The sequence below is a fragment of the Lucilia cuprina genome, chromosome 2 (assembly GCF_022045245.1).
Source record: "Lucilia cuprina isolate Lc7/37 chromosome 2, ASM2204524v1, whole genome shotgun sequence".
Classification (NCBI taxonomy): Eukaryota; Metazoa; Arthropoda; class Insecta; order Diptera; family Calliphoridae; genus Lucilia; species Lucilia cuprina.
The window spans coordinates 50,291,507-50,362,229 of record NC_060950.1 but is presented as its reverse complement, the minus strand read 5'-3'; the positions used below and the strand labels follow the sequence as shown (position 1 = coordinate 50,362,229).

The 70,723-nt window shown below is 30.6% G+C and overlaps 4 protein-coding genes across 6 annotated transcripts; 2 read left to right on the top strand and 2 right to left on the bottom strand.

Annotated features, from left to right (window-relative positions):
* The first annotated feature begins 27,348 nt into the window (after window positions 1–27,348).
* LOC124420926 (putative nuclease HARBI1) lies at window positions 27,349–28,692 on the top strand. The gene is made up of 4 exons (XM_046955386.1): window positions 27,349–27,631; window positions 27,689–28,130; window positions 28,187–28,190; window positions 28,254–28,692. Exons 1-4 carry the CDS (start codon window positions 27,510–27,512, stop codon window positions 28,619–28,621), a joined length of 936 nt encoding a protein of 311 aa, XP_046811342.1. The 5' UTR covers window positions 27,349–27,509; the 3' UTR covers window positions 28,622–28,692.
* On the bottom strand, window positions 28,628–29,895 carry LOC124419626. The gene is made up of 3 exons (XM_046949821.1): window positions 29,457–29,895; window positions 29,198–29,387; window positions 28,628–29,102 (listed from the first exon to the last, which is right to left on the bottom strand). Coding segments are annotated over exons 1-3 (519 nt in total). The 5' UTR covers window positions 29,459–29,895; the 3' UTR covers window positions 28,628–28,775.
* Window positions 29,896–36,862: 6,967 nt separating this feature from the next.
* LOC111688547 (A-kinase anchor protein 200) lies at window positions 36,863–50,158 on the bottom strand. 3 transcript variants are annotated; one of them, XM_023451052.2, is made up of 5 exons: window positions 49,966–50,158; window positions 41,080–41,246; window positions 39,609–39,935; window positions 37,810–39,546; window positions 36,863–37,072 (listed from the first exon to the last, which is right to left on the bottom strand). In XM_023451052.2, the coding sequence occupies exons 2-5, from the start codon at window positions 41,236–41,238 to the stop codon at window positions 36,992–36,994; spliced, it is 2,304 nt and encodes a 767-aa protein (XP_023306820.2). In that variant the 5' UTR covers window positions 41,239–41,246; window positions 49,966–50,158; the 3' UTR covers window positions 36,863–36,991. The 3 variants fall into 3 exon arrangements, with proteins under 3 accessions (XP_023306820.2, XP_023306821.2, XP_023306822.2); XM_023451053.2 differs by lacking the exon at window positions 49,966–50,158 and adding an exon at window positions 49,833–49,883; XM_023451054.2 differs by lacking the exon at window positions 49,966–50,158 and adding an exon at window positions 49,209–49,346.
* A 17,288-nt stretch (window positions 50,159–67,446) lies between these two features.
* Window positions 67,447–68,082, top strand: LOC124420924. The gene has a single exon (XM_046955381.1). It carries the CDS (start codon window positions 67,447–67,449, stop codon window positions 68,080–68,082), a length of 636 nt encoding a protein of 211 aa, XP_046811337.1.
* Window positions 68,083–70,723: the final 2,641 nt, after the last annotated feature.

Here is a 70,723-nt window from a genome sequence, read left to right as displayed (position 1 = left end):
TCATGGTGTAGGGTATTATATGGTCGGCCATGCCCGACTATACTTTCCTACTTGTTTTATTAGGTTTTTGTATTTAATATTTGTTATAGTTAGTAATATTAAGTCCATTTTAACATTTTGATTAATAAGAGAAGAAAATACCAAGTTGGCTGAATGCTTAACGGATTTTAATGCATTTTAAAATAAATATAGTGCACCAATGAAAATTTGCATGAGAATCATCGAGTGTTCACTGGTTATAAGCACTCATTTTAATGACATGCTATTATTCCAAATATGAACCCATGCTCGCCAATGACACGCTAATGTTAAGATCATGCATGTTTCCCCTAAATATGAACTAGTTCATTATTAGTTGAACCCATGCATTTACTACTTTTTTTTTGCCGGTTTTTTATTTGCTGGGTGTTTTTATACCCTCCACCACCATAAGTGGTAATAGAGTGTATATACAGTGTCTCTCATAAGTATTCGAATTTAGATATAAAAAGAAACTAAATTTAATAACATAATTAATAAATTAATTTGTTAAATTTTCTAGACAGTCCTTAGCTTCGATATCACGCTTTTTAAAACTTTAAAAATTCACATTTACTTAATCTCTCGAATAAATGAAAAATGCCAAAATTCAAATAATGAATAAACTGAATAATTTATATCAATTAACCGATTAAGAAAAACTTATTTTTAAACAATAAAATTACTGCATATCTTATACAAATTTCAATATTTTTTAAATAAATTTACTTTCTGTATTAATTTCTTAATTACTTTATAACAAATAATATTGGATATTTTTATAACAATACTTCAACAACATTGTAATAAGTTGTTCTGATTTACCTACTTAGAATGTGTTCATGCAGAACATTTCAGATTTAAGAAAAAAATCTTGAAAATAATATCGCCTTTACTTTCTACATCAAGTTTTGAGAAATAGTGTTGTGTTTCTAAAGTATTTCCGATAAGTTCTTCAGCAATACATAGTTATAGACAGTTCATTGGAACGTATGAATTCTGAAACTCGTTGATAAATCGCCGAAACATAAATTTAATTTCTTTATATATAATAGGATTTCACATGAAAATAAATAATTTCTAATATTTGAGATAAAACTTATAGAATTCGAAAATTATAATTTTGTTTGTTATTGGAAGAAAAATATTGTAAAAAAGAAATTATTATGACTAGAGCAACATACATTCATTTGCCTTTTATTCGATTAACCGAATAATTTTGAATTATCCGATTATTAACCGGCCAACTTAAAACCCCAAATAATTATTTGTCGAATAAACCAAATAAGACAAAAACCCGAATAATTGAATACCCTAGTCCTTATCAAATTCTGAGTCGATTTAGCTATGTCCATCTGTCTGTGTAAAACACGCTCACTAAAAAACGAAGCAATAGAATTTAACCAAATTGAACCCAAAATGTTCTTCATTTTCCTAAGTTGTTTGGTATTGAAAATGAGCAACATCGGTTCACACCGGGAAAAGTTATGAATCAAAATTTAAAACAAATAAGCATTTTTATGTAATTCTGATGTAATTTTCTCGGAAACTATGCAATACAATTCAATGAAAATCACCACACATTCGTTTCTACACAAGAACTTGATCTCTGCTGAAAATTGCTAGAATCGGTCAACAATTTCATATACCTCCCATACAAAAGTAAAAATTCTCGGAAAATAGGTTTTTTGTTAATAACTTCCGTCACAATGACGATATCTTCACACAATTTTACAAATTAAAATCTTATGTCAATAGAATTCATTTCGAGATTTCTGGATCGGTCCATAATTGGTCATAGCTCCCATACAGGGTCCCCTCCCGAAAATCACTTAAACGCGCACAATCCATTACTAAATTATGATATCTATATAAAATTTGGTATAGGTGTTGATTGCTCTTATGCATATAAATATTATTGTAGAAGGTTTTTCCGATCGGTCCATAATTGGTCAAAGGTCCCATACAAGGTCCCCTCCCGAAAATCACTTAAACGCACATAACTCATTACTAAATTAGATATCCATATATAATTCGGTACAGGATAAGGAAATATTATAAAAGTTTTTTTGGATCGGTCCATAAATGGTCATAACTCCATTATAAGGTCCCCTCCCGAAAATCACTTAAACGCGCATAACTCATTATTAAATTAATATATCCATATAAAATTCGGTACAGATATTGCTAATATGCACAAAAATATTACTGAAAATTTTTTTTCCGATCGATCCATAATTGATCATAGCTCCCATACAAGGTCCCTTTTAGAAAAACACTTAAAGACACAAAATTCATTACCAAATAGTGATACATACTACTTGTGTACACATAAATGTTATTTCAAAATTTTTAACGATCGGTCCATCCCTGGTCATAGCTCCTATAGTTTCCAAATCACAAAAAACGCTCATAACTCATAACCAGATATTGATATCCATACATATAGCAAAAATATTGCTCTTATATACATAAATTACATACTTGGTCATAGCTCTCATACAAGTTTCCCTTCAGAAAATCACTTAGATTCACAATATTCATTAGCAAATATTTATATAGATACAGAATTTTGAAATTTTGTCTTTATATACATACCAAGTCCTTTTACGATCGGTCTATAATTGGTCATATCTCCCATACCAAGTCCAGCCCCTAAAAGCGCTTAAACCGTATTTAAAGAGCATTATCAATTTGTGTTGAACAAAATTTTGTGTAGAACAAAATTATATATGTATTTGTATTTTGAAAATCATTAAATTTTTCACACACATGCATGCATACAAATTACTAAATATCGCTAAGCGCTATATAAATATAAAGAAAATGGCGTTTATAGTGTTTAATAGATCTTGAAATTGTAATAGAATTAACTTTTGGGCTTCTCTTTATTAAAGACATGAGAAAACTTATTTCTACAAATATTTATCAATTAGAAAAGTAATAACATAAAATTAGCTGGTGGAGGGTATTTAAGATTCGGCACAGCCGAATATAGCACTCTAACTTGTTATTTATATAATGACATCAATACATAGAGTTGAATTAAGAAATAAAAAACTATTAACAAGAGAAGGAGGTTGTCCATTTTTCATGACTTTGAAAAATTGAAGCAAAAGTCTCAATTTTACATAATCATTAAAGTTAATGATTATTTAAACATAAATGTAAGGGGATTGAACACATAACGAACAATTCTCTCAAGACGATCAAAATTGTTGGATGATGATCCAGAATAAACTTCAAGTCAATAGTTTACTTTTGACATAAGTAAGGAATTTGCTTATCTAAGTCTGATATGAAAAGGTGTGTATGACTTTAGAGCATACAATCTTCTTGGTATGAAACTGATTCCATTAAAAACTGAATCAACATGAACACATGACTGAGTTAAACCAGATGTAACATGACCAACTGTCGAGTTAACATTACCAAACGAAACAAATTGAGACCGTTGTGATAAATACGAAAACATTAATCTACAAGCAGGTGCGGAAAAAGAAAAATGTTCATATTCAAAGCTTCCTTATAAGAATTTTGTTATTAACCCGAACGAATGCCTTCGTTATATCTAAGGATACCATTACAAAATTAGAGTGAGCATCTAGTTTACGTCGTATAGAGTCTGTCATAGAAATAAGAAGAGAGGTTAACAGAGTGTAGATTATTCAGCTTTGATTCTAAGTCGGACACCTTTTTATCAACATTTGTTTCTAAATAGGTCACCTTTTTGTCAATGTTTGTTTCTAAATCGGCCACTTTTTTGCCAATGCCATCCACTCTGTTGTTAATAACTTCAGACATTTCTTGAATTTCAGTTTTTAACTCAACAAAGTTGGCTTTAGATGTTTCTTGAACTTTGCTTTAGAAGTTTCTTAAATTTCAGCTTTAAACTTGGCAAGAAGTTTCTCGTTGTTTTCCAGAAGTTTCTCATTGTTTGCTTTAGAAGTTTCTTGAACTTCAGTTTTAAACTCAGCAAAGTTGGTTTTAGATGTTTCTTGAACTTCGGCAAATTTCTCCATCATAGCTGCGAACATTGTGTTTATGTACATGTTGCACGTTGTTGAGCAAGTACATATCTCAGTTTCTTCTTTGTAATTAAATTCGTAAGTACCGATGTCAATGTCACGCCTTTTGAACTCATCTATTAGCCTCTTTTGCAATTCTGCCTTATTACCGGCTGTCGGTAACTCCAACTTACTCAATTGTCTCTTGAGTTGTTCCACTTTTAGTTCTTCGAACTTCATGACTGCTTTTTATTATGTAATCTCACTTCTGACACCAACTGTTACGTTTTACCGTTTAAAACGTTCCTTTATTATAATAAACCGGATTCTTTTTATTGCAAATAAAAGCGCCAATTAGTTTTTAAATTACAACAACTCTTCATTTACACAGTTTCGTACACAAACACTTTTATATAACAATACAACTTATATAGTAGACTTTTACACACACTTGACTTTATTTATTTATACCTTGTCAACATCTTCTATACTACTTATATAACGATTACCCTGTGTTTATTTAAAAGCACTCACACTTAGTGTTGCCATACCAAATGTTAGTTTAACAGATAGAAATATAATGTTTCTAAGACCTGGTTCACACTAGGAAACTTTTTTTTGGGAAACTTTTGATTTTTGTGTGTGATAAAAAGAGAAAGAAATATCAACCATCTCTTTCTCTCACATACAAAATCAAAAGTTTCTCAACAAAAGTTTCCTAGTGTGAACCAGGTCTTAATTAGTTCAAAAGATATAAAGGGCCAAAAAAATGCAAAATCCCCTTTTTTGCACATTTTTACCCCTTAAAAGTACGAATTTCAAAAAAGTACCAGACACCCATCTGCTAATTTTAAGAGTAGATACAGGTGCATTTAAAATTTTTCATGTATCACTATTGTTGAGAAACTTTTGATTTTGTGTGTGGGAGAAAGATATGGTTGATATTTCCTTCCCTTTCTCTCACACACAAAAATCAAAAGTTTCCCAAAAAAAAGTTTCCTAGTGTGAACCAGGTCTAATATTGTGTAAGATTATTAACAAAACCTGTTTTAACCGTTTTCCCCCGTAAATGTATAAATTTTCAAAAATGCCTCCTTATTGGATCTACATAATCAAAAACACATCTACTATTAAAATTTCATGATTCTAGGTTCAGCCGTTTGGGCTGTGCAATGATGAATCAATGATGAATGATTTTAAAGGCATCAAGCTCAATGCGGGATAATGTGCCCGGAACGATGTTTGGGACCCTTTTCTATGTTACATCCTAATATTATAGCCGTGTAACATTAGGTTCCACCCAGCAAGCCGTCGTAGGCTTGAATGATCGGTGATAATTCGAAAAAGGCCTAGCTTCTGAAACGAAGGAAACTCTGCCACAACGCTATTTAACTGTTGTTAATACGTGAAAACAAGTATCTTCACTCTCTATTGGTCCCAGATCAAAAAAACAACAATTAGTACTAGATTAGGGTCGATAGCAAACGTACGCCAGAAGTCTAAACCTAAGAAGGGTTAAAGAGGGTACAATATAAAAATCATTAAAATAGCTCTTGAAAAATCTGGATTTTTGCAAATGGTCTATCATCTTTCTAATGATTCAATATTGATGATTATAATAACTACGAAATGATCTTTTTCTATAATGAGACCTACAATTAAAAATGTACGGGATGCTTTTACCGAGGTAGGTTCAATATTATATGTTAAATAAAATGGAGATATTTCTTTTATATATCATTGATGCCGATTCCTCTTCCAGTGGAATGTTTGTCTCGTATTTATGGAACGAGAGTTTCTGGTCGCTACTGGTGTATATTTTTACTACACCTCATTCACCGTACATAAAGCAAAATACTGTTCTAGTTTACTCTGAGCTATAGATAAGCAATTCCAGCATTTCATTTCTTAAGACTTACAACATATACATACAAATTTTTATAATTCCATAATTTCCTTTAATTTAAATAAGGATTTTCGAATCCTCCAATTTCGAAAGTATACAAAAATGCTACTAATCATACCTTGATATACGCGGACAACCATAATTTATGGATCGGCAACAAATTAAGACGTGTTTAAAATTGTTTAATATAAAAATCTTATTATTTTAGACAATAACCAATTTCATAAAACTTGTACAAACTTTAATTATTTTGCATTTCAAGAAAAATATTTTAGGAAATCGTAATTAAATATTGAACATGAATGCTATCACTTTTTAAAAGTGGCAATGGATTGCAATGAACAATCAAGTGATGATACCTGTAGGAACAATTATTAAATTTTTTATATTTTAATATTAATGTTAATTGTTTAAGAATTTTATTTATAATGAAAAATTAAATATTTTTAAATCAAACAATAACAGGAAAAGTTTTTTGTATAATAAAATTGTAAAACTAAAGTGTTTTAAGAACGAGTTAAGTTCCTACATCTACTCCTCGCATAACACATTTTTAATAAATTCGTATTTATTTAAAGTGGGTGGTTTTTGTAAAACGTCTAATATTTTAATGATTACTTCCTGTGGAAGTGCTACAATAACATGTTGATACTTTGTGGTATCATCTGTTATTTGTTTTATATTGAACTGCATTTCAGTCTGAATGAACCATGCTTGTGGACAAGAAATCCAAAAAGGTGGTAATTTAACATTGTCGTTAACAACTGGGGAATTAAATGATTGGTTATTCATATTGGGATTTTCTATAACTGTTAAATGATCGTTCGGAGAACTACAGGATAAAGGAGTACGAATGGAAGTATTTAAATCGTTTGTAGTAGTCGGTTGTTCAATATCTAGTAATATATTCTTACGGGTCAAAGATCTAGTTAGAACCATAACTTATGAAGCTGACAAGATTGTAGGTAACAAATTGGTTTAATATTAAAATTGTTTAATAAAACTTAACGAATACTGAGTGGTAGGTTTTCAATGTGTGTTAATACTTAAATATATTTAACAAATGTTATTGAATTATATTATTTAATATTTACGGTTTAAATTAATAATAAAATTATGTTGATAGATAGTTGATAGAAGTAGAGATTTTAAATTTTGTTTCAGGCTACTTGATATTAAAACCAGTTCTTAATAATATTTGATTATTGCATGTATTTGAAATTGAACCTCAATTCTTGATATTTACAAATGCTTGCTTGAACTTAATTGAAGATATTTTAAATATATTTATCCTTCCAGTGTAAAAGATATTATTATATATTTGATTTTATAGTTTATAAACACCAAATATGTATGGTTATTTAGCTCCGCAATATTATATAAAAACAATTATTCGTTAGGCAGGATCGCCAATTGATGTAGGAACAATTATTAAATTTTTTATATTTTAATATTAATGTTAATTGTTTAAGAATTTTATTTATAATGAAAAATAAAATATTTTTAAATCAAACAATAACAGGAAAAGTTTTTTGTATAATAATAAAATTGTAAAACTAAAGTGTTTTAAGAACGAGTTAAGTTCCTACAATACCCGATCCAAAACTCCAAGGTTTTAAGCAGCAAAATGGTCTTAGATATGAAAAAATGCTCTTATAATTAATATTTAGGTCAATTACCAAAAATTTAAATTTATCGGAACTAAAAGTTATTGTGTAAAATATATTTTTTATACAGTAATTATAATCAAAATATCATGAAACCAAATATATATTAAAATGATTTGTATACTTGTATGAGAACTGAAACAAACTAAAATGTCCAGAAAAAAATTATGAATATAAATTATCATAATTGTTTTTAACAAACAAATGTATTACCTTTTAGTTTTTGAAAAACTAATATCCTTTTTTATACTTACATACTTATTTTTGTGATTAACTATATGTGGTTTCCATTCATATTGGTTTATTGTCCAGAAAAGAAGACTTTCATTATTGACCATTTCTGCATCTCGTACGAGGTCTCTCAAAAGTTTTTGGATCAATATTAAAAAGCATAATTCTTAAATTGGAATGTACGTTCCTCATTAAGATTTTCATTAACTTCGCCTCAACTAAAGGTTCTCTCATACGAGAATTCATTGCGACTATTGTAGAGTGAAAATTATCTTAAGGTTCCTTTTGTTGTTGATTTCCCTTTTGAATATTTATCAAATTCATCATATGATTCGAACTTACCAAATTCAAAAAAAAAAAAAAAAAAAAAATTGAAAATTTAAGGAGAGTACGATGGGTCCTCATTTTATGCCAATACTTCTTCTTCTGCTTTGCGCCTAAAAATATTTTAAAATTTAAAAGAAGGTGTTCGTCTGAACAATGAGTTCTCTTTACTAACGTTTCAATCTTAATAATCTCAAGTTTAATTTTATCAAATAGAAATAGAAACATAGTTCAAACATTTTGTATAGGATGGGGGTTTCCATTCATATTGGATATGCTTTTAGAGTATTAATTTCCGCTCTAAATTCTTCCTAAGATGGCCGTATGACCTTTTATACTGCCGCCAACAACTCATCATTTGTATTTTGTGTACCTAACTCGGCAATTTGTGCATCGTCTTCTTTTGTGTCCATAGTTGACATATTAGTGCCCTCGTTTTCAACTAATTCCGTAGATGTAAAACAATCATTTATAAAAGCTAGACTGAATTTTTGGACTGATCCTCATTAAAGGAAAATTATATAAAGGAAAAGGATATATTTTTAAACAACAGTTAGTATTGTTGAGTTTCAATCCGATACAAATGGTTACAAGTCAATTTTAGACGTTTAAGTCATTTTTGAAAGGGGGTTTGTATGGGGGCTAATGTCAAAAAAGTGCCGATCATTACGAAAATCTGCAATCATTTATACTTATGTATATACAACATATTTGTGCTAATTTTTAGAGAGATAATTGTATATTTGACGAAATTATGGCATAAAAAGCAAAATCGGGAGGTACGGTATGTCTGATTGCTCCAAATTTCATCAAATTATATTGAAAATTGCGGCCTGTATCTTGCGCACAAGGTTTACATGGACAGCTACCCGGACGGACGGACATGTCTTAATAGACTCAAAAAATGAATCTGAATCGATAGTTTGTTACAAACATCATCACAAAAGTATAATACCCTCCCCACTATAGTGGTGTAGGGTACAATTATAAAAGTTTTAAGTATTCCTTTTTTATACCCTTCACCTTGGTGAGAAGGGTATATATAGGATTGTCATTCCATTATTTATTTCCATAATAAAATTTTCCAACCCCATAAATAATATATTCTGGATCCTTAGAGAAAGCGGAGTTGATTAAGCTCTGTCCGTATATCTGTCCGTCTAAATGTTTGTTGAAATAAGTTTTTAGAGGACAACAGATATTGACGAGATTCGAATCATCAATAATTCTGTTAGACATGTTTTCGACAAGGTCGCTTTTTAAAATCAGCAAAATCGGTAAATAATTAAGATTTTTATTCATGCTCAGACAGAAGTTGCAAAAAAAAAAAACAGATACAAAATACATAATCACCCCTATTCTGCACTTCGATTACATTTCAGTTACGCAATGATCGAAAAAAGGTATTCCAACAAAAAACTGAATCGTAAGAAGAATCAATTCCATTTCGTTTCAATGCTTAACGATTGTGTATATTTTGGATTTCAATCGTAATTATGTTTTTGTAAGTGCCGGTCCACACTAGGAAACTTTTGATTTTGCATGAGAGAGAAAAAAAAGAATATCATTCATCTCTCTCGCGGTACGGAATTTCCCGTACTCGGAAATTTGTTTTGTTATTCTTCTCATTCGTACAACAAATCAATGCAATTAACACGTAGTTTCTGAAACAAAAGTTTCTATGTGTGGACATTTAGTGCCGGTCCACACTAGGAAACTTTTTTTGGGAAACTTCTGATTTTTGTGTGTGAGAGAAAGAGAAAGAAATATCAACCATCTCTTTCTCTCATACACAAAATCAAAAGTTTCTGAACAAAAGTTTCCTAGTGTGAACCAGAGAATTTTTTTTTTGGGTTTTAATTAGGATGGCGGTGCATCAAGCACTCATATTGCCAGGTTATCACACGTTTGTCCAGAGAAAACCCCACCAACCGACCTATACCTTCATATAGGAAGTTGGAGCATCCGGACTTGATTTCATCAAAAGTATTAATGGTCTCCACCAGAAAAAAGTTCCAGAGTTTTAATGGTCTCCACCAGTTTATATTTGAGTTTAAATGGTCTCCACCAGGTCATATCGTGAGTATTCTATGGTCTCCACCAACAAAAAACATAACCTCACTCTGAGGTAAAACGAAAGCACGCGTTTAATGAAGACAACGCATAACTTAGAACAGTTATACGAAGTAGTGCATTAAATTAGTGCGGGGTGAGAAGTAATTCTGTCGAAAGCCTAGCAACAAGCACAAGCCTGACCGTCCTTAAGAAATAAAAACGATGACGCGAGAGTTGTTCCCCAACTCAGACCTGAATTACAACTGAACTAGAAAATTAAGAAAAAGTTTCTCTACGAAAGTTTCCTAGTGTGGACCGATTGTTGTTTATGTGGCGGAAAGTCGAATCGAATTGCAGAATACCAAAGTTGCCAAACGGAGAAAATTTCGATTCAAATTGAAATGCAGAATAGGGGCCAATAATACTGTAAATTTTATTATTGTACGCTTGTTTATAAAAACAAGGCATAGCAAGAGTAGCAGAGTGAGAGCAGAACTAGTGTGTTATTATTGGCAAGAAACATGAAATTATGTATGTGTACTATCGAGGTTGATTTCGCCGACGTGGTCGTCTTCAGAATATCTTTCTTGTTGTTGTCACCCTTATTCTCAGGATTCTGACTTGTGGTTTCTTCGAGTGAAGTATGACTTGTGTTCGAATGTGTATTAGAAGACGTTGAGCTCTTTTTCTTTTTAGGTTTATACTCAGTAGGGTTCTATAAATCGACTTTCGAATAATCGAACAATCGACTTTTTGTCGAACAAAAGTCGAAGTCGACTATTTTGTTCCAAAAAAGTCGATAACTCGACTATCGTCTGTGAAAAAAGTCGTCTTTGTAAATAAAAGTCCGAAAGTCGTAAAAGGTCAAACTCTAAAATAGTCGGAAATACTGAAAAAAGTAAAAAAATCGAAGTCATAAAGTCGAAAAAAGTCTAAGAGTCGAAAAGTCGACTTTTAACTAAATGCAAAAAGCCGACAAATTTTCGTTTCAACTACAGAACCCTGAATCAACTCTTCGAGAAACGTGATCATCTTCGCATCAGATCTTGTGAGAGAGTTTGGAGTGTCGTTAAATTGACAAACTATGATTTCCTGAAGCATCTTTTTTCAACTTCCTCTATGCTCCAGATAGTCTTTTTTAGTAATAGGTAGTTTAGCTATGCTATCACCCACCTACCTAATCACGAGAAAATGAAACATATATGTCCCCTACCAACGATTAATAATCCTGACCTCAGTGTAATTAAAAAAATAATTTAGATTTTTTTCGAAATGGATCTTAACATTTCCGTAATTTTGAGCTAATACGGTAAAAATAATATTAAAATTTTTGTATAATATTTTTAGTCCACAATATAACTTTTAGTGGGTTGGTAAGGAAGATTGCAATTTTTTTGAACATTATACTCAGATCAAGATTTTCAATCGCTGGTAGGGAATTAACCAGAAAATTTAAAAAAAATGCGTTTTTTAATTTTCTCGTGTTTACTACATCAAAACTCATATTTTTAGAGGTATTCATCCTAAAAGTGGTCCACGGGATACCCTAATATATATATTTACAAAAGTTTATGTTTATATAAAAAACAATTAAGAGTACTATATTCGGATGTGCCAAATATAAAATTTCTATTTTATAAAACTTTTTTAAAGTATGTCCAACAGAATTATTGAAGTTTTGGATCTCGAAGATATCTGGGGTTTTCAGAAAACTGATTTCAAAAAACATACAGACAGATGGGCATAGCTTTATCCGTTATCTAAAAAGACTCGGAATAGTCATACTTTATAGAGTCGGAAAATTATGCTGTCGCCAGCCGGAAAAGAATTTGTTGTAGCATTTTATTATTTTACATCAGAATTTGCACGTCAATCAAGTATTTTGCATATTGAAAATTCCAGTTAAATTCGTTGGGATTTTCAAATTATTTTTAATTGCTTTTTGGAATTTATTGTTAAAAGAACACGTGTTAAGTATTTTCAATTGTAATTTTCAAAAATCGTATCCTCATTGTGTGAAACTGTGTAGTTATTTGCGTTAAAAATGTTTAAAGAGAAATAATAAGGCAATTCCAATATAAAATAATAGTTTATATTTTTAGAACAAGTGTAAATCAATAAAATTCAATTACGAGATGTTTTTATGAATCATTAAAAAATATAAAATAAATAAATAAAAAAAATCCACTGAGTTGTCCTTCAAAATCTTTAACTGCCAAAGGATAGCGACTTGTATCCTAGCAAAGGATAGCGACTTGTATCCTAGCAAAAACCATTGATGTCCTCATTTATCTTCTCCAAAGTCCATATAAAAACTTAAAAGAATACTATGTTTAAATTAAGACCTCTAAACAGACCTAAGGATACTTGGAAACAATATGAAGTGAACTATCATGTGGTACAGTAAAAATACTTAATTTAGATATTTACAAATAGAGGCGGTTCTCATCATCTAAGGTCCACAAAAGCAATATTTTTCAGGTAATACATACACACATGAGGTAGAAAATCAAGCTTTTAGTATGTAATATATATGTAATATATCCCTTAATCAAAAAATTCATAAAATATAATTTGTTGATAATATTTGTTTTAATCATAATTCCGATTCTTATAAACCTATTTTACTAGTTTTGAACAGCTAAATTCTTAAAGGCACATCTAATTCAATTATTTAAGATTTGGATTCCCGAGATTTATTTAGCCTCAAAAAACTAATTTAAACAAGTAGGAAAGTATAGTCGGGCATGGCCGACCATATGATACCCTACACCATGAGTATATTTTTACAATGTTTACTTTTATAAAATTTTTATTTTTTGTAAAGAAACTTTTATGTTGAATATTACCATAATTCCAAAATATTTAAGCCATTTATTGATAAAAAACTAAAATTTCTAAATGAGGCTCTATATAGGTCAAATATGGGCCGATCCTCGGTAAATTTATGAAAAGGATATATTTCTAAATAACAGTTAGTTTTGTTGAGTTTCATTGCGATACAAATGGTTACAAGTCAATTTTAGACGTTTAAGTCATTTTTGAAGGGGGGTTTGTATGGGGGCTAGGGTCAAATAAAGGCCGATCCTTACGAAAATCTGCAGTATCATTTATACTTATATAAAACTTATTTGTGCCAATTTTTAGAGAGATAGCAGAATATTTGACGTAATTATAGCATAAAAAGTTCAAATCGGGAGGTACGGTTGTATGGGGGCTAGGTGAAATAATAAACCGATTATTTTCAATAGGCTTCGTCCCTATGCCAAAAAACATGCTTGGTCCAAATTTCATCAAATTATCTTGAAAATTGCGGCCTGTACCTTGCGAACAAGGTTTACATGGACAGACGGACGGACGGACATGTCCTAATCGACTCAAAAAATGATTCTGAATCGATCGGTATACTTTAAGTGGGTATTGGACCAATATTTTTGTATGTTACAAACATCAGCACAAACGTATAATACCCTCCCCACTATAGTGGTGTAGGGTATAAAAAAGGACGTTGCCTGAACTTTTTTAACAAGTGTAGAAGTTTTACAGATTTTTTAATGATCAATTCAACTGTGCTATTCCAACTTGTCAATGTCATATCGTCCTTGTTTTGAATATTAGTACAATGGGATTTTAACAAAGTTTACAGAAAACAAAAAATAAAAAACACATTAATTTAGCTGTTATTTTGGCATATAGCTATACTTTAGAAAAATATGCCTCTTCATGGATTCGTTTACTATTATATTTAATACGTATTTTGAATAGTTACTCAATTTTTTACGCGATTTAGCGCAATTCAAAAAAAAAACATATAGGACTTTTTGAAAAACAGTTTTTATATTGATTTTTTTTTCCATTTTATGCACAGATTTCTTTCGAAATATGAGTTAATAGATTTTATGGGGTATATTTGACCAATTATAATACTGTGTAAAGGCAATCATCCACATTGGCAGAATCATCCAGAATTTAACAAGATAAAATAAAACCTCGTTTTCAGATTTATCCATAAAATCTAAATAACAAATTTCATAAAAATCGGAATGGTAAATATAACCTAAATTTTAGCTTGAAACTGGACAAGTATCAAAAAAGCTGGACAATCCAGCCAGGCTGGCAACCCTACGTCTAATCCAGATCCTGAGGTCAGACCTATTGATATACCAAATTTCATGTAAATCGGTTCAGTAGTTTTCTGTAAGTCTCGAATGGAAATTTTGTATGACAATTATATAGAAAAAAGTAAGAATAAGAAGAATCGTGACATCAAATCACGATTTTATATAGCATATTGTTCCACTTTAGAATAGAACTGATAGTTTTCTAAACTTCATGTAAATCAGTTCAGTAGTTTGTCTGTTAAAGCGTAACAAACAGACATTCTCTTTTATATAATTATAGGATAATATATAGGTAAAGATAATTTTATAAAAAGTGGGCGTAGAAAGGAGCGTGGCATCGGATCATTATCATATATATAGCCTATAGTTCTTTCAAAGCTTATAACTATCGTAAATCGGTTAAGTAGTTTTTGCATATTGTGATTGCAAAATAGGTGTAATAATAGTTTTACAAAAAGTGGACATAAAAAGGGGCGTGGCATCCGATCAAGATCTTATATAGCCTATTGGGGCTAGACCTATTTGCGGTCCAGGTTCAAAAGTTTTGCCGTGAAAGCGTAACAAGCAAACACACAAACAAACAGTCTGTTTTATATATACTAGCATACACTGGGTGCTTCGCGTTCAATATCACGTGATTAAATTCGCATTCAGTAAGATGATTGTATTTTTAGTTTCACTCATTTAGCTTCCACATTATAGAAAATTTCGAAAGTACTATTTGAAAAAAGTACTATAAAATAACTTTAATAGATTATCGTTTAATCAAAAATTGTATGTTTCTCTGTTCAATATTAAATACAATTCAAAAAATATAATTTTAATGAGTGAACATGTACAAAAAGACCGTTTCAGTAGATTCTCATTCACTAAGGCCCCTACATTTTAAATTTTATTTTCAATATCTATGTTCAATATCGGAAAAACGAAAAAATACAAAAATCTCTCTCAATAAATTCTCATTTAATAAGGGCCGTGTGTTCCGATTAACCATTATAAAGAATGTAAAAGGTAGAATTTGAAGAATAGAAAAGTACAAAATAGCTCCCAATTACAGATTATTATTCAGTCAAGGCATTTATGTTAAAATTAATGTTCCTAGGTTGAATATTTTAGAAAATTAAAAAAGTACCATTTATGAGATAAAAAGTACTAAAAAGTTCTCTTATTCAATGAATTGTAGTGCTTTCAAAAGGCACTAAACAATTTACTCGAATTGGGTTTTATATAGTCCTTAGTACTCGAATTCCCAACTTTTGATTTTTGTGTGTGAGAGAAAGAAAAAGAAATACCAGGTCTAAGATAATTACGAAACCCTGTTTTACCCTTTTTTTCCTCTTTTTACCCGTAAACGTACAAATTTCCAAAAATCCCTCCTTAGGCCTGGTTCACACTAGGACCTGGTTTTTTATGTTAATACATAGGGGTAACAAAATGCTGAGTTTATCACGACAACTCACAGATAATTTTATTGATTTAATGCTATATTTTGTAAACAAAGGCTATTTTCACTAAAACTTATGTTAAAAATCAATTTTAATTGCACAAAAACAAAATTCTAAACGAATTTTACAATAAAATGACGTTAGTTATTGGACACCTTGTCTAACCAATTGTTCGACAACACTGTCATTACGACGTTATAACGCTAAAATAAATACTGTTTGTACCTGCTAATTTTTTATCATATCAATTTGACGTTTAGCATAATAAATATTTGTGTAATAGAGGCATGGGTAAAGATCGTGTGCGATTACTAATGTTAAGTATTGCCACTTCCAATAATTTTTTTTATATTTTGTTTTATTCAAAAGTAATTGAAATTTTCAAATGTTAGTGCCGGTCCACACTAGGAAACTTTCGTAGAGAAACTTTTTCTTAATTCTCTTTTGGAGTTTTCTAAATGTCCACACATAGAAACTTTTTTCAGAAACTACGTATTAATTGCATTGATTTGTTGTTGTTCGAATAAGAAGAATAAAAAAACAAAACAAGTTTCCGAGTACGGGAAACTCCGTACCGTGAGAGAGATGAATGATATTCATTCTCTTTCTCTCTCATGCAAAATCAACCGGCAGTTAGCTTCTTAAAATTAAATTATTTATTTAATAAAAAAATAATTTACTACAAAACGATCTAAAATTAACAGCTAATGGTAAAAAATATGTAATATAAAGCATTTCAGTAACCTTTTTTTATAAATTTAGAAAATATCTACTTAAAAATATGAACACAATATTTAGTTCAACATACATATATTTAAAAAAATATATTCATTCGTTTAAAAAAAATATTTAAAACAATACATTATGAAATTTAAAATGACAGCCACTCCTTAAAAGTCACGATGTAAACATTCACGGCATTATGCAAAAACGATTATTAAATTTAACAATGGTTTACTATACACTTTTTCCATATAAAAACAAGTTTAAATAACCATTGCAAAGACCTGGTTCACACTGAGAAACTTTTAATTTTGTGTGTGAGAGAAAGAGATGGTTGATATTTCTTTCTCTCACACACAAAAATCTAAAGTTTCCCAAAAAAAGTTTCCTAGTGTGAACCAGGTCAAACTTAATAATTGTTTTTTCATAAAACGCTCAATATTTTTCGAAGGGCATATAAAAGAAAAAAACATGACTGGAAAGTCACAATCTATAACAGTTCAAATTAATATAAAGCGAATTTAGATAAGGTGTTGTTATGCAATCAACTGTTTTTTTTTTTTCAAATTTACTGGTAAGCACTGATGTCAGAGTTTGAGAAAAACTTCGTTATTTTTCATTATTTATATAAAAAACTGAAAATACCAAACATTTTGTAAACAAATATTATTTTATTAAAATAATATCATAATTGATATGTATATACAAATTTTATTTTTACAAAAATATGTATTTGTTTAAACATTTTAACAAATTAAGTAATATTGTCTTATTTTTTTATTTACACTGTGTGTATAAAGTGATTACCCAATAAAATTCTGTTCCGGAACACTTTATATAACGAAACTCATATAAAATATTTAACCGGGAGGCAGCAGCTAACTTCCATGTTGTGGTCAAATTTTCTAATCTATTAAATGTTAACAAATCCAGTAATATTTTTTTATTTTTATACTGAGAATGAATAACGTGATTATATATTAAAAATCTGTTCCGGAACGCTTTATATAGCAAAAAACACATCAAATTTTTACATTGCCGTCAACTTCCCTTTTTTTCCTTTCCATCTTCCTTTTCCTTTTTTGATGAAGATAAATTTATTCGAAATATAAGTTTTTCATTTACTTTTACGTTTTAATAAGTATTTTTAATAAAAAATAAATTTTTCATAATTTCAGGCGCATTTATAACAAACATTAATTTTCAAATTGTATAATTTTTATGTTTATTTTTATAAAATATAAAAATTAAACAAAGATTTTTTATTAAATGAATTCGACGCAATAATTACTTTTGTCATAAGTGGGGACTAAAAGCAAATATAAAATACATGGAAAATGCTGTTGTTGCCGAACTGCCAGCACCTTATATGAATTCACTTGCCGTTAATATAAATGTATTTTTGTAAAAAACAATTATTTATTTTTTGAAATTATTTTCATCTATATTTCATTTACCTTCGTTATATATATACAAAATATTTTCGTAAAACGTTATAATGAGATCTTAATAGTTAAAATATATACATCACAGTATTTATCACAAATTTGCTTAAAGGTAGGAGACAATACCAATTTCTTTACATACATATGTATGTAGCTTCAATATAAATCTAGAAGTAGAAGAAAATGAAAGTTTGTGAGAAAGTGTGAAAAGAAAGCGAAGGGAAAACATTGAACACAAAATGAATATACTTATGAGACAAACATATACATTTGTAGACAATAAGGACATACACACAACATAGGTAATACATATACGAAACATATATAAACTATATTAGAAGATAAAAAAGGAGAGAAGAAAAAAAAGAAAAATAGAAAAAAAGTGGAAGGAATTAGAAGACAAGGATGTGGTTCTTGATTTGGAGATTACAGTTAAATTAGAATTTTGATTTCCGAGCTGAATTTAAATAATTCCCTGTATATTTCGGGGTTGTCAGTTTTTAAAATATTTGTTAGGGACATTTCCCCAAGGTTAAACCGGGTAATTCTAGAAATAAAATTCGATCTGAGCCTATGGTCAACGTCTGGACAATTGAAAAAAATGGTGATTTGCTGTCTGTACTTCACCACAGGAGCAGCGATTATTATCCTTAATTCCAATCTTACAAAGGTGATCCAAACACCTTGTATGATTGAATTTAAGGCGGTTGAGAGATTGCATCAGAGATTGCATTAGTGTCGTGATTTGTTGCGATCGAGTCGGCTATGACATTGCCTAGTATTCCCATGTGTCCAGGTACCCACAGAAAGTGGATCAACATGTTTTTACTTTTACAGTCGAGAAGCAACTCACGGATCTGAAATATATAAGGGTGAGTTTTACTCTTGGGATGGGAAGCCAGCGCTTGAAGAACTGACTTGCTGTCAGAAACGATCAAAATTCTATCGTAATCTTGAACTATGGCTAGTTTTATGGCCTCAGCTATAGCCAGTACCTCCGCTGCAAATATAGATGAGTTATTGTTCAAGGAAAAATGTGCTTCTATGTTCATACTGGGGAACCAAACACCTGAACCAGCAGAGTTATTGGTTTTAGAGCCATCGGTATAAATATGATTAAAGTTTGACCAACGGCCTTCTGCCAATATTTTGAATTTTGATAATACTTCTTGCCGAATGCAGGAGGATTTTTGCACGTCTAAGAATTTTATCACAGGTCTATATAGACTTGCTTCTATGAGGACTGAGTACTGGGGATGGTTGGTTGTAGTTATGATATTGAATGACGAAGACTTTGATAATATCATTGATGGAAAGGGTGTGTAAAAGATCTCGCTTCAGAAAGTTTTATAGCTTCTTCACGGGCAGGGTTGTTCTCGCAGGATAAAAGTTTGTTGACATATTTCTCGGAGAGAAATTTTAGTCGTTCAGGAAGTGGCATAACATTCGCCATTTGTTCAAGGCTCAAGGTATGTGTTGAGGTCATTGCACATAGGGAAATGCGTAGCGCTTTCCATTGAATCCTCTGTAGCTTAATGAATTCTGCCTCTGGACAGTCCAAGAGAAGCGGAGCCATATATTCCATTTTGGGTCTGATAAGCCCAATATATAACCTAATTAGACATTCGGGGTCAGAGCCCCAGCTGATGCCACATAGGGATCTTAAAACATTGATATATTTTAAGCACCCTTTGTGAACTGACTCCACATGAGGTTTAAGGCTGAGATTTTTGTAAAATACAAACCCAAGAAAGTTGAAAGTCTCTGCGTATTCGATGGACTCAGGGCCAAGCTTGAGCGTGGGGATCGATGGGCGTGTTTTCCTAGGGGCAGTAAATATTATGGATTTGGTTTTTCTGGCTGAAATAGATAGCTGGAGTTTATTTAGACGTGATGAAATTATGTTAATAGCGTTTTGTACTTTGGATCTAGCAACTGTTATGTTAAGTTCAGCGCAATATACCACTATATCATCAGCACAGGCTAAGATGTGTATATCATCTGGTAAATTTTCAAAAATACTGTCAATGTATAGATTAAAACAAATGGGGCTTAGTACACAGCCCTGTGGAACACCAGTAAAGGAGTGGCGGTTATCGATGTTATCGTAGCGTATATAAAGATTTTTTATAGACAGTAAATTATCCTCGCAAAATGTATAGGAATATTGAGTGAACAAAGCCTAGAAAATAGCAGTTCGATGTTGACGTTATCGAATGCTCCTTTAATGTCAATAAAGGCTGAAATAACCGTAGCCCCTTTAGACGTTTCAAGAGAGATGAAGGACCATAAAGCAACCACGTTATCTGTTGTAGATTTAGCCTTCTGAAATCCTGGCTGAGTTTTGCTAATCAGATGCTTAGACTCAATGAACCATTCCAAACGGAAGTTGAGAATGCGCTCAAATAATTTTTTAAGACATGATGCCATTGCAATAGATCTGTAAGATGATGCAAGATTTGGTGGGCAAAGCTTTTTCTTTAGGGGAATTACTGAGTATTTATACCATGGCGATGGGATTATACCTGATGAAAGAATGTTATTATACATGTCAAGAAGTTTGAATTTATTGCTCGAGTTTAGTAGTTTTATATGACCATTGCGTACCCCATCTAAACCAGATGCGGTGTCCTTTGATAGAGTTAGTGCTCTGTCTAATTCATTGAAGGTAATTTTGGATGTCATTGGATGAACTTCTAGGGGTGGGCCTGGCATATAGAAAGTCCAAGGGCCGATTGGCCCCGCTAGGTTATCGCAGAAATCTGAAATACATTCTTTAAATCCTAGAAGGATTTCGGATAAAGAGCCCCTAAAACACTTTATGGTTCTCCATAACTCTGAAAGCGTCATATTAGAGTCGATGTTTTCACAGATGTACTTTATTCTTTTTAATCTAAAACGTCAAATGACGCGTTGCCAACTTTTCCACTTCTTCTTATTTCCCTACAATCATCCACTCAACTACCTACAGGGTGCACACGACACCCCTATGAAAAGTCCTCATCAAAATTTCACTTAAATGTCCACAATCTTATTCAACAATAAACGGCTTAAGTATGTATATCTGAGGCAAGGTACAATTCAACTTAAATGCTTTATTATGGCAACTAAATCACATCATATTTTTGTAAAAGCTGTAAAGTACTTGTTTGTATCTTGTGAATAACATTTCTGTATTTTCTATGAATTGGAGGATCGCTAAGGTGGTTCCTATTAGTAAAAATGGAAATGAATGTAGTTTTAGACCTATATCTATAGTTCCTATATTATCTAAGATCGTTGAACATGTTATGAAAACACAAATGCTAGAATATTTAGTTAGCAGCAATTTTATTAATTCCTATATTATGGATAGGAATGATTTGGCTGTTTTAGTTGCGCTTTATTTGTCTAAAGTGTTTGATCGTGTAAGTCATTTAATATTAATACAAAAATTGTGTACCCTTCAAACATTTCGAAGACAAAACCTTTGCGCATCACCCCAGACGCCACGTCAGAAACACTTCTGGACGATTGTCAGACGAGAACGCACATTTTACAAAAACAAAATATATTTATTTCGAATTTTCGTCTTCTAGAAATATACTTTTAAGTTACTTCCGGATAATAGTTAGAAGAGTGCATCCATTTTTCTTAATCAAAAAAATATGACTATTGCGTTTTTTCATCAGAAAGTATACCTTTCAGTGATTTCTGGATGATAGTTAGGAGAGAACACACATATTACACTAACAAAATACATTGTTTCCTAATTTTTATATTCTTGGTTTGTATGTATATAACACTTCTGGAAGATAGTTTGAAGAGTGTACACATTACTATTGCATTTTAATCATCTGGAAGTCTAAATTGTAGTCACTTCTGGACGATTGACAGACGAAAGCACACATTTTACAAAAACAAAATACATTGATTTCGAGTTTTCGCCGTCTGAAAGTATACTTTTAGGTTACTTCCGGATGATAGTAAGATGAGTACGAAAACAAAAAAATATAAATAATCCATTTTTTAGCGTGAACGTGAAAAAAATAAAAATAAATAATGCAGAAATTTGGCTAAGTTCAGTGATGTTTTATGTTTTGTCCAGTCATGTTCAATTTTATCATTGTAAAACTTAAATGAGTTATTGAATTTAATATTCATAGAAAAATAGTGTATTTAATATATTGTGAATATCAAAGTAAATTAATAAAGTAGCGACACGAGTTGTTGTACAACAAACGTCTACAAAAACCACATGCAATTTTGTTTTGTTCGAAATACTCACTTGTCAAAATTTGTTTACAAAAATGAACCAATAATTAATGGAAAATATGGCATTATTGTTGTACTTTCCAAAAATAAGTTGTTATTTATATTAAAAGTCACAGAGTTTTCTTTATTTTTTAAAATTTAGAACATTTTTAAAAATATTATACACTTAAAATACACTTTTTCACATTAAATACAACAAATTACTTAGAAATTTTTACAAAAGCAAGCATTAAAATGAAAACAAATATGGCAACATAAACATTTTTGACAAGTAAGTCCACAAATAGCAAGTTTAAAAAAAATAGTCAGCTGTTCAAATGAGTCTACTTTATAAATTTACTTTGGTGAATATTAAGCAATAAGAAACAATATGACAGTGTTGTATTAAAAGTCAACTGTTAAAAAACATTTAAGAAGGTTTTGTTAATTGGTGAAGTTTATTAAATATATACCAAAAAGTAATTATCTTCAAGTATTATATAAATAGAATTAAAAAGTAAGTTGTCATATTTTACATTAAAATACTATTTTAGGAATAAGTTAACAACTCTAAACGGCTTCCATTTCCATTATTTTTAAACGAAGTCTAGTATGTTTAATTAAAAATATTTTTATATTAAATAAAATTCGTCTCCCTCTTAATTGGCTTAGGAGTTATAAGTATTTTAAGACTTTTTCAAGTTGTACCTTTCGGCTTTCATTTGATGAACATTGCATTTTTAACCTATTTAGATTTATTTGAGTTAAATCTTAACTTTCAATATTTTTTAATCTATTTGCGCGTTTAGGTTCAGTTTCTAGATTACGTATTATCACTTTGAGCTAAAATTTTATTTGTATTTCATTATCGTAACAAAAAAATACATTAATGTGCTGTTTCTAGATACCGAGCGAGTAGTTTGAGCACAAATTTTACTTATATTTTGTTATTGTAACAAAAACAAAATACAAGTAAAATTTTGACTCAAACTACTCACACGTTATCTAAAAACAACATATAAAATTTTACTTAAAGTATTTAAACGTTAGCTGGAATCATTATATTAAAATTAATACTACTGTTTTACACATAAATAATTTTTTGACTTGGGTCAGGTCACTTGACACGAAATTGCCCATATAATATATTTAATATTAAAATCAAATATTTTAAAAACCACCTTTTTGAAATACAGTTTTATTAATTTTCATATAGCTTTGGATTTAATTATTCTAATTATAGGTACTTTTTAGTTATTAACACCAGCTCTTTCAATAACCTTTATATGATACTAATATTCTTAAGTTTTTGAAAGTGTATAACTGCTTAATTAGAAAAGAGCAAACAAAAAATAGTATTGCAGTATTAGACCTGGTCCACACTAGGAAACTTATGTTGAGAAACTTTTTCTTCATTCTCTTTTGAAGTTTTCTTAATGTCCCCACATAGAAACTTTTGTTTCAGAAACTACGTATTAATTGCATTGATTTGTCGTTGAAGGATTAATGCGTTCCAATTTGATGGATTGATCATAAAATTTATGAACAACTACAAAAATATTTTAGGGTCCAACATTTTATAATTTTTGGAAGTATACCAGCCAACAGTTGGAATATCAATACAGATTTCCTGCAAATTATTATAATTATTATTATTATAAGGTAATAATTCTAAATTTTTGATACATATGTATGTACATTAGACATCATATTACATAACAGCAAATATTGTGAGGGGGTTAAAACTCATTCACAATTTTTGAGTGAGTCGGTCTAATGTATGTACATATATTACTTTTTTAGATTAGTTGTTGCGGACGGACATGTCGATAAACCAAACCCCCCCCCCCAATTATCGACGTCTCTGTAGTAGAAAAAAAATTTTCGTGGGGGTCCCCTTAAGGAAACAGTTTCTAGGGGGGGAATCTCAACAGATTTTAATAATTTTGCCCTTGTCCGCCCCTAGAGTTTCTTTAAATTTAGCAATATTGGGAAAGAGGCCATTTGAGTATGGGTAGAGCCAATGGGAACATGTAAATTCAGCCCATAAAATTTAACCCCACCTCTTTCCGGCTCTAGATGTGATGAGCCACTTTCTCTCATGGGATGGCCAATCCCGGTGACTCATCGGCGGCAGGAATGACGCTTAAGTGACCGAGCCTCACCACAATCATTCCCGGACTCTACTGAAAAGAAAAAAAAAAGAACATTAGTAATTTGCCAAAATAACTTTAGGAACGATACTTTGCCATACTTTATACCAATCCGGACTGTGATAAGATAATCCTGAAAAGAAAGAAATAATGGAAATGAATTGAAATGTTTAATATTAATAAAAAAATAAACAAAATAAATTCTTTGAGAAAAATGTACTTACCATGCTGACTGAAACTATGTTTATGTTTTATGTTTATGTTTTTTTGTGTTTTGGTCTGTTATTGTATGAGTAAAACAAATGAAAAGAAATTGAGGGTTGCCAGATGAGTGAATGTTCAACATGTAAAACACTATGGGAAGAGAACATAGTAAAAGTATTTATGAATGGGACCGAAAAGTTTGTTAGTTTTTTTTTAAACAATGTTTAGATTCAAGATTTATACAAAACTGGAAACATTTAAAATTTAGAAAAGGATGAATATAGGAGATATATTAAAAAAAGAAGAAAATAGTCAATAGAAGGGCAAAAATATATCTATTAATTTGGAAGATAATGTTTAATGGAAATTCAAGGTATAAATAGGGAGTTCAGCTCGTCCATTTTGAAGAAAACAAGACTTTAATCCGCATAGAGCAAGATAATTTTTAATAATTGAAATTTATTACATTAAATGTTCAATGTTTTAATAAAGTGAACATTTCAAAGAAACTAAAATTAATTTTTTTGTAACGGTGAAACAAATTTGAACTGTTCGTGATACAAAGTGTTTTGGATAAATTAGAAAATTTATAAAAATATATTAAGGTACAGAAAAGATATATAGAACAAATATAATAGTTCGTTACAAAAATGTTTGTTTTTTGCGGTTAAGGTTGTTCGGTACAAGAGACGCAAAAAACTGGGAAAGGTACTGGGGCGAGAATCCTTGCAATTATAGCTATATTGCCACTGGTCTCCTACTTGAGCAAGGCAAGGCATTCGGAGACCAAATATTTTTTTCTGGATTAAGTCTTCTAGCAAGAAAGGAGTGAATCAACTGTTACCATTACGTCAACTCCTACCAGGTAACCTAATTAAGTATACATATAATTCCCAGCGACCGAAAAATCATTCTCTATTGGATTTATATGATAATAATTGTGTTCCTTAACCTTAATTTTTTCCCATACGGATATCTTGTGGTACAAAAACAGGAAGGAAATAAATAGCTTCATAGATAAAAAAAAGAAACGTTTTAGATAAGTTATTGTTAAATTAGGAATAGAATTTTGTCTTTTGAAGGACATATTTGTAAGTTAAATATTGAAATTCATTAAATACCAAACGTTATTTTTTTAAATTTTTTGTTTTGGAAGGTGTTAGCTCATCGCATAGATCTGGTCGATTCTTTCAATTATACTAGGCAATTTTTTTGTGATAGCCAATATTATAATCAACTTAAGAGAGCTCTTTTAGGCTGAGAAGTTAATAAAAATAAGCGGAAACGGGAAGACGGTTAATCATTTTATATACCTGCTAAGTGTGTTGAGGTAATACCAGTGAACATTATTAGTTCATTAGAAAATCAAAAAATTTTTTTTTGGACTTGGTATTTTATGAAAAAAAAAATTAATTATTTGTTTTGTACTAGATTGTTAGCATTTGTTAGAGTAATACTTGCGATAATAATAATTATAATAATAAATATGTATTGAGAATTAAGCGAAAATATGCAGGGCTAAATTTAATTTTTTTTAGAGTGAGTGGTTAAAGGTAATTGGTGGTGTGGAGCGAAGATGGGGTCATCACGACAAAGCGTGGATAGGAGAATGACCATGGAAGGGAAATGGCCAAGGAGACTACAGCAAACTCCTCTATTCGGTGTATTCTGTTCGGTGATTAGAAGGAGAGAAATTTGTAGAAAAATTTATTGGTACAGTCCGGGTTCATGATGAAGGGAGGTACTCACACCGTGAGTAAGGGTTGTGCATTATGCTAGTCGGTACGAGATTCGTCATGACTCATTGAAGGACATGTAACATAGTTGTTAAATCTATTATTTTTTCTACTATTTTAATTTCAATTATTTTAATAAAAACTATAAAATTTCATTTTATTTAGATTTATTTTTATAGATTTTATCTTGGTGAGTATACAAATAGAAGAAGAGAAAACACATTTTCTAGATGAAGAGAATACTCATCTTCTATGTGATTGACTTCTTGAAAGCTTGAAGAAATTCTGGTTCTACCCGTATCATCAACGTTGATATCATTGATTTTATTGTGTCCAAAAATTCCATTCAGGTGCATATCCCTATTTCGTTATAAAAAAATTTACCGTACGATAAAACAAATATTAAACTTATTGCAGTTTTTAAATTAAATAGACGTACTTACATAGGGATTTGCAACCGGACCTAAATTTGCATGCACTATTTATTCTCTCATTTGAAGGGATATGTTAAAAAATATCGTTTTTAATGTTTCATAGTTATTTTTAATAATTAAAAAAAATTATTTTTTCCAACACATGTCAAACAAAAATCAGTCTACAAGAGGCGCCATTCAACTAGTATTTACTAGTACTAGTATTTATCTAACCCAATATGTACTAGTGTCTGTAGTTTTAGTAATAGTACTAGTGGCATTAAGACAATTATCGCTTAATTTCCTGCAGGGTATATATATGTACATAAATGTTTAAAGTAAAAAAGAGATCACATAAAATATAAAATAAAGCACAATCTGTATTTTTCAAATAAATGTCTGAATATAGCATATTTATTAATTCAGGTAGAGTTAATATCAAAACAATTTTATTTAGGTGCTTATTTTGTAAATCACCTGCGTTAAACGCATCACCTACACATCACCAGCAAAGGTGAACGCGGCGCTAGAAATATTTAATTTTGTAAATCACTACGTCATTGCGTTGGGTGGTTACGTTCATCACTTGAATTATCATTGCATTACGTTTTTATGGTTTCCAACATTTATGTAATTAATAACTATTTTAAGAATTTTCTTTAAACGTTTAGTTTATTGTTATTCAGCAACCCTTACAATTGTCAAATAATTAAAAAAATATTTAAATACCCATATAAAAAACCGTTTAAACTATATAATATTTTGGAATTGGTAAGTAATTAAAATTTCAGATATCTCCAAATCTAATTTCTATTCCTCTTACAAGATATGCTTAGTGCAGTTTTTAACCAATCATCATCATCGGAAGATGAAGACCGTTTCCAGGAAATGAACTTTACGAAGCGCAAAATTCGTTTCGGGAATGATTTTATGGATATGCCAAACAATGAGTAAGGAAACGTACATATTATAAATTGAATGTTATTAATAATGTTTATAACTTGCAGATTTAAACAAAATTTCAGAATGAGCAAGGAAACGTTTAGGTTTATCCTAAATGAAATTTCTCCTCATATGAAAACAAATTTTAGAAGTACTGCAATAAGTAACCAAATCAAATTGGCAACAGCATTGCGCTTTCTCGCTACTGGCGGTTACCAAAAAGGGATAGGAAACGAGTTTATGTCATCACTATCTCAAGCAAAAGTTTGTTTTGTCATAGACGAATATTTGGGTATAATGGAGCAATATTTATGCAGCAAATGGGTAAAATTTAATATTAGTCCTGACGAGGAAATGTTAATAAAACAAAAATTTTATGGAAAATTTAATATGCCGGGAGTTATTGGATGTGTGGACGGCACACACATAAAAATAATGGCCCCCAGAGAGGAAATAAGACACCTTTACTACAACCGCAAAGGTTATTACAGCCTCAATGCTATGAAGGTAAGGATATAATTAAATTTGAAATTTCTAAAACTATAATCGAATAATTTTTGCAGATTTGTGATCTATCTATCTATCTATCTATCTATCTATCTATCTATCTATCTATCTATCTATCTATAGGGGACGGAGGATATCAGTGTTTACCGTATTTACTCACTCCATACAGAAACCCTTCAACAGATGCTCAAATTAAATTTAATACCACATTAACGAAAGCCCGCAATTGTATCGAGAGGTGTTACTGTGTATTAAAAAACCGCTTCAGATGTCTTATTGGAGAACGGGGATTACATTATAGCCCAGAGAAAGCTAAAACCATTATTAATGTGTGCTGCGTTTTACACAATATATGCATATTTTTTAAAAACGATTGGCCACCAATGGAAGAAGTAGAACAAAATGAAAGTAATATTGTGTCTCTGCAAAATGATATTTCGGTTTCTGCCGCAGCTGAAAGCATAAGAAATGAAGTAGCAAATATCTTGTAATTTATAATACATTGTTATGAATTTTTATTTATTTTAATAAAATAACATTTAAATTGAAATGAGTTAAATAATGCTTTGTGTTTCAATTAAAGTAGATAATTTATTTACTGCTGGTATTAAGTTTTCTATAGCATCAGTGAGCTTTTCCAAAGTTTCAGTGTTTTTTTTCCACTAATTTTGTCATTTTTGATTTTTCGCTCTTTGAAGTACGACTACGTTTTCCCAATAATTTTGGTTGTTTAATCTCTATCTGTGGTATTTCGGAGTCAATGCACACATTTTCTTTATTGTCAGAAGGTATATCCAATCCTAAAATTTTACCAGTTGGGTTTGCCGCAACATTAATATTTACTATACTGTCGACAGCTTGCTCAATTGGTGAGAGTTCAACCTCCTGATAGGGACCTCCACCTGTTTGACAAATGCTAATTTTATTTAAAGATAACTTCTTCTTTGTCCTTCCTCTTAGATCTGTCCAAACCTGTCAATTTATTATAAAATAACAACCAATTCAGATTTATAAGGTATGGTTATTTATATGTAGTTAAAATAAAATGTAAAAATGTTTCCATTCACCTTTCTCCACTCCGACATTTTTCTTATTGGTGGTCCGATGCCATTAAGACCTTTACAAATTTCCTCCCATCGCCTTTCCACATCAGCTCTGCTACTTCCATACGCTGCAGTTCCTCTTGCCAATTCCACGTCCTTTTCCATTGCATCCGTCAATAATTTGAATTTTTCTGCCGTTGTAGATTTTTTAGCCCTGTAATATAACGCAAATAATAAATGTTCCAAAAATAAGTGTACGTAAATTATACAGATATATACTTACATTTTCAGATTATTATTAATTATTTTTAAAATTTATTTTTTTGTAAAAAATTAACACCAAACGCCTGAATAATTTAGGTGTTAGGTTTGAAGTTTCGAGTGACATTTTTTTCAAGTGATACGTTTTACAAAATTTAAATTTCTATTCCTTTTCTTTAAAATAACGTAACCATAAGTGCTTCTAACGCAAACAATCACCTGTCATATTAATGTGTTTTACAAAATACAAAATTAACAAACGCAGAGTGAAGTGAGGAGTAGTGATTTAGGAAATTAGGCCCTTAGTTTTAAATAAACTTTTGAGTAATGGATCATTTTCGAAGAATTTCGTAATTTTGTTCTATTTAAATTGACTTGGCTAAAAATTCTTTCGACGTTTGCAGATAAATGGGGCAAAGTCATTATTATACCCTACACCACTTTAGTGGGGAGGGTATACCTTAAAGTATACCAAAGCTATGTCAGTCCATGTAAACCTTGTAATCAAACTACAGACGGCAATTTTGAAGATAAATCAATGAAATTTGGTACATGGTTAAGATCGGTCCATTCATCCCCCATCAAAATTTTACTTAAATATCCACATTTATATTAAACAATAAATGGCTTAAGTATATATGAGGCAAGGTACAATTCAACTTAAATGCTTTATTGTGAAATCTAAATCACATTTTATTCGTATACAGGTGTAGGGCATTATATGGCGGCCTCGACCGATTTTAACTTCTTAATTGTATTTTGAATGAATTTTGTCACATTAGGAAAAACCGATAAAGAATTTTTTATTTCAGACATTTTTTTCCAAAAACTACATAAATTAATTTCAGTATGAGCAAATAACGTTTTGAAATCTGAAATTTTAATTCTCGGAATTCAGAATTTAAAGTTTGCTTATCACTTTCATCAATATAATGATGATATTCTTTAAGAGCGGGGTTTTCAATCAAATGCCAATTAATAATCAGATTAGTTAATCTAAAAATAAATTGATTCTGATGTTAAGGCTCAGTTAGTCTCTACGTTCCGTTCCGTGATGAATCAGCTGATTCGTACTTGGCTTACGAAAACCTGTGTAAGTCGTTAGTTTGGCCGTAACGTTGAAGTTGCGTTGCGGATGAACCTGTAGAAAATAGAATTCAATCCGCAACGTTAAGTGACAGCTATAAATAGCTGACATAAAATACAAAAAAGATGTAAACATGAAAAAAACAGTGATGTTAATGTTTTAAAAATAATGTACATCCAAAAAATTTTAATTATTACGATTAATTGAAATAATTTAAAATTAAACATTAAAATTAATGTACTTCTTATATTAGTAAATATTTATACAAAAAATTATACTAAATGCTATGAAGTTAAAAAAAAAAACGTGAAAACTATAAAGTAAGAGAGATAAAACTCTGAAATATGTCAAAGAAAATATCAAAGTTGACATTACTTTCAACATAAATGCCATAGAAAAAAAGAAAAGACCAAGAAAGAAATTAAAAAAATCGTGTTTCGTGTTTTTACTTTTTATAATTATATTAATTTCAAAATTCATTTTTATTTGTTTATTTATTTTAATATAAGCGCAAAATCTATATACATTTGTAAACATTTGGAAAAAACAACTCTAGCTTTAGACACAAAGAATGAAAATCAACTCTGGTTTTTTACTCAACAAATCAGAGTTGCTTTTTTTGCTTATTCTTAAAAACAGCTGCTACATTCTTACGTATAAACTAACTACACATAAACAGTCAACGGAACGTCACAGAACGGAAACATTACGGAACTTTCAAACTAACTGAGCCTTTTATTCCCTTTGATGTTTTTGAGCATAACAGAAATACAAAACAACAGAAAACGTCCCTGTTTGTTTTTTAAAAAAGAAGAAGACAATTGTAAATATAATATGAAAATTAATTAAAACTTAAATTTAAAACAAAAAAATATATTGTAAAGTTTTAATGTTTATTTTAATAAAAATTGTATTAATTTCTTTTTGGCATCAACTGTTTACACTTTTGCATTTTTTTCTCAAGTTTAAACCACCTCCATTCGGCACTTAAACTAGTAGTGGAGTACTCAAAAACAACTTTCGACGATTAATTTTAATTTAATCCCTAATTCTTCACCTAAATATTAGCCCTAAGTATTCCATAAAATGAATTACTACTAGTATTATTAGGATTGATAATACTTAAACTCTTTACATCAGTGTTGCGCGTTCATATTGTTCTAATTACGAAGATTTTCGGCAATTCACACGTACACAACCCGATCATAAATAAAACTCATTACAAGAGCGTAAAAATTGCAAAAATTTTTAAAAACAACAACAATATTTTCAAACAAGAGAATATCTTGCAAAAAACTCGTACACTCCAAAAACTTTTCGGGAATGCATAATATTAAAAATACATAAAAACAATATTTTTAATACTTTTTTTAAACATTTTACATTGAAAGCTTTAATCGTTGTATAGAAATAAACATTTTTCTGTTCTTTGAATATGTTTTATCTGTAAAATTTACAATTTTACTTCTCATAAAATTTGATCATAGCAAGCGTAACTAGAAAATATTTTTTCTAAGTGTTTTTTAGTATTTTCTTACCACTACAATAACAGTTTCTCTTTCTGCGCTTGGCTGCTTTACATCGAACCTTCTTAAAATTTTGTACACAATTCAATATAAAAACAAGTAAGATTTCTATATTCGGATGTGCCGAATCTTATATACCCTTCACCAAGTATGTTTTAAAAACAGTTTTTATTTATTTTGTATCTCTGCACACATGTCACACATAACATACACACAAACAAATAAAAACTCTAGCAGAAAGAAATATTAACCGTTGTACTACCACCGTCAAACTGTATTACCACCATCAAACAAATATGAGCTGTATTATCAACATATTACTGCTTTATCTCCTTCTTGTTGTTTTTTATTTATAATTTGTTGACAGTCGTAATTCAGGTCTGAGTTGGGGAACAACTCTCGCGTCATCGCGATTATTTCTTAAACGCGTTCAGGCTTGTGTTTGTTGTCTGGCTTTCGACAGTTTTGCGTCTCGCTCGCACTGGTGTAATGTATTACTTCATATAACTGTTCAAAGTTATATGTTGTCTACATTAACCTCGAGCTTTCGTATTACCTCAAGTGAGGTTATGTTTTATTGGTGGAGACCATAGAATACTCAAACGTTTTTAACTGGTGGAGACCATAAAATACTCACGATATAACCTGGTGGAGACCATAAAATACTCACGATATAACCTGGTGGAGACCATTTAAACTCAAATATATACTGGTGGAGACCATTAATACTTTTGATGAAATCAAGTCCGGATGCTCCAACTTCCTATATGAAGGTATAGGTCGGTTGGTGGGGTTTTCTCTGGACAAACGTGTGATAACCTGGCAATATGAGTGCTTGATGCACCGCCATCCTAATCAAAACCCAAAAAAAAAAAAATAATTTGTTGAGGAAATTTTCAGAGGTAGTATCAAATTTTTACCCATATCTCGGTTATTTATGGACCGATTTTGCTGATTTTCAATAGGAAACTTCTCGAAAGCACGTCTGGCAGAATTATTGAAGATTTGGATCTCGAAGATATCTGGAGTCTTCAGAAAATTGATTTCAACAGACAGACAGACGGACATGGCTTAATCGACTCCGCTATCTATAAGGATCCAGAATATATATACTTTGTAGGGTCGGAAAATTATATTATAGAAATTACAAACGGAATGACAAACTTATATATACCCTTCTCACGAAGGGGAAGGGTATAACAAGTAGGAAAGTAGAGTCGGGCATGGTCGACCATATAAGGCCCTACACATGAGTATATTTTTAAAATTTTTATTTTTCAAAAGAAACTTTTATGTTGAATTTTACCTTAATTCCAAAGTATATGATGTTTGTAACATACAAAAATATTCGTCCTATACCCACCTTAAAGCATACCAATCGGCTTAGAATAGTTTTTTGATTCGAAAAAGGCTTCTGAGCTCCTAATTATATTAAATATGCAGGTTATCGATAAAATGCGTCACAACTTAGTTTTATAGAAGTCTTGATGACCCTGCCACATTTCATAAAGATCGGGCCCCATTTGACCCTAGCTCCCATACAAAGTCCCTCTTCAGAAAATTAATTGAATGTACAAAATTAACTTACAAACACAAATATCGCGATGAAATAAATAAAGTCACAAAATTTTATCGGGCTTGGTCCATATTTCTCTTTTAGAAAATTAGATTTTCATCCATAAATTCGTATCGGAACAATGTAGTATTGAAGATAAATGATTTGTTATGAAAAATAAATCACATTTAATATTCATAACTGGTGTAGGGTATCATATGGTTGGGCACGCCCGACTATACTTTCTTTTTTGTTTGAATGGGGGTTTGTATTGGGGATAGGGTCAAATAAGGGTCGATCATTAAGAAAATCTGCAGTGTCATTTATACTTATATAAAACCTAATTGTGCCCATTTACATGGACAGCCAGCCGGTCAGACCGACATGTCTTAATTGGACCAATTTTTTGTGTGGTACAAACATCAACCCTCCCCACTATAATTATATAATTAATATAATTATCAACAATGAATAAAACATCACTATCACATAGTTTTGATTTTGATAAAATATCTTTGGCATATACACCCAATTAACTTGATTATGTTTTAAAAAATTGTTTGGGACTTTATAATTAATTAAATGCATTTGATCACTTTTTAACAGATCATATTTTATAAAATTATTAATGATTGTTTTAAAAAGCCTTTTCATTTTTAGGTGCATGTTGTGGATGTCTGAATTTTCACTTTGAAATGAACGATTTATGTTATATCAAATAACATATCAAATTTGTTGACATAAAGGGTAAATTTAAGTCAACAAATTTCTCTACTCGGAAGCTTGTTTTGTTATTCTTCTCATTTATACAACAACAAATCAAAATAATTAATAGCTTTGTTCCAGAACTTTTCTGGCTAAAGAGAATTAATGAATTTTCTCTTCGTACTTGTAAAAAGTAGGGGAACAGAAAAAACAGAATTTCTCTTTCAATATATAAAAAATTTCAAACATTTTTTGTTTTCAATGTACTTTTCAAACAAATAATTTATTTGACAATTTTTTTTCCATTTGCCAGGAAAAAATGTTCTGGTAAAAACCTGCAAGTTCTGGCAAAGAGAAAATATTTTTATTTGCTCAAATTTGTTCACTTTTACAATTTCTGGTACAAACATACAAACTTGACAAATAGTTTCTGAAACAAAAGACATTAAGGAAACTTCAAAAGAGAATTAAGAAAAAGTTTCTCAACAAAAGTTTCCTTTTTTTGTGAAATACATAAAAATAAAAGTAAATAAGATCGTACTTCTTGATTACTTCGTTTTGTACATTTTCTTAAAATGTTATAGGTACTACGTGAAGAAATTATATTTTTTTTGGGTTTTAATTAGAATGGCGGTGCATTAAGCACTCATATTACCAGGTTATCACACGTTTGTTGTACTTGTTGATTACTTCTTTTTGTACATTTTCTTAAAATGTTATACTATGTGAAGAAATTATATTTTTTTTTTGGTTTTAATTAGGATGGCGGTGCATTAAGCACTCATATTACCAGGTTATCACACGTTTGTCCAGAGAAAACCTCACCAACCGACCTATACCTTCATATAGGAGTTGGAGCACCCGGACTTGATTTCATCAAAAGTATTAATGGTCTCCACTAGAAAAAAGTTCCAGAGTTTTAATGGTCTCCACCTGTATATATTTGAGTTTAAATGGTCTTCACCAGGTTATATCGTATTTTATGGTCTCCACCAGTTAAAAACGTTTGAGTTTTCTATGGTCTCCACCAATACAACACAACCTCACTTGAGGTGATACGAAAGCACGAGGTTAATGTAGACAACATATAACTTTGAACAGTTATATGAAGTAATACACTACTCCAGAACGAGACGCAAAACTGTCGAAAGCCGGGCAACAAAGACAAGCATGAACGCGTTAAAGAAATAATCGCGATGACGCGAGAGTTGTTCCCCAACAAATACCTGATTTACGACTGAATCATAATTTTTATGTTCATTGATTGCATTTTATTTATAAAAGTTTCATTTTACTGGAATGAAATTTAATCTTTGAAATTGGAAATAGTCAAACCTGTTTGGATATCCCCCAGAAACAGATACAAAAAGCACCATAACACGCGCATAAGTGACGTTTTTTCAATGAGATTGCTCTGAATAAAGGTTTGGTTTTTCCTAATTTCAAAGATTAAATTGTCATTGAAGATTTTATAAACTAGACACTATTTCATAAACGTTGATGTACAAAATTATATTTCTTTTTCAGACCTAATAATAATAATCAGGGAAACCGAAAACATGCTCTAAAAAAAGTGTTTTAAACGCTTTAAATATGCCGTAAAAAACTCAAAATATGCTCTTAAAATTTAAAATATATGCTCCAAAAATAAAATTTTTTATTATTTTTTAACATTGAAAAGCTCAAAAGACTGAAATTGTAATGAAATAATAAATGTTTAATGTCGTATTCTATATCCTACAACATTTTTTTATAAATGTTTCATCTCATAGTTTGAAGAACTAGTATAATAGAATTCCGTTTTACGTTCAGATAACCAATAAATAACATGAAACCATTTGGTCCCCAAAAAACATATTTCAAACGACAAAGTTTGACACATTTCTTCCAATTGTATTCATAGCTTTTAAATTGACATTTTAATCGGTGTTGTCATAAATAAAAAACGAATCATATAACGAACATAACGATTTTTTTTTGAAATTGTAAAATAGGCAAAAAATAAAAAAATAGAATTTTATTTTTTTTAAATAAAGTTTTGAAAAGAAAATTAAAAATCTATAAAAACGAAAAAAGCGAAAACATCAAAATATGCACTAAAAGAGTAAAATATGCTCTAAAAACTCGAAAATATGCCTTAAATATACTAAAAAGTCAAATCATGCAAAATTATGCTCTTATAGGTAAAATATGCAAAAATATGCTCTAACAAATCGATGCCAAAATTCTCGAATTGGTCTGAAACGTGTAAATATCTTATCCATGAGTGCCTACGACGCACCACAAAAAACATGCATTTGCATATTTTGGTTTCCCTGATAAGAATAAATTGTAATAATTTGTCCCTTTTCATTGCATATTTTTGCGTTACAGTAGCGACATTTTTGAACTGCAATATGAGCTTTTGAAGTTATACTATTATTACGCATTAAAATCTCAATTTCTAAATGTGTGTAATACATGGGTATTTATCTTTTATAGAATAGAAAACAGAAATTATCGTGCATTACAAAATTATTCTTCGGTTACAAATCCAATGAAGTAAAAATTGAAGATTTTTAGAAATTATGTGTATACTTTATTTTGCATATAATCTTGGATTAGGGATATGAAGTTGTACAAAATGATTAAAATATGTAAATGTTAAAAATGTATTTTAATATATATTATAATTGTGAGTGGGATTATTCGCATGTTACGGAAAGGTCCTGTGTAATTTCTGCCACAGTGATATTATCCTTAATATCCTTAGCATTAGCAAATTCCTGTTGAAAGATTAAAATAGAAATATATTAAAAAATAAATATAATAAATGAGACATTACTATAAATAGCAGAATTAGAAAAAGATATAAATAGATATTAACAGAACAGAGCAAAAAAGTGTAAAATTAACTAAAAAAAGTAGATACAAAAAAGGTACATAAAGACAATTTAATTTAAATGGATTCATCGGCGTTTTCATAACAATTAACAGAACATTTAAATGCACAGAGATTAGTATGAAGGACATAACAAATATGTATATATGTAAATCTTTTTATATATGAAGTGTGCACAATTCAAATACATATTTATTGATAGTTATAATACTACTGCGGTTTTAATTTAAAACACTCTTTGTGTGCAATCTTCAAAACCAAAATAGAACACACAGAAGCCATCCGGAATGTGTTGGGTAAGTGGGTGTTGCGTGTGAGCAAGACTGCAATAATGGCCAAACCGATTTGTCTGATTTTATTGTTTGACAGTATGAATTTTAATTATTTTTTGGAGAGAAGTACCGCAAGTGAGGTTTTAAGTAAAAAGTTAGTTTAATATATTGTTTTCATGCAGATGAAGAAAAGAACAACTTTGTCGCCATAGACATTCGTTTGCTATCTATGATTTGTTATTAATTTTAGTGTAAGGAGGAATACCAACGAAGAATTTTTTAATCGATTTTTAATTCGATTGAAACGAATAGAAGGTAGTTTAGTTTAACAACGTGTGGGTTTATTCACCTTAGTTGGATTTAAAAGCTCTTCGTCTGAGTTATCGCTCTTATTTATGGAAACCATCACATCTTCGTTTTGTTGTATTGAATTTGATGCGGAGAAATCTGAGGAACATTCTGTAGTAATATTGTTGCTTTGTTCGATGTGTTCTAATGGTGTTTCTTCTGAACTTATCGTTATTTCGCACTCAATTTTATTGTCAAAATCATGCTGGTCTTTATTAGTTTTTACTTCATTGTCAAATTCTTCCACGGTATTATCTTTTACAATTTCGTTGTTGCACTCAAGCTCTTCTTGTCTTTCTTCGTTACTCTGTAAAGACTGTTCATCGGTAGTATGCTCTACATTGTATTTCAATTGTTCACCGACAATTTCTGCAGCTTTTTCTGTTATTTCGTTTATCACAGCAGCTGCAACTAAAGCCTCCTCTTCATTCTGTAATTCTTCAGAACTACCAGTGGAAGAAGGCACAGCTTCATCTTCATGCAATGGCATTTCTTTGCAAACGCTTGCTTCTTGTTCTTCATTAGTTTCATCACATTCAATTTCAACTTTTTCATTATCATTGTCAACATGAGTCTGTGGGGTTTCGTTGTCAGGATAAATTTCCCCTTCATGTTTTTCATTATGTATCGCGTTTGTTTCTATATTATTAGGATCTTCAGTATTTTTAAGCTCACTTGGAGGAGGAATAGGTTGCGAAATTTCTTCTTTGTTCTCCTCATCTTGGTTATTTGATGATTCGGAATTTTTCGTTTCAATTGAATCTTCGACAGACTCAGCATTACTTGTAAATGCAAATACCGACACTTGTGAAGGAGGAGGAGATATTGGAAGTGGAGGTGGAGAAGGTTCATCACCCACTTTATCCTCAACTGACTTCTCAGTATCACCCGTCTCAGATATCAAATTAGCGACAGTTTCATTTTGAGAATTATTCTCAACTTTATCTTCTGTCATACTGGAATTAGCTTCACTAAGTGAAGATTGTGCGGCAATATGTTTTTGTATTTTTATTTCGGTGGATTTTTGAATACAGGATTCATCATTATCGATTTGAATTTTTTCATCGGGCATTTCGCTTGATGCATTCAAATCTTGGACTTGGATTTGGACATTAGAAGGATTTATGGAGGTAGAGGAAATATAATCTAGGGTAGCGGCAGAAACTTTGTTATCAGTGTTGGAGATTACCTCAATTTGTGCCTTGGATTTTTCAACAACTTCTAGCTCGGATTCACCATGATCGCCATTTTGATGAATTTTCTCAACCACTTCACCATTAGTTGATGCTGATGACTCATTTGTCACAGCACTAGCTATGGTACTTGTCTTTTCTGAAGGTGATTCAACGGATGCATTTGCAACATCTATTTTTTGTGGTTCTTGCTCTGTCGCATTCATTTTTTCATCTATTCCATTTTTTGACGTGTCATCATCGGTGGCATTCTCCGATACTTTAATCTCATTGTTAATGGTCGTTGCAGTTGCCATATTCTCAGTCTTTTCTGATAATTCGGATGATATATCGGCAGTTTCGTTTTGTACTGGTTCACATGATTCAGTGGTGGTAGTATTATTGGTCGTATTGGCAGTATCATTAGATTTTTCTTCTGAACTTTTCTCTTCATTATGTTCTACTCCATTCAATTCTTTTGGAGTAGCATTGCCATTTTCTTGATTCTCAGCAGTCTTTTCTTCGTTCTCATTTGCAGATTTTTCCTTTTGGGAAGCTTCAGGCTCCTAAAGAAAAATAAAAAACATGTATACATAGATTTTCACTAAAGAAGTATATATTTTATTACGGTTGTAGATTTTTCTTCAGCATCTGCTCCATTTGTAGCTGCGCTGCCATCCTCAGCGGCATCTTCGTTTTTAGCTGGCTTTTGTTTATCCTTTTTACCAAAAGAAATGCTACGAAAAGACCATTTCTTTTTAACTTTTTCCTTTTTCGATTTTTTAATACTTTCATCGGCAAGTGGAGAGATCTCTTCAGCAGCTGCTGAACCGCCTTCTTCTTTTGAATTTTCGCAAGCATTTTGCTGTTCTGCTGAATCACCGCCAGCTTGAGCATCAACATCTTTCTCAGTTGTCATGTCTTTATCATTTTCAACCTCATCACTATCCTTTTTCTAAAAAAAAAACATGCAAAAATTAATTAAGACTATTCCTTAAATATGAATACATTTAACGAGCTTGTATTAAACATGCTTTGTTAGTAACAATAAATTTTTAAAACATAATCTTCAACCAGTTTCCGTAACCTGTATAGGTTGAAATTGGACCCTCATATATACATCTGTTTTAAATGCAATGTATGTATATTGTATTTGAAAAATCGAAATTGAATTCAAAATTTTGGAGCTACGTTAATTTAATAATATGGCTAAAAACTTTTAATTATGAATCAGTTCTCGTAGTCCCAATAACCTATTGGCAATAAGATAAAAATGTTCAAAGAGCTAAGATAGAAATTTTGAACTTTTTTAGGGCTCGTTTTAAGATAATGATAATCTATACTATTTGTTTAAATTTTTGCTTATTATCTTGGTTTAAGTGTCAAAACAAAATTAGCAAAAGCGGTTTTTACTGATAGAGATAATCTTCATTCTTTGGTTAAACCGGGTTTAATATATGTTTCGTGTATTTTAGTTATCAGTAAAGTTACTTATTATCTTAGTTTAACTGAGTGTAATTGGCCAATTGAACTCAAGTTATAAGTACGAAAACATAACTAACAAAAACAATAAAACAATGATTTCGGAAGAACAAAAACTTACTATTTTAAGTAAATTGCAATTTTCTGATTTGTTTTGTTTTATTTATTATTGTTTTAAATGTTTATTTAACATTTTTCCAAAATTTTCCATTTTACAAAAGTATTGTTTGCAAAAAACATCTGTTCATTGTTTACGTTTTTGAATGAAAAGTTGAAAATACTAACAAAGTTAATTGAGCTTAAATTTAAAACTGAAAACACAATCACCGGTTAAAGTCCGCCTAAATTTGTTTCGAGTAAGAAACCCGGCCTAAGTATTTAAAAAATCCAAACAGGCAAGTGAATTACACACTACCTAGTACTTTTTTTTATAAAAATGTCTATTACTTATTTATTATTTGATATTAATTTTCTCTAAAATAAGAATGTAATATTATTTACCCAAAATTACAACTTTAATTTGTAGAATTGGGTAAATAATATCATATTTCCCGAACGGGACATGTGAATATAGGATTTGGATTAGTATATTTGCATGTTTTTATCATTAATATTACCTCTGGATCACTTTTTTCTGATATAGTAGCATCACCATTTACAACATCTTTCTTATCCAAATCTTCAATTTTTTCCATCTTTTCGGTGATTTCATCCTCGGCACCTTTTTTTGTTTCGGTTGTGATGTCAACTGATCTTTTGCTTTGAGCCTTACCCATTTTATTTTCTAAAAATATGAAAAATAAAAAAATAGAAAATAAATAAAAATGAAATATACATATATAATTTGCAAAAACTGGGATAAAAGTCGTTAATCGAACCGGTTGATTTAAATCTGAAGTACTGAGTAGTACTATATCACAATTAGGTGGACCCAAGTAAGCTGTTCTATTGAGTGGCTACCCTTTGTATGCTTTGTGAAATTATATATTTTGAATCATTTAAAGGTTCTGGGTTCATCAGACTGCTTACTACCAGGAGTAACTCTTTTCTTGGGTCCTATTAGGTCAAAAACAAAAATGTTTGTTTGGAAAAATAGCGATAGAGACTGTAAAGGTGATATAGAGGAGTAAGAATAAAGATATAATCGAGTCTATAGATTAATCGAAACAATAGTGCATGATTAATCACACACCCACTTCGACAATTTTAGTAATGTTCTGACACCTGTTCTGACGAACAGGTTGAACAGGTAGAATACAAAAGTATTCGATTCGCCTTGTGTCGAATAGTTTCAAGGGCCGGGCAAATACACAGATCTGCTCCTCCTCTTCGTTTTGACAGCTCCTACAGAAGTCATTGTATGGAATACCAATGCATCTTGCATCGTTTCCAAACCTGGAATGACCAGTGAAAACTGATAACAGAGGTAAAATCTGAGTATGTTCTATAAGGATCCATATTAGCAACATAGCAATCGATCAAGTATACTCCTGAGACCACCGATCTTGAGCAGATTTAAAACAAAAGTCGTGTATTTGTTTATTAAAGGCCGCTAGGGGGACGCCACAGAACTGATCTACATCCAGTACGGCCAAACTTGTAAGAGTTAAAACATTTTTTGGGTTGCAAAGTATCAAAGCAATCCCTTATAGACAATACTGGCCTGATACCAGAATACTATTTTTTTTTTTTTGAGAATTGAGTGAAAAAATTTCCCGCACTGAAATCAATTTACAAACTGCTTATTTTCGTTATTTTAAAAATTTTGATATAAATATATACTATTATTTAAAAAAATCGATTAAAAACCAAAAAGTTTTGCAAAAAAAGATTTATTTTTCTTATTTTTTTACGATCGTGAAAAATATAATATTCTTTAACATCTGACCACGCCCTACAAGACCTTGCTATAGTATTTTTTATATATACGGTGACCAGAAGTTTTGTATTACACAGAAGAGTACATACTGTATTTTAGGGCCCTGTTCTGTAAAAAATTTTTCTTTGCCAAAAAACGTGAAAATGTCCTGTATTTTTTCAGCATTTTGTTATTTCTTCAGTTTTACATAAAATCGCATTTATTTAATATTTATAAGAAATACATAAATATTAAATAAACATTTCTGACACATTTATGTCACAAAATCGAATTAATGATATTTTTTTAATTTCTCTTACTTTATGTATAATTTAAAAATTGCTCTATACTCACTAATCTCTCACTTATTTTTCTTATATATTACACTTATTTTTTATATATTAAATTTTAAATCAATAAAATTTAATACAAAAAATCACAATGTTTCACTATTCACACAACTGATTACTATAAACCTAATATATTGATGTTCAAACACTTCTAAAATTTGTGTGCAAAAATAATTCTGCATTTAATTATCTTGTTAACGTATTAAAAAATGCTGCTTTTATACATTTTTATTCTATCTAATTATAATCATTTATATTTACTATTTGTATATTAATTCGAACTAGATGACAAATATAATATTGAGCCTAAATAGTGACTAGCTAGTTCATGTATCCAAAATTAAACTCAAATTTACTGGCAGGGATATAGGCGAAACTAAAGCCGCTGTCAAACAAAAATGTTTATGCTCTTCTCTCAGACAAGTTCTGAGAGAATTAAACGCACTCACAAAACTATTTGAAATTTGATTTCATTTTTGTACTTTATTGAGTAAATTTGTATTCTTCTAACAATCAATAAAACTATGTTTAAATCTTTATTAACATTTGAAATTTTGTCGGTTAAAAATAACCTGATTTAGAAAACAAGTATGAATTGATAGTGGGACATTGCCGACTATGATACCCTACACAAGTCAGTATGTTGAAAAAGTGTATAATTAAAAAAATAATGCATTTAATTTGTTCTTTAACCGTATTGTGGAATATTTTAATGTCAAAAAAAAAGAGTTTTTCAACAAGAGGGCTCATAGGGGAGTAAGGGTAAATATGGGCCTATCCTTATAAATTTTGGTAGAGGAAATTACGTCTACCTCAAAGTTATGTATGTAGATTTTAATCGTTTTATTAGAAATTATAAGTGAATTTTGACCTTCAAGACATTTTCTGAAGGGAAATTAGTAATAAAGTTTTGCAGATTTTTGTTGACATTATATAACATTTAAAGTAATTATGAGCCTAAAGGCCCGATTCGGAGGTAAGGACGGTTGTATGGGGGCTAAGCGAAAGAACCAAAAAAAGAGTATGTGCCAAATTTCATCAAATTATCTTAAAAATTGCGACCTGTGACGTGCGCACATGGACTCACAGACAGACTGACGGACGGACATAGCTAAATCGACTCAGAAAATGATTCTGAGTCGATTGGTATACATTAAGGTGGGTCTGGAACCAATACTTTTGGGTGTTACAAACATCAGAACAAACGCATAAAACCTTCCCCACTATAGTGGTGTAGGGTATAATGATGGTAAGTGTATTTTATTTCCACCTTTTCTGTATTTTGCTGAAAAAATATGGTCACCGTAGTTACATAAGGAGTGAGATCGAAAAATTCTTAACACACGTTTTTCATTACATTTTTCAACCTAAGTATTATTTGATTTTTTTTGATCAAGTTACCTTTGAAAAACATGTCAGTTATTATGTGTAATGTCAATTATATTATTTTTTTTTTGTTAATCTGATTAAAATGAGTGACCAGAAAAAAGTACGTACTATAATTATTAAATATTTTCAACTAAACCTAACTTGGTCTTACAAAAAGTTGGCCAAGCATACAAAGGTCTGCCGTCAAACTATTTCTAATGTTATTAAACAGTACCGGGAGAACTTGTCAGTTGATATAAAACCTGGTTCAGGTAGAAGGAATGGTCCACATGATGTTTCTAAAGCCAAAAAATAGAACGCATTTTCAAAAGAGCTCCCAACACATCCGGTAGGAATGCAGCTCGGTTAGCTCAGTGCTCGGACTATTTGGTACGAAAAGTTAAAGCTAATGCAGGTTTAAAAACACACAAGACTCAAAAAGTTCCTGACAGGAACGCTGCTAAAAATTTAGAGGCCAAAAACAGAGCACGGAAATTGAAGTCAAGTTTTATAAAAAAATATTCTTGCTGCATAATGGATGACGAAACGTATGTTCTGGCAGATTTTTCGCAACTTCCAGGTCAAAAGTTTTATGTTGCTGATGCTCGAGGGAAAATTTCCCAGAAAGTTCTTGGTATGGCAAGCAATATGCAGTTGCGGCAAAAGAAGCCAATCATTTGTTACAACGGGCTCTACAAATACCGAAATTTACATCAAGGAATGTTTACAAAAAAGGCTGCTTCCATTCATAAGACTTCATAATGTGTCCACTTATTTTTGGCCTGACTTGACATCCTGTCACTATGGTAAACAAGCCCTTGAGTGGTACAAGAACAATAATGTGGTATTTGTACCAAGAGAGGCAAATCCTCCAAACTGCCCGGAGCTAAGGCCAGTGGAGAGATATTGGGCTCTTGTTAAAAGAGAATTGAAGAGTACAAAAAAGGTGTCCAAAAGTGTGGTAGATTTTAAACGGAGATGGACTACATGTTCGAGCAAAGTGACAGAAAGCACTATAAAAACGTTAATGGAAGGGTTTCCGAAAAGGGTTCAAAATTTCATCACTAGTGATTAAAACTATAAAAATATTTTTTTTTGTAAATTGTAATAACAATTTGAATAAAATAAAAAAAATAAAGCTGTAAGTTTAGTGGTTTCTTTTTTATAAACATATATGTATGTTAAGAATTTTTCGATCTCACTCCTTATGTATGTACCTAGGAAAAAAACTATATATGTACTAACACCCGAAATGATAAAGGTATTTTCAGACTACAATACTGAGTATTAATATTTGTCAAAAATGTTTGTATCATAATATGTACAATTTTCTAGTCTAAACATAATTTTATATTTGATTTTCAAAAATATTTCCGATTTTTTGCCATAGGGTCTTATTTTTTTAAGCAATCCAAAAACATTTTATTTTTAAATGTATTCGATATGTATTTTATTATAAAATTTTTATAAATACAATAAAAAAAAACAAAAAACCAGTTCGTTTATAAAATAAAATTTGTTTATGAATAAGGCTGCAAATAATTATTTTAGTTTATTCTTTCGTGCCATAAAAAAAGAAAAGGAATTTACAAGACAGTTTATATATAAATGACATTTTACATTAATACTTTGATGTGTTTATTAGAAATCGCATACGTTTGCGATATAACTAAAACGACTGCAATTAAAAATGTCATCCAATTTTTCTTAAAACTTTAAATATTTTTTTTATTAAAACAATTAACGTATTAAAATATAGCATTGGCAAAAATACGTATGTACTTTGTTTTTACCTATTTTAAATTTTCAATGATAAATAAAACAAGCAAAGCGCCCATGCTGATGGTGACTTAGAACATAATTAAAATACCACTACATTTATTTTTATATCTGTTCCCATTTTAAATTCTAAATTTACGTACAAATGTACATTAGTGTGGCCCCGTTTGTATGGAAAAAAAGTACTGAGTTTCCTACACCAAATTAAAGGATGGTTCCATGTAAGACTTTTGTATATTTAACGCAAAGGACTGATATAACAAATTGATACATATTATGTCAAAAATCTTTTAAGAGACACTATTAAAAATTTTTTTATTTTTTGTACGGATTTATTTAATGTAATGAACAGAAAATTATATATCATAAAAATCATTAATTTCACCGGAAGGTTTTTGTTTAACCATCTACATAACATTTTAATTTTTTTCAAAGCGACGTAAGATCTAAAAATGTTTAATAATTCTGAAATTACACATTGTTTGATATGACATTCAAAGCGTTTTATATGTAAGAAATAAAAAAATACCTTTTTATTCTTTGATCCAGCTTGTCTTATACTGATATCAGACAACGAAATTGGTGAAATAGTATCTTAGCATGATATAAATTTTAATTTTCGACGTAAAGCATCAGCAACTTACATTTTAGGGCCACCATAATCTACATGCATACAAATGTATAATACATACATATAAATGCATATTTTAAAGTACACGTATGTACGTTGTTTTTTTTAAGGATGCGTTAAGTTCTTTAGAACTCATTATTGGTTCTATTGGTTTATACTATTTTATTTGATATTTTTGTATTTATACTTGCTTTCCATATATGTAAATATGTTTTAAACAATACATATAAACTTTTTAAATTATATTTGTTCATTGATAGCCAATCTTAAGAATATACAGCAATAAAAACTATTTGTACATAGTTAAAAAAGTTCTTTAATAATTCACAAGCAATAACGGCGTTGCTTCCGGTTTATAAATGACTAATATGTACTTACACGTTTAATCAAATAACAAAAAAACAGTTAACAATAGTCAATCACATAAAAAATATCACTTAATTTTGTGGAGAAACTTTGGTTGTTTCTTATAAAAAATAATTAAATAAAAAAATTATAAAAAAACACAAACTAACCAACTGAAATACAACCGTTATGTATGAAAGCGCAAAAGTAACTGTGGCAATCAAAGTCTAATACCAATAAGGGTAAAGATTTTGAATAGGCATCTGATTGTTTAGTTTGAGAGAGCAGGCATACAGATAAACACATATTGTTAATTGGTGTGAAAATGCGGGTTTTTCGTTATTGACCATACTTATGATATACAAAAGATATTTTTTGAATACAGTTCCTTTGTAAATACGATAGAAAAAGAATTTTACTATGATAAGCACATTACATCAGAAGTCAGAAACTGTAGACCCTTATATTTATAGGCACATCCCTTGTTAATGATATTTGTCAAAGCTATATATATTATATACTCACATAATATGTATATTGTTATAAAAAAAATCTTAAATAAACACTTCTTTTTTTGATTTTTATTGATATGTTGTTGAAGAATCTCTAGATCCAAATTTTGTGTTATTAATGGGAGGTTTTTACTCAATCTGACCAATTATTCTGAGGGAGTTTTTATTCAGATTATGCCTGGATATGTCTTTCGATTTGAATAAAAAAAGAACTTTGTTAATACTACAAAAAATAGTTTTATTTGCGTATTAGGGAGTCCAGTGGAACACTTTTTAGTAGGAATACCTCTTACTCGAAGCTTATTGATCTCAGTATAATATGTTCATAAAAATATTTTGCAATCTTTTCTAAAATGAGTCCGTCGAAAAATTTGGCAATTTTGAGCTTACCACTAGAAAAATAATTATACCTATCATTTATTTTTAAAAAGAATACCATAACAGTATTGAATGTAATTTTTCATGAGTTCACTTATGACAATTTCATTAGAATTTAGGGAGCTTTTTTGTTGCTATAAAAGGGATTTATTTAAATTAAAAATATGTTATTATTGTAACAATACGACTGTGTCCGATAATCCTTTCAATTAATGCGGAAAAAACAGTTATTTTTCTTAGTTAAATTTAATCAAAAATGTTTATTATAAAATTATAATAGTATTTCAAGGAATATGCAAAGTATTTCTAAACCATATTTGCAAAAAAATCGACGGGAGCAATGTGAATTTGATACATACATATATAGATATGTATGTGTTAATGACTGCATAAATGTGTGGACAATCAATCGCAATCATTTACAAATGCATATAGAAACAATGTACATGCATGTGTTGTTTTTGTTGGCGCAAGGGCGGCGGCCTTAACTACGCAGTACTTGAAAAATAAACATTATTCGCATGAATATTGTGTGTTTACTATTGACATTCTATTTATTGTTGTACATACATACTTATAGATGTATATGTATGTACATCATATTACTTTGGTATTTGTAGATACAACAGGAAAAATTTACAAACATATGTACGGAGATACATATGTATGAACATATACTACATGTACGTAATGTCTACATCTTCTATGTAAAAAACACCCGCTATTTATTCCAATATTTACTGATTGCAGTTAAGACATCCATGCAGAACCAAAGGAAGAAACTAATTAAATTAAATAAATTCTATGTAAGTTAAGCAAAAGTAAAATGAAATTTAACTCAAGCCGCATACAACAAAAGATTAAGTGTTACATTAAATTAAGAAGATCATGCATTGTACTTCGTATGTATTATGCATGTATATTTACATATACCTACATACATATGCATGTACATATGTATGTATTCATTACAAGTTGTATGAATAAAAGCAAAATGAAATGAAAATGATAACAATGAAATATACTCTCATACATGATATGCAGACAAAACATCCATTAAATTCAATCAAAATGTTTTCTTCTTTAACAAAGACTCAATATATATATATATATATATATACTGCTACTACATATAGTACATACTTTTTATATTTTATTAATAATTTTAGAATTAAATTGAATTAATTCCTTCATAGATATTAAATCCAGGCAATATTGTACATACAATTTACATACATATATGTATATGTTGATATATAGTAGATACATACATATGTACGTCTGTTTGTATGTATCTTTTTTCCAAAACCAAATGAAAATTGCAACAAAAAAAAAAAAGTTTATCATTTGTGAAAAACTGTAATGGAATAAGTTTTTAATTTAAAAAAAAAACAAGAGATAACTTTATGACAAACGAAAAAAAGATATGTCCGACTTTAATGTAACAATTTTAAGTTAATTACAAAAGTTAACTCCAATTGTTAAATAAGGATAAAATACTAAAGGGTATAGGACCCACACATACAAATCCTTTTTTTAAGAATGACCAAAAAAGAATAGACACCGATATATTTATACGAATGAATAACAAAACGAACAAATAACCGAAACAACGAAGCCAAAGATTGTACAAACGAATAGCAAGCACAAAAAAGGAAAGAACTCCATTAAAAACGAAGCGCAGAAACAAAGAAACAGAAGGCGATGAATATAAAATTTCATCGCCTTCTGTTTCTTTGCAGACGTAAAAATACGGTTTAAGTACAACAAAGGTTGCTACACTAACTGAATGTCTGCAGTTACTCTGTCGCGGCAAAGGCGTCGTCGTAACTGCGACAGGCACACCCAAACTCAACCAATCAACAGGGATAAGGGGATATATTAGGTGCAGACAAACACATAAACAGATGTATATTTAATACGCACCCTTACTATATGACTGACTACTTGACGCCTGACCCATTCTTTTATTTTTTCCTTTTCAAAATGAATATTCCAAACTTGTGAAATAAAACCCACGCTTCAAAACTCCTTTTTAAATATTACCAAAAAGCTAATACAACAACTAAAATCCAGTTTTGTAATACATTTTTCAGTTTTTGTCGTCAAATAAATATATACATGCATAAAAAGACGCTCATTTTCTTACTTTTTTACTTATCAAGCTAGAAAAACGACTTGAATGGTGTACACACTTTATTGGAAGGATTTTATTGTAATTTTTTCCATGCAAGATCAATGTTTTTAGCAATATTTTAATTATTTTTCACTTTATTATTTACCTGCAGTCGGTTTAAAACAAATAAGTTTTTTGTATTTATAAAAAAAACTTTAAATTATATTTTTGCACAAGTCGTTCTAGTTCCAAATATACTTATTTTATACTTCACTTAACTTCCTCATTCGTTACCGAATTTCAAATAAAAATGTCTTCTTACTTAAACGAGCGTAACTGAAGAATTAAAGTGCTTTGCTTGAGGCGGCGGCAGAAATGCACGCCCAGGGTTGCAACTTGTTAGCATTAATTTAAGAGTTACCATTTCACTCAAATATAAGAATTTTTGAACATATTAAAATTTTAATAACAATAACATCATATGCTTTTTTATATATTACTCTTTTGTTTCTTAACAAAAAATATTAATATTCATCAATACATTACCACAAAATATTTTTAGCGTAATTAACATCCAAATACATGTACTAACATTACATATTTTATCAACTTTGCACTGTTTGGTGTTGCCAACATAGAGATTTCGACACGTACACAGAGAAAAATTGTATATACAAATATTTTTTAAGCTGGAATGGATAATTTAGTTCTTCAAAATAATTTTTCTGTTTTTAATTTCAAAATAATCGTAAAGTCGATAAAATTTTAAAAGAGTGGAAAAGTCAAAGTATACTACACAAACATTGCTCGTACAATCACCGATTTTTTCACGTTTTTGTGGATTTGCAAATATACTGTTGTAAATTTCTGGTTCACGCTTGGATAAAGAAAGTTAAAGAAATATCAACCATCTCTTTCTCTCACACACAAAATCAAAAGTTTCTCAACAAAAAGTCGATAACTCGACTATCGTCTATAAAAAAAAAAAACTAGAAAAGTTAAAAAAAAACAAAGGTGGAAAGTCGAAACTTTAGTTTTTTTCAACAGTTTAAATTAAGTTAAATAATTTCTTTATTTAATTATAAAAATATTTAAAGACGTTCCAAAACTATTCATATTTTTGCTTGAAGTTTTTTAATACATCTGTGTAAAAGTAACTTATTTTCATTCGAATGGAAATTTTCTACCTAAAGGTGGTATTAAACGACATGTATTTTACATATGTACTGTCACTTTTTTTATCCATATGTAATGGCTAATGTATGTCAAAAATGTTATTTTACATACGATTCATAATTTTTGCTATCAAACATATGTGTTTTACATATACAATGTTTCATATGTCTCAGACGATATGTATAACTTTTACAGATGGAAATTTTGACAGTACATATGTAAAATACATGTCGTATAATGGTACCTTAAACAATTTTTATACATACACATTTCAATTTTGACTTAATTGTGAAATTACATTCAAATGTTAATTTACTTTCGGAAAAAGTCGAAAAGTGGAAATAAGTCGAAAAAAGTATAAAGGTCGATTTTATATAAAACAAGACGAAAATCGGCTTTAAAAAATCGAAAAATGTCGTTAAGTCGACTTTTCGTTTCAACTATAGTACCAAAGTATAACAAGTAGTCCGACTCTTTGACAGCAGTACCTAACTCTAAGCATGTGTTAGTGAAAAAGTATATAACTCTAAATATGTGTTAGTAACAAAAATGTATATGTATTGGTGCATTCCAAACACACAGAGTTTTATAAAAAAGTTACAATTTTAAATTTGTTCAAATTTTCAATACCAAAAATTGAAACTCTGAAAATTAAAATTCAACAACAACAAAAATGAAATGTCAATAATTAGAAAAAATATTTTTTTCCAGTTTAGAAAATTTAAACAAAATTTTGTATGAAAAGTGAGATAAAATTATTATAAAAAATTACAGATTTTTTGTGCACAACCGTAATTTCGTGTACAATCCTTAAAAGTGGCCAAAAAGGTAAGTTAAACATTTGAGGGTTTTGATAAGTTTAAATTTCTCACAAGAGAGTCGAATTCACACGACACTCGTAGATGTGAAAGAGTAATTTCCTGTATATGAGAGTCGGTCTACTTTTTATACATTGTATAGTACATTAAATACGCACATAAAGAAAACAACCCGACTAAAAATAAAATAAACCGTAAAGCTATTTCATCAAAATAAAAATTTTTTTTTTGGTGTTGTGAGTTATTTTTGTTTACAAATATGTGTTCCTGCACGTTGAAAAGATGCAAAAACTCGTTTTCATTATTTACATTTTCAATATGTGTTTATGCACGTGAAAAAGCTGCAAAAAATTTATTTTCACGATTTACTTTAAAAAAATTATTTTTGATCAATTGAAATATGTATATAAATGTGAAAAGGAACAAATCTGATAAAATATAAATATATTTAGGATTATATCGTTACAGAATGCTTTTTAATAAAAAAACATAAAAAAATGCTACTATGGTAATATATAAAAAATGATATATAAATTCTATAGATTCCTACACTTCAAACTTAAAGTTTTATATAGGTTTTTATTGTACACAAGATCGTCCGATAACAGTTATATATCATTTTATATATACGGCCATAGTAAAATTTTTTGTAAAAAAAGTAGAAGTCTACAAAAAAATGTATGCCATCCGATTTCCACACTTCCAACTTAAAGTTCTATATAGGTTTTAATCGTGGACAAGATCGTCCGAATATCATTTTCTATATATAGACATAGTAACATTTTTTGAATGTTTTTTTATTAAAAGGCATTCTGTAACGATATAATCCCAAATATATTTATATTTTATCAGATTTTTTCCTTTCCACATTTATATATACTAGAGTACATAATGGGATTAAAAAATATGCATCACTGGATGTTGTTTACTTTTTATGTTTTGTTTCGTGCTTTGTTTGTTTTTTAGTTCAAGCATACGTACGTGTGACTGTTGTTTCTATGTGTTAGTAACAACTTTAAATTCGTATAGCTCCCAAAAATCTGAACCGATCTCATTAATATATTGTTGTGCACATCTTCGAAGAAATACTTTTAAAATGATATACTTTTGGTCAAAATCGGATATATACTGTAAAAGGGGTCAAAAAAATCGCTTTGCCTATTAATTATATAGATATTTTAATTGATTAAAAATATTTTTTTTAAAGTAAATCATGAAAATTATTTTTTTGAAGCTTTTCCACGTGCATAAACACATATTGAAAATGTAAATAATGAAAACTAGTTTTTGCGTCTTTTCCATGAGCAGAAACACATATTTGTAAACAAAAATAACACACCTCGCCAAAGAAAATGTTTATTTAATAAAACAGTTGTTACGGTTCGTTTTATTTTTCGTCGGGTTGTTTTCTTTGTGTGCTTATATTAAATTATACCCAGTTGTTTTTGATTGTTGTGTGGTGAGTTTCTGTGGAAACAAATAAAACAAAAACATATTACTAAACAAAATATATGTATTTAGAGTGTGTGCCAAATGGTAGCAAAGTTTTATGTTGGATTGTAATTTTTCTATGGTGGGAAAATTTTTACATTTTGCTGTGCCAAACGATACTTTTCTTGCTGTGATAAATTTTGACAATTTTCACTGATTAATCCCGAAAATTTAACACATCCAATAAAAATAAACTGTTTTTTGTTCTTTATGAATTTTATAAATAAATATTTTAAATATGAAATGGATTTTGAAATTAAATTGTAAATATTAAAATTTTTGATTTTCATACATTTATTGTTTTGTAAATTTTTCATTTTCATTTGTCAGAAATTTATGTAGCCCAATGAGCTAGTAAAATTTTATTCACCTCATATCTGTCAAAAATTTACTTTAACAGCAATTTGCTATCGTTTGGCACAGAATATATAAGATGTTTTATAGTCAGTAATAGTGTTCTAGGAGTACATCATTTACACAGGGTATACAGAGACGTCACGAGCAAAAAGCTATTTCCCTCTCTTTCGCACAAAACGAATTCAATGATTTTTTTAAGCTGTATTTTATATACCTCTTCTCACCAAACAATTTCAAAATCAAACAAAAGCTGATTTTAGACTTTTTCAAATGTCAAAAGTGACATCTCTGTATACTTTGTGTCATTTATCCGGTTACTTTCACATCAGGTCTTGTAAAAATTGCTATATATAATGTGTAATTCATTCTACTATTCCAAGAATGATAGGACCACAAAATCCACAGGAGGTCAATATATAACACTTTGTTAATTTTATGTGGGTCAAGGTACGAGCCTAATCTTGACAATTCGCCAGATGCCTCGTCTGTGTACATTGCACGGTACTGAGTAACAAAGCCTTATTGTAAACGGTCTCATAATAATACTTATTTGTTGGCTTAAAAAATATATAGCGATACAATTCGATATTAACAAGTTTTATATGAAACAAAAGCTATCTGTTGTATTTTGTACGGGTCGGTCCACAGTTGACCCTACCTAGAATCTCCAACAGATTATGCCATCTAATTTCTATATTTGCAACTTAAAGTTCTATATTTATTTATCTTCCGATAGTAGTTATATATAATTTCTATATACTGCCACAGTAAAATTTTTTGTGAAAAAAGTTTGTTGTTATAGTGCACCTATTAGAACGATGAAATCTACCAAAAAATTTATACCATCCGATTCTTATACTTCCAACTTAAAGTAGGTTTTTATCGTGCACTAGATCGTTTGATAGTAGTTATATATAAATTTATATTTACGGCCATAGTAACATTTTTTGTAAAAAAATGTTTGTTGCAGTAGTACCAGAGATGGGGGTAGTGCACTAATTTTTAACTATCACTAATTATTAGTGGTAGTTCAAAATTATTCACTACTCTTATTTATGTTTAGTGATGAATTGAAAAATATAAGCCTCATTCAATAATAGTGATATTTAAAATTGTTAACTAAAAATATTTTAAAAATAGTTAAAATATTTGTTTTTACAGCCTAGTGAAATAATTTTTTCTACACTAAATTACTAGTTCAAAAAATATTCCTGCACTATTTTTTTTTCAACAGAGAAATGTTTCACTCATTTGAAAGTTTAAGTTAATAGGATAGTCTAGAAATTGTTTAAGTCAACCAAAAACTCATTGGACGAATATTATTAATAAGTAAACCGTTCATTATTTACAAAGATTCCAAGCTTTTGCCTAACAAACATCCAGTAACCACATCATTTTGGAAACTGGCAACGCAGATGGCAATCGAGGTAAAAAATTAACCAATTAATTTAATTTTCCCAGGAGAGTTCACCATTTCGCTAAAGAAAACATCGTTATACTTAAGCAGAAGAAGGCATAATTTTGGAATTTAGGTGTTTCAACCATTTCTTTTTAAAGCATGAGTGTTGTTGGGGTAACTGCATATGTAGGGTCTATCATAGTGCCATCGCTAACAAAATCTGTAATTTCCATTTTAATAGATGTATCTTTTAAAAAATTGAATAATTTATTGTCTTACAAATGTTTTAATTTTTATAAAAAAATAGTGCAAAGAAAATTATTGAAGCCTTTTGTTAGTGACTGATCAAATTTTTAACTATTTGAGTGTATTGCTTTTTTTCTACACTATCACTTAATTGAGTTATAGTTAAACAAGAGTGCTATATTCGGCTGTGCCGAATCTTATATACCCTTCACCATAGTGTATTTTAAACATCTTTTATAAATTTTAAATTTTTTCCGGACTACATTATTATTACATCAAAAGCTAAACAAAAAGAACAACAACAACGCTAAACGAAATAAAACACAAAATACACAAGGCTTCTAAACCAACAGACATCTAAACATACATAACGAAAAACACAGAAAAACAAAAATAACAACGCAATGACGCCAACAGCATCCAAACCAAGGGTGCCCAAGCCCTATGCGCTTGGTACTCTTTTGTTTTTGTAAATGCGCTTAGCTGTAGACAGTGTGTTTTCTATACACTTATATGCGCTTAACCTTAGCAATACGTTGTTGTTGTTCTTAACAGTATACAAGCAAGAGTAAAACAACAACACTTTCGTATTCATTGCTGGTAAACATTGACAAGACGTAGATTTTGTTTTTGTTTATCGTAAAAAAATTGTTTTAAAAAGCACTTGGAAAAAATTTGTGTTAGTTTTAAATTTCAAACTTACATTATTCGCATATAAAATTATTGTACAATAACTCACAATCTACTCTCATATAATTGAAAACGTTTTAAATACTTTTTTCTATTCATTAAAAAATATATTTGCAAAACAAAAGGGAAAATTATTTTATTTTAACAAAAAATGCAAATCATATTTTTTTGCTGTGTATACATACAAAAAATACACAGCTGAATGAAACCAAATACATCTACACCCACACGTGTACATCTTTTTCTATATATAGTGTTGATGTTGCTTTTATAACAATTTTTTGATGAAATTTTCAGAGGTTGTCTCGGATTTTTGCTCATATCTTCGTTATTTATCGACCGATTTTTCTGATTTTAAATAGCGATCTTCTCGAAAGCATGTCTAATAGAATTATTGAAGATTCGGATCTCGCCGATATCTGGGGTCCTCTAAAAACTGATTTTAACAAACTGACAGACAGACGGACAAGGCTTAATCGACTCCGCTATCTGTAAGGATCCAGAATATATATACTTTATAGGGTCGGAAAATTATATTATAGAAATTACAAACGGAATGACAAACTTATATATACCCTTTTCACGAAGGTGAAGGGTATAAAAATATAGAAAGTTGTTTCAATTTAATTCTTTTGACTAGTAATGAGGTGTATGAAGTTTATTTCATTTCATTTCATTTCATTTCAAAAAAGCGTTGCCACATTAAAAAGGGTATAAAATAATAAAGAAAAATTTTAAATGCCTATGTGTAGTTCGGAAAAACTTAAGAATAGTTAGTTAGTAAGTTAGTTAGTTAGTTAGTTAGTTACTAGATTATGAAAGAGTCTTGCATAATGCTAAGATAAATTAAACTGCGCACGTGTAGTACTTGCTAATCCTAGAGTTAGATGTACCAATTCTTCTGAGTATGCGCCCAAGTACACATAAAAGAACTTAACGTCAACTATGCCCTTACTTGCATTTCTGTTGATGTTATATTTATATTAACCATTTTACCTTAGGGACATTAGTACCGCATTTCTACTTAACCGGATATTCTTCTCATTAATTTTTAAATTTTGCTTCGAAAATTGTAAGGAGTAAACCAGTGGGTCCTTCAAATTATAATAAATACAAACTTATAATGGGACAATGTTCTTAAAATTTAACAATCCATATTAGAACGTATTTTTTACATTGGAATGAGTTTCCATTCAAAAACTCAATGATATGTGGACCAGTAAATCCGACTGCTGTCCGCTTTCACATGGATTCTCCCCAATGAACCTTTAGCCAGTCTTTGCGCATATACGGCAGTGTAGGAATTCTAAAAAATTTTATGTTCTTTGTTTTGAAATGGTGCTTTGTGCTCTCGCAGTCCAGAAAAAGGCAGCTCATTGCGACTAAAATATTTTGCTATTAAAATTTTTTTATTTAAAATAAAAATATATGTTTTTAATTTGAAATAAGATTTGAAGTATGTATAAGCAAAAGTGAGATTGCTATTCAAGAATGTGTAGCTTTATTTTCCTAATAAATTTCAAATCTCGTTTATTGTCAAATGATTAATCATACTGACATAACGGCAAATTTGCACTACCTTCTATTATTTATACCAAAGTATAACAAGTAGTCCGACTCTTTGACAGCAGTACCTAACTCTAAGCATGTGTTAGAGAAAAAGTACATAACTCTAAATATGTGTTAGTAACAAAAATGTATATGTATTGGTGCATTCCAAACACACAGAGTTTTATAAAAAAAATACAATTTTAAATTTGTTCGAATTTTCAATACCAAAAATTGAAACTCTGTTTGAAAATTAAAATTCAACAGCAACAACAACAAAAATGAAATGCCAATAATTAGAAAAAAAAATATTTTTTTCCAGTTTAGAAAATTTAAACAAAATTTTGTATGAAAAGTGAGATAAAATTATTTTAAAAAATTACAGATTTTTTGTGCACAGCCGTAATTTCGCGTACAATCCTTAAAAGTGGTCAAAAAAGTAAGTTAAACATACGAGGGTTTTGACAAGTTTAAATTTCTAACAAGAGAGTCGAATTCACACGATACTCGTAGATGTGAGAGAGTAATTTCCTGTATATGAGAGTCGGACTACTTGTCATACTTTGACTTATACCATGGTACACACCATAGTAGAAAAAAATCATTTTTTTTTATTAAATAAGACCTGGTTCACACTAGGAAACTTTTGTTGAGAAACTTTTGATTTTGTGTGTGAGAGAAAGAGATGGTTGATATTTCTTTCTCTCACACACTAAAATCAAAAAAGTTTCCTAGTGTGAACCAGGTCTAAGGTTTTTTGAAGTTTCCTTTTCTCTTAATCATTTATGTAGCGTTGCCACAATTATAAAAAAACATTTAGGTTTCTAAGAAATTTTTTAAGACAAATGTGTAATTTATAATTCTGAATAAATATAGAATAACAAAATGCATTAAAATCTGCACATAAAGTGACCAGAAATATATAAAAATGGGAGTTGTTAAAGCAAATGGATTCTATTACTAACTTATGCAAAAACAATATATGTAACACAATAATCAGATTTAAATGGTCATTAAATGAAATTCTTTAAAAAAATTATTAACATAATATACATATCTGGGCGCTAAACTATACATTTCACTAGTATATGTTTAAACTATACTACAGTCTGGACTATAGTCTGGCCATTACAATAGTCTATAACCTGGAAAATACACTAACTAGTTAATTCTCTGAACTTTACTATAGATTGGACTATACTATGGTCTATAGTGTATCTCTACTATAGAATATTCTATAGCCTGAACTATAGCCTAATCTTTGAACTGAATATATTCAAATTGTTTTGACCAGCACTATAAAGTTCGCACAACCTTCACACGTTTCCTTACAGCCAACCGCAATGATGGAAATGTTGTGTAGGATTTTCAATTTTTTGGCATTCATGCTTAAGCGGTATTTAGTTTGAGCTGGACAGGAAATTATCATAAAATTCTTTTAGGCCTCCACATACAACAACGTGAGAATTTGGGATAATTTGGCTTATGTAGAAACCTTAAGAAATCCGTATATTGAAATTTGTGCTGAAATCTTTTGATGAATTCAAAAAATTAGCTAGTTAATTTGGTTATGCCATGAGTCTTACCTTTTTTATTTAAATGAAAGTATTCTGTTAATTGTTTAATATTTTTTAATAAAATTTAAACAATTTTCCAATTGGAACAATTAGGAATTTGTTGTTTTGTTTGGATAACTCAAACAAAATTTTAAATTTTTTACAAGAGATGTAACAAATTAAATAGATTTATTTCGATTTGTAATTTATTTCAAAGAACCTGAAATATACTTACTTCTCTTTCGATAGCTGTGGGTCTCAGTAAAAAAAGGAATTAAGAAGTTTTGTGTTGTTGTAATTCAGTTTGTTAACAAACAAATAAACAATTGTTTATTGTTATTAAAATTCAATTTGTTTGTTGTATTTAATTTTAGGTTTGTAGTGCGTGTATGAATTGTTTTAAATGTTTTGTTAATTGTATTAATTTTTGTAATTTTGCTTTTAAATAAATATAGGTGTGTGTGTGTGGCAATCCCTGCACTGGTTTTTATTAATGTTGTTTAAATGTTTTGTTGTTTCTGTAAATGTTTATTTAAGTGTTTGTTTTCATAAACGTTTTTAATTTGTTTTGTTTAAATTGTTTGTTTTGTGTGTTTTTTGGTTTTAATTTAAAAAAATTTGGCCGCAGGCGCTCGGGTTTTTAGTCGAAGACTGACTTGTTCTTCTATTTAGCCGGGCTTGGGTCGTACTTACACCGCCGCTGAATTTGTGGCCAATGCGGCTCAGTCGAGGTCGATCAAGTCGTTACCAGATGGATCCTCGACATCTCGCCCCTCTTGCACTAGTGCAAGATTCAAGGCCCTAGACAGTTGACCTACGGCAGAGACGATTATTTGCACCAGCTCTTGGGCATCTGGAGCAGCACCAGTTCTTCTACGTATGTTACGTTGACGACGACGTAACTGTTGTTAAATATCACGTTGTGTGGTTGTTTGATGACGTCGTTGGGGTTGTTGACGTCGTTGAGGTGCTTGTTGTTGTCGACGATGACGTTGTAGTTGTCTGCGACGCCTTGTTTGTTGTTGTTGGCGACGTTGTGTTGGTTGCTGTTGCCGAAGTTGTGGTTGTTGTTGACGAATTGGTGGTTGTTGTTGTCGTGGTTGTTGACGAGGCTGTAGTTGTTGTTGACGACGTGATTGCTGTCGACGTTGATTTTGTTCCGGATGTAACATAGTATGATGGAGATCTCCACACTCCTGGGAGGCTTCCATTCACGTACATCCTCCAATTAGATGCGTCCGGGCAAAGCAGTTACTGTAGTATCGATGTACCCGAACAACGTATTTTCTCTGCTTTACGGTCATCTGTTTAAACTGCTTGCAGAAGCGAAGAGGGTGGTATCGGAAGCAGGCCAGGTACATTTCTGACTCTGGGAACTGATCCATCTGCAAAGGGAAAAGAAGAACAAAACAAAGCAGCAGCAGTAATGGGTTCGCTAACACAAATTTGAACAATTTCAACAGAACATGTAGGACATACTAAACATACAATTCTAGTCAATCTACTGACTTATCACAAATCGGAAGCATGCAAAGTTTGATTATTGGTCTGGTAACAGTTCCAGACGCTTTTCGGACGTCAGCTACTCGAACGCGTTTATCTTTTCCAGTATGGACTAATTCAACTCGTCCCATTTTCCACTCACTTGGAGGTAGGAGCTCATCCTTTATGACTACAAAGTCATTTTTCTGCAAATCCCGCTGTGGGTTTTTCCATTTGTAACGCTTGTGAAGTTCATGAAGATATTCAGTCTTCCAAGGTTGACTAAGACGATGATGAAAGGCCTTGAGCCGCTCCCATTGGTTTATTATCGATAAATTCTCCGAAGGCAGTTCAGGGGCGAACATCAATGGCGCTCCTCTTAAAAAGTGAGCAGGAATTAGGGCTTGTAAATCTTCAGGATTCTCGGACATTGGAGAAAGAGGTCTGGAGTTTAGGACACTTTCAATTCGGGTTAATAGAGTCGAAAACTCTTCAAAGTTAAACTTTTGGTTACCGGCTATTTTCTGAAAGTGAATCTTAAAACTTTTTACACCAGCCCAAAGACCTCCCATATGTGGAGCACTAGGTGGAATGAACTTCCACTCAAAGCCATGTACTGCATATTTTTTACTTATATCTTCTGCGGATTTCTTAAGAAATAATAGAGATTCTTTTCGCAACGATCTAATCGCGCCGAGAAAATTTGTACCATTATCGGACATAAGGCGTTTGGCAACCCTTTTCTACCCGTAAACAGTGCGAAAGCTGCTAAAAAGGCGTCGGAGGATAAACTAGAGCACGCTTCCAGATGTATAGCTTTTGTTGAAAAACAAACAAATATACAAGCGTATCCCTTTATATAGGGAGAGTTTCGCAAGTTACCCGATTTTATCTGAAATGGCCCAGAAAAATCAACACCTGCATAAGTAAATGGTAAAGAAAAGGAGCATCTTTCTGGGGGCAAAGCTGCCATAATCTGAGTCTTTAGCTTTTGCTTATAACGGATGAACACTAAACAAGTTAGTTAGTTAGTTTGAAAGGAGGATGTATACACATCAAATCCGAAGAAATAGACCTAGGCCTCTATCGGGCCTGTTGTGTGCTCCTTAACCAGTGCCACGGGTGGGAATCGAACCCACCACTTCCGGTCTACCAGACTAGAACACTAAACACTAACCTACCGGAGGCCACACACTAAACAATGGTAAACACATTTTTTAGCAGTTCTTTTGAGTCCTGGTATATACAATTTGAATTGCGTTCATCATTAGGAAAATATCAGCATGCAACAAAGTTTTGTGAGTAAAATCAATAAATATTTTACAGAAATTAGAGGAGTTAGGAATAATTAAAGGGTAACTTTCATCATAGGTTAGAGATGAATTGGCTAATCTACCGTTAACTCTCATAGTTCCATTTGAATCCCGAAATGGGTTTAAAGAGAGAATTGAACTTTTCTTGAAATTAGTTTCGCTGACTGTACTCTTGAGAATAATAAACTCGTTGAGTTTGATCAGAATAACTTTTGATTCTTTAAGCTCCGTAAGGCTAAGAGTCAAACTAGAATGCCTTTAAACCTTTCTTCCTGATAGCGTTAATAAACCTGAACACGTAAGCTGTAACAGCAAGAGCTCGAGGATAAGAGGAGAATATATCGATTAGACTGTTGTCAGCTGGTGCACAGTGGGGCAGAATGGAAATTTTTTGGAAATAAATCTGGCATATCTAAACGGCTGATCCGATCGGGATAAAATTTGGCATGAGCGTAGCCAAGGAGTATTCGAGTTTAAGTTTTGAAGATGAACCCCGCAGATGCCCCAGGGACGGAGGTGTGGCGGCTCAAAGTAGGGTACCTACGACATGTAAAATTTTTAAACTCATGCCATTTTTTTGTTTTTCAATACAAAGATTTTTATATTTTCTGAAAGCGCTCGACGAGATCTTGGACATACTACTTATCTCTTATAATATTCGAGTTATAGGCATTTAAAAATTTAGTGATACAAAATTTACCATACTTTGGTCCGCCTTTTTTTGAATACCGGGCGTAATTTTGGACCAAATGGACTCAATTTTTTCTTGTTAGTTAGACAACAAAATTTCCATCAATATCATTTACAGATCCAAAAATATACGTTTTTTAATTTAAATATTCAAAAAATTTTAGATTTTTGCCGTTTTTTTGCCCAAAATGTGTCTTAACTCTTTTATTAATAAAATAAAATTTTCTTTAAGAATATATAACAATTTTATAGTTTTCTAAAAGGTATCTTTACGCAGAACGCTTTGGCGTAAAAAACTTGTCCTATTTTTTGAAAATGTTGCCACTGCGTCCTTCCGAATATGACCTATTTTTTATCAAAACTTCAACTTTGGGCGACATGTTCTAAAATCCCAAAGCTGAGATCAGAAAACTGAAAGCAGTTTTGGAAACCTCAATACGTTTTTGATTTACTCCAAAAGTATTTTCCCAGCCCTGAAAGAAATGTGGACCCTATGGGTAAACATGTAAAAAATCCCATTTTTGGGATTTTCATTCCTATTTTTAGGATTTGCGGGATGCCCTTTGACCTTTTCAATTTTTTTTTGCATTTTCTTATTTGAAATGACAAATTTAACAAGCGTTGAAGATTTCATTGAGTTTTGTTTATAAATAAAGATGTTGTCATATATTACATATTTGTTAAATTTCTAAAACTATGATTTATATCAAAATTTTAATAGGGTCGCAGATAGCTACAACAATTTAGTCCATATTTATCCCTTAATATCTTTTTTTAGTTAGATATGGAAATTCTCGACCCTCTACAAAAAATTTCAAGCCAATATCTCAATTACATTCAAAAATATGTTCATTTAAACCTGTGTCCTTTAATTTCATCCTTTTCATATTTTAGTATTAAGTATGACAGAACATACATTTGGTGTTGAATAAAATATTTGGACACTTTTTAAAAATTATTTAGTTAATTATTTTATTGAAAACTATAACATTGTATATACAATAAAAAATATAATTTTAATATGAGCCACGCACAACAACACATAAATCACCTCACATAAACCACCGAAATATAAGACACAATTTAATACAATATCATCAGTTAGTATAATAGCTTTTTTTATTTAAACTGTTTATCTTAAACATAATACAATTAATTCTTACAACCTACTTATATAGTTAATTCCTAACACTATTTATTTTCGATAAAATAATCTGTCATGTCGGTATACATATCCAGAAGGTAATATAAGTCCTTTAAATCTTCCTCGTTTTGAGATGATAGAGTTTCATAACAAATCCATCTTTTTCGCATAGTTGAAAGAACAGAATCAGAAGATAGAAGTAAGCTATTAAAAATATCTTCATTCTGTGATTGCCTGGAGCATTTTCTTGAGCTGAAAAGTTGAACATGCTTAAAATCTCGATTCCTCGCTTCCTGGGCTTCTTCTGTTAACTCTCCAAGTGGAAGAATATTCGATTCAATTATTATTTGACCATGACACAATACTTTGTGTACTGTTGGTGTTAGTTCCCTCCATGGATACAGAGATACAAGTAATTTAGAAATTTCAGATGTATATTCCCCAAATCGATTTCCATTAATTTTATGTTTACTATTCAGTGCCATTAAAATAGTGTTAACTCTTCGAAGCAACTCCTTGTCGATTCCAGTTATTTTTGAAGTAATTTCAAAATCACGAAAAAACCTTCTCGCCGTATTAACGTCATTTGTACTACCGCAACTTGGAAGTGGTTTGTCGATGTTTAATCCCATCTGAACTTTAAATTCTTCTTGGATTCTGCTTTTTTACGCAGCTTTCTTTCAATTCTTCATTATTTTTTGTTGATTTAGTAAGATTCTCTGGCACACTTCTATATTTGAGGTCGTATGCTATGTGTAAAAAGTAATCCAAACATCGTATTCTGGCATGAAGTGGTGAAATTCCAAAAGACAGGACTTCATTAATACTTCTGCTATTGTTTATATTTGAGAATTGCGACTTTTTCTCATTACATATTGAGCATCTCCAGAAGGAAGAAGTTTCTGTTATGGCATTGCTGACCTTTCCATCAATCATTGTTAAGCTTAGCTGATAATTGAGAATTCCTTTATTTTTATGCAAATGGGCTCCAGTGCATTTATTTCATCTTTTAAATATTCCACTAAATCTGTTGTTGTTTTCTTTGACTCCTTTATATATTCAAATCCAATGGGTCTACAAAAATTTTTTGAACCCGGAGTTGTATTGATCCATATATCTTAATGAATTTCCGATGCTTGACGATGATGGATTAAGGGAATAAGAACGAATTCGTAATGGCACTAATGATGACATAAATACACTTTTGTAGTCTGCTAATGTCCGACTTCCACAAGCTTGTTTGTATTCTGGAAGTGCTGATAAACCGTCACATCCCCACTTACACATTAAGACAACATCACAGTTATGAATTTTCCTTAGTTGGTCTTCTGAAAAGTCTGACACAATTCTTGATGATATATCAATACAAGCTTCCACATCATTAACTGCAATAGGTGATGGTAGTTTGTTTTTTTTTCGGATCGCCTTGTATGATGGTAATATATTGTGTCCTTTTTCATGCAGAGCTTTCCTTAATATTTGGTACTTATTTCGACTGAGACCCAGTTCCAACATAAGCGCTATTGCTTCCTCTTCAATAAAATTTGATTGTGATGTTGGAGTTGGTATACTTTCCACAATTCGCTTAAGTCGTTTTGGTGATGCATTAGGAAGAATAGTTGCAATATGTACGGCATCCATAGGTTGGAATCGAAATTATCATTACCTGTATATTTTTACCTACAAAAAATTAGGTAAAAAATAGTTATAAATTTCTGAAAATTTAAGCATAATAGGACCTTTCAATTATAAGGATAAGCAAACAAATAGAAAATAGGTAAATATAAGATTTAAACATGTTCTGTCATATTTAATACTAAAATATGAAAAAGATGAAATTAAAGGACACAGGTATAAATGAACATATTTTTGAATGTAATTGGCTTGAAATTTTTTGTAAAGGGTCGAGAATTTCCATATCTAACTAAAAAAAAGATATTAAGGGATAAATATGGACTAAATTGTTGTAGCTATCTGCGACCCTATTAAAATTTTGATATAAATCATAGTTTTAGAAATTTAACAAATATGTAATATATGACAAAATCTTTATTTATGAACAAAACTCAATGAAATCTTCAACGCTTGTTAAATTTGTCATTTCAAATAAGAAAAAGCAAAAAAAAAAATTGAAAAGGTCAAAGGGCATCCCGCAATTCCCAAAAATAGGAATGAAAATCCCAAAAATGGGATTTTTTACATGTTTACCCATAGGGTCCACATTTCTTTCAGGGCTGGGAAAATACTTTTGGAGTAAATAAAAAACGTATTGAGGTTTCCAAAACTGCTTTCAGTTTTCTGATCCCAGCATTGGGATTTTAGAACATGTCGCCCAAAGTTGAAGTTTTGATAAAAAATAGGTCATATTCGGAAGGACGCAGTGGCAACATTTTCAAAAAATAGGACAAGTTTTTTACGCCAAAGCGTTCTGCGTAAAGATACCTTTTAGAAAACTATAAAATTGTTATATATTCTTAAAGAAAATTTTATTTTATTAATAAAAGAGTTAAGACACATTTTGGGCAAAAAAACGGCAAAAATCTAAAATTTTTTGAATATTTAAATTAAAAAACGTATATTTTTGGATCTGTAAATGATATTGATGGAAATTTTGTTGTCTAACTAACAAGAAAAAATTGAGTCCATTTGGTCCAAAATTACGCCCGGTATTCAAAAAAAGGCGGACCAAGGTATGGTAAATTTTGTATCACTAAATTTTTAAACTCGGATATTATAAGAGATAAGTTATATGTCCAAGCATGTTTTTTCAAGATCTCGTCGAGCGCTTTCAGAAAATATAAAAAATCTTTCTATTTGGGTGAAAACAAAAAAATGGTACGAGTTTAAAAATTTTACATGTCGTAGGTACCCTACTTTGAGCCGCCACAGCCCCGTCCCTGGGGCATCTGCGGGGTTCATATTCAAAACTTAAACTCGAATACTCCTTGGCTAAGCTCATGCCAAATTTTATCCCGATCGGATCAGCCGTTTAGGAATGCCAGATTTATTTCCAAAAAAATTCCATTCTGCCCCACTGTGCGTTGTTGAAAAACAAACTGAAATCCTCCTTTTTTCCGGAAGAACTTTAGGTAGAGAACTATATTTGGGCCAATTTGCTTGGGAGTCCAAGAGCCCATTGGTCCATACCACCACAATGGGTTGTTAACAAGATCTTGTGGTTTACAACCGCGAGTTCCAAGATCAGCTGGGTTTTGATCCGTTGGAACGTGATTCCAACTGTCATTATTAACATTCTCTATAATCTGAGTTGTTCTGTTAGCTACATACGTTTTCCAGACTGATGGAGGTTTTTGTAGCCAAGCTAAAACAATGGTTGAGTCTGACCATAAGTAAAGCTTTGGCATTGTGGAAGATTCGTAAGTACTTGCTTTACAAGTCTGGAAAGCAGAAGAGCTCCGCATAACTCAAGTCGAGGTAAACTTATCCGTTGCAATGGCGCAACTTTACTTTTAGCAGAAAGCAGATGTGAATGCCGAATACCAGAGTTCTCGGATACCAAATATAGTCTAGCGCAATAAGCCTTCTCAGAAGCGTCACAAAATCCATGTATTTGGATATTATATTGAGGATGGTAGTGGATCAATCTTGGAATTTCAATGGATTCGATAGTAGGGAAACTAGTCTCTGACATTCGCGACTTGTGCTTAGCTGATCCCAATTTCGTAGTATCTCCTCAAACAGATATGCTGCTAGGAAGTGAAATAATTCCTCACATCATGCTTGATGGACTAAGGAAAAACGTTTTGGGTAATATAATTGCTCAGAATACTATTTGTGGCTGGTACATCTACGGTCCAATGAAATTGCACACAATTTCACTTACGGCCATAGACAACTTACAAAGCGAAAATGAAAGTATTAGCTCAATATTAAGAAAGTTCTGGGAAATAGAGGAAATTCCGCATATAGCTAATCAATCAGAAGCAGATCACTTTTGCGAAAATCTATATAAAGAGACAACTTCTCGACAGTCTGATGGTAGATATGTGGTTAAACTTCCGTTTGACAATGAATTCCCAGAATCTGAGTTTTTGCAAGCGTCTCGATATTTGGCAAAGAAGCAATATTTATATATTGAACAAAGGCTTGAAAAACATGACATGCTTATGCAAGTTTATAATGACATCTTGAATGAATATATTTCTCTCGGTCACATGAAGAAATCAAATTCTCAAGAAATTTGTCATAATGGAAAGTTCTTTTCATATTATTTGCCACATCATGCGGTTTTTAGACCTGAAAGTGCATCATCAAAACTTCGTATCGTTTTCAACGGATTACGAAAGACAAAAAGATCAATAAATGACGTTCTCCACGTCGGACCAACCTTACAGGCAGATTTAATGAAATAATTGCTTAGAGTTTTTCAAACTATTTTGAAATTTTCTCCGGAGGAACACTGCTCTTGTCTTAAGGAGAAAATGAATAATTTTAATCACTCATTTGGTGATTATAATTATTGTAATAATGTGGAGAGAAATATAAATAGAGGAATATAAATATGTACTGGTTGGTTGTACTTTACCTTATATGTTGGTAGCTTATGTAGGTAAACCAATTGTGTAAAACCAACAGAAAAACTTTAAAGCGGCAAATTTAAACGTTATAAAATTTGTGATTTATTTATAATAGAGTTGAAAGTTGCAACTGAATAGTTCTGTTGCTATGCCAGAAGTGAAACATAATTTTTTTGATTTTCATAAATAAACCTATTTTAAATTCCAAAACCCGAAGAGTTTGTTGGAAATTCTTTTATATTTCTAAGATACCGTTAGCAACATTATTTTCTTTATATTAATTACTAACATTCTAGTTCATTATCATGTAAATATTAAGGTAGTACAATTTTAATTTCATTTGATAGTACTAACAACTCATTTACAAATACTAACAATTCAATAGTAATTACTTAGTTTAATACAGAATTCAAAAATACAATTCATTACTTAATACTAAAAATTCAATAATCAAATTCATAAAAAAATACAATTAAATATTGGTTTAAACCTTTAGTTTAAACGTGGTGCCTGCCTCGGCCAATGCTATCTATTCATGGTTACTTGAGAAACATAGCACGTTTGCCAAGGATTTGATGGCTTCAGCCAATATATGTTGATCTGGAGTGGGTGGTGTATTTGTGGTAGGCAAAGCAACTGGAGCTGGTGGTTGTTGGAGTTGGTAACGTTGTTGAGTTTGATGAATTTTGATGACGTTAATGATCACGATGTTGATGGTGCTGACGATGCTGATGATGTTGATGCTGTTGGTGTTGACGATGCTGATGATGTCGGTGTTGACGATACTGATGGTGTTGATGCTGTCGGTGTTGACGATGCTGCTGATGACGACGTGTTGCAGTGCGTCGATTACTGACAGTGGTCATTCTTGACTGTGGGCAGACTGTCCTCGTTAGGTGCAACAGGGTGTGATGCAGTTGTTTGCATTTTACACATGATTCCATCGAGGTACAGGACCGTATGTTGTGGCTTCGAGCCAAACAATTTGTACAATACCCAAGACGTTCAACTACGCCTCGTCTTTCTTGTGGCGTCATTTTTCGGAACCTCCGGCAAAACTTGAGCCCGTGATACCCTGTGCATATCACACAGTAATACACCTCCAAATCCCTTGGAACTACACTTCTTTCATCGTTAGGGCTATGACTCTCATTTGGGATCCGAGTCGCTGTTAATCGTCGATTGGACCTGTTGGGAGAATGTATAACAAGGAATACATTTTCAATTAGTACATTATAAGGGAATTGTTGGATTATAAATGTGAATATGGTTTTTAAAAAACCACCAAATTCCAGAAAACTTTGAATAATAATGAATCTTTATTAGGATAACAAATTTTAAATACAATATTTTGAGGCTATTATAGAAAATACTGATTAACTACGATATTCGAGAGATTTTTTTTTTGTTTTTTTAAAAGAGGACTGTACTTTAAGGTTTGAGTCAACTGGAGCTTTTTCTTGATTCAGAAAAGGGAGGTAACACAATTTTACGATAGGTCGCTTAATTACACTACTAGCGGTACGTACGTCGGCAGTTCGTACATTACCATCTGAACCTGTATAAGTTTTTTCAATTCCGCCATAACAATGACTAAATCTCCAATCTGCATATTTTGACTTGAGGTTTTCCACTTATACCTTTGTAACGATTCCGAATGGTTATGATTGATTGGGAACGGGGCTACCTTTAACTTCGGCTGTGCTCGTCGTATGGGTGGGTGTGTTAAGTTCCCCAAATATAAAATAAGGTAAATATTGAAATCATAACAAAAGATTTTAACTTAGGTAGTAAAAAAACATCACGATATAATAGAAGAATAAAAGAAAATTAGTAGTCGATGAATGTCGTGTAGCTAAAGTTGGAAATAGCTACACTGATCTAAACCCTCCCTCCTTGCTGACAGATAAAATATATAGATATAGCCCAATGAAAACTAAATATGGAATACCCTATTTATCTACCCCATACCTATTTCTTCACTTTTCGTAGCAACAAATAAAAATCAAAAATTCATGTTTCAAATCATTACAAACGAACAAAATAAAATATTTATTTTAAAGGAGTTATCAATTAATTTAAATAAATATTTCAAAATATCAATAAAATTAAATTAATCAAATTATATTATTTAAACATTAAGTTCTCTAATTTAAATAAATAAGTGGTCATCCTAAATAATTAAGGTAATCATTCAAACAACAACTAATATATTTATAACAACAAAATTTAACAAGATATTTTCTTTCCTTTTAAATTGGTGGATGATATAAATTATGGTGTAGGGTGTATAGAATATAGTGTCAAATAAACGTAATATGAATAAAAAAGTATAATCAATAAACAATTATATCTCAAAGATCAATTGATCCATATTCATATTTCGTTAATTTTTAAGTTATATTGTATATTAATTTTGGTTGATAAACAAAAGAAAATTCAACTTACAATATTTGGTCCCTCGATGTCAGCTGGC

What these genes read in the sequence shown, in the direction of transcription:
- LOC111688547 (XM_023451052.2), bottom strand. Translation starts at nt 41,238, where the DNA reads ATGGGTAAGGCTCAAAGCAAAAGATCAGTTGACATCACAACCGAAACA. An exon ending in CAGAAAAAAGTGATCCAGAG is followed by an intron (nt 39,936 to 41,079) that starts GTAATATTAATG and finishes TTTTTTTTTTAG; the next exon opens with AAAAAGGATAGTGATGAGGT. An exon ending in AGCTTTTAAATCCAACTAAG is followed by an intron (nt 37,073 to 37,809) that starts GTGAATAAACCC and finishes ATCTTTCAACAG; the next exon opens with GAATTTGCTAATGCTAAGGA.
- LOC124419626 (XM_046949821.1), bottom strand. An exon ending in AAATGTCGGAGTGGAGAAAG is followed by an intron (nt 29,103 to 29,197) that starts GTGAATGGAAAC and finishes ATAAATTGACAG; the next exon opens with GTTTGGACAGATCTAAGAGG.
- LOC124420926 (XM_046955386.1), top strand. Translation starts at nt 27,510, where the DNA reads ATGCTTAGTGCAGTTTTTAACCAATCATCATCATCGGAAGATGAAGAC. An exon ending in ATGGATATGCCAAACAATGA is followed by an intron (nt 27,632 to 27,688) that starts GTAAGGAAACGT and finishes TATAACTTGCAG; the next exon opens with ATTTAAACAAAATTTCAGAA.
- LOC124420924 (XM_046955381.1), top strand. Translation starts at nt 67,447, where the DNA reads ATGCTTGATGGACTAAGGAAAAACGTTTTGGGTAATATAATTGCTCAG.